This window comes from Liolophura sinensis, chromosome 8 (genome assembly GCF_032854445.1).
Source record: "Liolophura sinensis isolate JHLJ2023 chromosome 8, CUHK_Ljap_v2, whole genome shotgun sequence".
Taxonomy (NCBI): Eukaryota; Metazoa; Mollusca; class Polyplacophora; order Chitonida; family Chitonidae; genus Liolophura; species Liolophura sinensis.
In genome coordinates, this window is record NC_088302.1 from 40,759,549 (window position 1) to 40,831,637 (window position 72,089).

The following is a 72,089-nucleotide window of genomic DNA, read 5'->3' on the forward strand; positions in this document are numbered from 1 at the left end:
AGTTTTATCTTAGTTGCTTTTATAGTAGGCCTACTATATAGACATTCACACCCTTAAAGCATAACGCCACATTTCATATTATTTATTTATTTATTTGATTGGTTTTCGTGCTCAAGAATATTTCACTTATAAGAAGGTGGCCATCATGATGGTGGGAGAAAACCGGGCAGAGCCTGGAGGAAACCCAACTGGCTTTGGCAACTGGCTGGCAAACCTACCCACGTACGACCGGAGAGAAAGCCAGCATGAGCTGGACTTGAACTCACAATTACCACACTCCAATTACGGATGCCCTCTCATTTCTCATGTCTTTTGTGTTACTTTCTTTGCTTTACATACTTTCCAAAAGGCTTTGTTGGTCAAGACTACTGTTTTAGCATTGTGGTGAATCTTAGAAGGAAATTCCAGACTGAAGTAAAACCGCCAAATGACTGTATTGCGCGGTTTGTGTGCTATCATCCATTTAAAATACCACGTAGTTTTCAGTATTAAATATGAAATTGACCAAGGGTATACATGTATCACGGGCTCTATGTCTTAATGCTAACATTTCGTGATAACACAGAGAGACAGAAGCACAGATAGACAAATAACATTGTGTAGAATCTTGCATGTAATTCGTTCACTGTTTCCCGTCACCCGGACAATGCCCCCACCCACACACTCACACGGGGACATAGAGACCGAGAACATATGTCTCGGGATATCTTTATCGAAGACAGCATCACTCCTGACTGGCATCTGGTGCACGCAGCAGTCAGACAAATGAAAACGAACAAACCACTGTAGAAAGCTTTCTCGTTGCCAGAACGGTGACCGACTGACATTATCTTAAACAGGCAGGTGTGCCGAATAAGTTAAGTTACCGAATAAGTTGATATAAAATACCTCTCAGCGACATCCCGCGTTATACGCTAGTAAGACGAAAGCTATAGAATTTCATCATAATGTCTTAATGCCTTTTTGATTAAAACTTCGATATGTGGCCAGTATTAAGTTTCCGCGTCTTCATTGTAAAATCTGCACGCAACCTTTGCTATGTGCTCACACAAGATTTCCAAAATACAACGTTCGCTCGTGGATCGCACGTCAACAATATGATAGCTTGAAAGCGTATTATAAATCTAGTAAATTCAAATGCGATCTTCCTTTCTATCGATAATGTATTTGGAATTTCCAACGATCTGTACGATCTGATTAATGCATATATTGTATCTCCATATTTTGACGGAAACGTCGTAATTCTTCCAGTATTGTGATTCCGTTTGTTCATCATAACATCTACATATTGAGTTTATTCCGTCTCCACCTGTTCTTTATAATATTCATTGTTAGTTCAGTTTATGCTGAGGTCCTGAATGTCCCGTCACAAGGTGGACTTACTTTAGTTCTCTTGAATCTTCTGCTTTCAGCCTTTCTTAATATTTACATACCCGGTCAGTCATTCGCTGATCATCATCACCGGATAACTGGAAAACACTCCAGTTCTACCACAGCGTTGCTACTATACGAACACAGTAATCCTGAAAGACCCGACCAGTTTAAATGAGACACATTCACAACTACGTGCGTATATCCTTCCCTACTTCGTATAACACGATATATACCAGGATCTCTGAAGTTGACAAGAAGTTCTCGTAAGTTCTCCCACGCATAAACCTGACAAATTGCAGTGAACTGACTGACTTCGTCTCTTACTGACCATGAAGGAGACTCGTTCCTTATGCAACATAACCGAAAAGGAGAACCTAGTCGCCATAGACATTACGGATTATTTCAACGTAATTTGTCAGTTAACAGGAAACAAATGTTGTACCCCGCTAATGTCACAGCCTATTCCATTGGTCAGTTGGTCAGTGGTGGATTATTTTCCTCATGGCGGCTGTCAGCCGTCTCTGGCAGTTTCTCCATCAACCAGCTCAGCTCAGACCAGCTCTCCGTGACCCACACGACTTTGTCAGAAAGGCCAATGTCTGGAAGACCTGCTGCTGTCACAACTGCCAGACCAAAGTTTCCCTTCTCAGGGAGGAGATAATCTGTCAGCTAGAGGCGCTAATCTCTGCCACTTCTCCAGTCTCAAACGTCAGCTTGGTCAAACACAGAGTAGTCTACTGTTAGATCAGAAATACGTGACATACATAGATGCTGACCATGTAGTGACAAGGTCATCTAAAGCCAAGCTCTTGGCTTCACTCTTGTATAAATACCACACATGTATTACAAGATAAGACCATCATATAAGTATCTTCGCCATTTGCTGTCAAAAAACTCAACCAGAGCTTGAAACTGGATCCTAAACAATGGAAGTCAATCTTCCCACAAACAGCTCCGGCGTCGCTGGGCCTGTGCTGTTTTCGTTGCAATATTAACGAGGATTTCTGGATGTTTTTCGTATAGGTTCGTTCAACGTGTGAATGGTTATGAGTTTAGTGCGGTTTCCTCCCACCATAATGCTGGCCGCTCTGGTATGAGTGAAATATTCTTGAGTACGGTGTGAAAAACGATCAAATAAATTAATAAATAAGTATAGGTTCCAATAAACCCGTTAAGGTGGATTTCTTTTCATCCTTGGCGAATCTATTATGGAGCCAGGGAATTTTGACCGGCCTTCGGTCACTTGGTCTATGTACATCTCATACTCTACACTGTTAACAAGTATGCATGAAATGAAAGGAAACACCAAGATTCTTTCTGAGGTCTGGTTTTTATGTTCAAAGGAGACAGGAGGTTGGAACTTTTATTTCTGAAATTAAAGTAATTTATTAGAATCCATAGTTAAAACCTGCTAATAAGCTTCATCACCTCCGTAATAGAGAATAATTTTTACAGTGTAACGATTGTATGGCTTGTGAAAAAAACAAGGCAAACCGGACACGGAAGACTTCAATAAGCTAAGAGCGAAGGTAGGTGTGTATCTGAATCAATGCATTAATAGAAAAAATCATCAGTTGTTATATTTATGTTACAGTTTGATACATTTAGGGTTATAAAATATGAAATTCACAATTTGTATGGTGGTTACCGGCAGTGGATTTGTGATTTTGTGAGTATTCCCTATATATTGATCAATATAGATACTTTCTGAAGGATACCGTTTTTACACGCCTGACACGTGTCGTGTAAATTGGTTGTGTACATATAGGATGACATTGCCATACTATAACTGGTAATAATGTATGAGGGATAGAGAACCTGCGTTTTTTACATAAATGCCAGTACCCTTAGTCATTACGCAAACATTGTAAGATGAGAGGGGTTTTCATCTCACTGTTCATGTTTACCTTCAAGTGATTTCGCCAACATTTTTTGCACAGCAAGGCAGAACTATCGAGCTGTTTACTGGTTAAAGACCTGAACTCTGCTACTGGCCAGTCATAATCCTACCATTCACTCGAACTTAAACTGATATGGCATGCTCCCTGGGGGTAATAATTCAGACATGATTAAAGTACGGTGAAAATGTCTTGGGGTTTTGCACAAAACTTGCAATTTCTTCACAATAAGATGTTCCAGCTACACAGTTGGGGTTTCTTATATGTGTTTCATTGGTGTTTTGTGCCGTAAAATGACAATTCACTTAGATGACGGTGGCCAGGTTTTTGGGAAGAGGAAACCGGACAGAGCCCACAGCGAACCATCGCATCAACTACTGCTAATAAACACTACTGTTAAGTGGTGACCGAAGACCGACGATACTGGGTGGCTGAATCCATTCTGCTACTTTCTTATTGCAGATTACTAAGTCAGAATAAGATCTCTTTTTTGATTGGTGTTTTACGCCGTACTCAAGAATATTTCACATGTACGACAGCGGCCAGCATTACGGTGGGAGGAAACCGGCAGAGCCGGGAGGAAGTCCACGACCATCCGCAGGCTGTGACAGACCTTCCAAATTACTGCCGGAGAGGAGGCCAGCATGAGCTGGACTTGAACTCACTGCGACCGCACTGATGAAAGGCGCATGGGGCATTGCGCTGCGCTTTCATACCAACTCCATCAGTCATACGGGCCCCAACTCAGAATAAGAGCCCTCACTTACAGATACATATGTAAAACACTCCAGTGATATGATATCGTATTCAGGCTTCAAGTCTCCGATACAATTATCTCTCCCTGGAGAGTAACTCGCTGCCAGCCTGGTTTTGTTTGATGGCGACCACAAAAATGCGATAGTTAGATGGCTTCATGATAGAAAAGCGGTCTACCACTGTATGCAAATAACCCGATTATAAGCATTCAGATGTGAGATTTTTCCCAGGCCATGCTTTACGTAACATCTAGTGTACATGGAATTGTCATGAAACATTATTGATAAAGAATTGAGAAGATCCAGATATGAACCGCTCTAGGGCCCTTCAGAATACTCCATCGTTATCTTACGACTGATCTGTTCATTTTCTGTGAAATAGTTCTACGATGCGCGCCATCTTTAACGTTCCGGAAAATCAGACACCTTGTGATTTTGTCTTGATCTTTCTGATAATCATTTTGTTACAACTAATGTGAGATATATGTGCCTCATTAAACGTTACTACTTCAAGGCACGTACTGCTCAGAAATGAGCCGAGCCACAAATGGGCTGTACATAAACCTACACGCACAACAGATATATTACATACAGGGCTCATAACTGGTCTCATTGCTGAACTATATCAACGAGAAGGCACAAAGGAGCTGTAACGACAAGGACCAATAACTGATCCGTAACAAGCAGATATAGCAAATAGGACGCATAATTAAGTTGTAATAACGAGGGCGCATATTTGAGCCGTAACACTTACAGCGCAGAGCAACATTGTGCATTTCTGTGCCTTAATAACATAGGTGCATTTCTGTGCCTTAATGACATGGGTGCATTTCTGAGCTATGATGACCGCGGTGCATTTCTGCTGTGTGCATTTCTGGGAGTACATTTTTGAGATGTATAATGAAAGGGTTGCAAAACTGAGCTGTACTGGTCAGAGCGTAAGGGCTAGGAACACATTTCTGAATTGTAATACGCATAAGGGACGTGAAACGTTAAGGAATTGGGCCTGGAGGGAGTTGTGTGATTATATCTTTGTTATAACCGATCCTCTGATTACCTATTGGTTTATTTGTCATTCTTACTGAGCCAATAAATATTTCTGGAGCATGGAATTTGTCTACATAAGTTAATGTGTTTTGGCAGCGAGTAGTAGATCACGTCAAATTCGCCGCGTCTGGGTTATTCTTATGGGTGGGGGAGGAGGATGCGGATGGGGAGTAAATCCTGGGTTATTCTATGGGTTGGGGGCGGCGGGGAGTAAATGAAGAGTTGTGATTGGTGAAGGGGGTGGTTTTAAGTAAATGAAGCATTGTGATTGGTGGAGGGGGCGGTTTGGAGTAAATGAATTGTTGTGATTGGTCGCGGACCTCTCATATGCAGCTGTCGCGTTCAGTACAACTCCCTAGGCTTTGTTCCGTTTAGTTTCAGGGGCCTCCGTGGCTCAGTCGGTTAAAGCGCTAGCGCAGCGTAATGAGCCAGGAGTCTCTCACCAATGCGGTCGCTGTGAGTTCAAGTCCAGCCCATGCTGGCTTCCTCTCCGGCCGTACGTGTGAAGGTCTGGCAGCAACGTGCAGATGGTCGTGGGTTTCCCCCGGGCTCCACCCGGTTTCCTCCCACCATAATGCTGGCCGCCGTCGTATAAGTGAAATATTCTTGAGTACGGCGTAAAACACTAATCAAATAAAATAAATAAGTTTAGTTTCTACCTCCAGGAGAACCCGACTCTTGTCCATACCCCGGTACCTTTGCACGGCGGTGTACTCCCGGCAGGCCTGGTCGAAATCCTTCTCTTAATTCTTCTACTCGATTCCTGATGATGTGTCGATAGAGCGGTTCGCCGTCAAAAGGCCTGTGTATCTACCCACTCACAGTTGAAACGCTTCGCATGCGCGCGATCACAACGCTACATTTACTCCCCCACCGCTTCCTCCTCTCCCAACGCCTCCTTCTCCCCCACCCATAAGAATAACCCAGGATTTACTCCCACTCCACCTCCTCCTCCCCCACCTATAAGAATAACCCAGGCGCGGCGAAATTGACCTGATCTGCGACTGCTACTTTGACAACATCTTTAATATCAACACCAATCCTGCAGCGCCAAGATAACGGCTAATTGAGATGTCTGACAGGCGCCCTCATCATGGAATCTGTCTCTTTATAATGATAATGGTTAACGATTAAGTGGAAATTATTTAATCTTTAGATAAATCTAATTTAATCCGTTTTATTATCAGAGCTAAACAAAGGTGATTTCTCACATTTCTTACATGGCTGAGAGTTGATTTTCCTTTTTCTCAAATTCATTTCCTTCTTGGTACGTAGGTTTGATGGCGCTTTTCTTCATTCAGTGAGACTGAATCTCATACATACACACCACTTGTATCAACGTCCTAATAAAAACTTTATACTGGAATTAAGGATTACATTTTCTGGGTATATAGCACAGATTATTGGACGTGCTGGTTGAGGCTACAACAAGGATAGATTACTTCAAATCAGCCGATTTAGACAGAAAAGATAAGAAATACTTGTGCATAAATACGAATTTACGATAGATAGTGTCGTAACGTATTATTGTGTTTTTGTAAGTGTCATAAAATTAGTGAGGAGATCGTTATCAATCTTTAGAAGTTCTTTAAAATTCAAAGAATGTCTCAAATATGACGCAATCGATCGGTCGAATTTACCTCTTGCTACACGATGCAATAAGAATCTTATACCGGAACGGTTCGGCACAACGTTCGGCTAAGCGTGAACGGGGCTAAAGTTGTTTAGCTGATAGTGATATCGTTATTTGGGATTATACTTTCTGGTTATAACACAGATTCTAGAGCTGAAATCATCGATTGACTGTTTTTGTTCAGTAATATATCTCGTTAATACGTATTCATCGATGTGCATCAATATAACTAATATATCACCATGGCAATGCATTATCTCAAACACCATCTGACGTGTGAGTAGCCTGTATAGCCTTTACGCGGTGGTAGATTGTCTCTAGAACAACACATGATCACCCAGAGGAGGGTGGTATTCACGCGAGCAATGGGTCTCGCTGCCTTTGATATCAAACAAAAATCTACATTCCTTTGCCTTAGAGGAAAAGACTTTTAAGGTAATAACCCACTATAGGTGTTGCCGCACAATGAGGATGATGTGCTTACGCTAAGGCCAACACAGCTAAACTTCCAGATAAACCAACAGCGAATTGTCTATGCACTCATGGTCTTAGTGGGTTTGAAAGTTTCTATTATTTATGCATTTACATGAACAGTTACAGAATAAAACTCTAAATGAGGCAAACTGACAAGAGGTCGTATTTCACCGGTTACATGTGACCAATTGCCTATTTTCAAACTGTTGTCCTTGCTTTTACTCTGTATACTGTAGTATTTTGTAGTAGATTCATGCATAAACAAGGTCTCTGCCGGTTGCGCTATGAATTCGAAGGTCTGGCCGCTTTGCATTGCTTTAATGTGATCGTTTATTAAATGTGATGATAACACATTATTTGGCGTAATTCTACATTATAATTAACATCACTACACTTTATGGGTATTTATGCTTAACACATTGTGCCAGGGGCGTTGAAGTTGTTCTTTTTGTTTAGCTTTAATTAGCTCTAGTGGGCTTATCCATAGATTATTATTTATAGAGGCTAAGGCTAAGCCCTGGCTTCCTTCTACTCCTTGCAGCAGTATTGTATCAATACACAGTGCTGTCCCTTTCGGTTTGATGCTGGCATCAATAAAACATTGATGCCCATATACCTCCATGTTGAAGCTGTTCGTTGTCTCGTGTTGTCCGATCTCACAGCCTCCAGAAAGCCTAAATGCACACGGGTACAAAATTCCTCAACAGTAGATCCATTTCGAAAGCCTTTCGCGCTGGGCGGCCATGTTGACGCTACGTCATCGTTTTGAGAGCCCTTTTGTCCAACAATCGACTCTTTAACGACCGACACAGCCTCAGACCCCCATTAATTTTCCATAAGCGACAATGTTAACGTTTAGCGCTGTAACTCAGTCCCAAACAGCTGTGTCCTGTCTTTCATCATTAAAATTCCTACCTGCACAAAGCATAGACAATTTCCATCAAGACATTTAATACCAAGCATACTCCTGTACACCAAAAATGGTAGGTTGGCAGAGAAAAAAGTCCTTACACACTAAAATACACAGAATTACATTCCCGCAGAAACGGAAGTGCTAATGGGGTCCTGATTTCAGACTGCACCACGTGTGTCTAATTTCACTTAACCCCAGACGGTATATGTGTCAAATTAAGTAAACTTGACACCTTAGATATATAAACAATTGCAATAAAAACGCAATTGGTCCGAACGCCACCGACATACATACGATGTTTCTGACGTCATTTAAAAATGATGGCTGCTTTTCTGTAAATAACTCTGTCATGTTTACGTGTCCTGTCTTTTTCCCTGTTGTGGGTATGTTGAACAGTCTTTGTTTTTCTTCAGAAAATTGGATTTGCGGTTATCGAAATGGAAAATCTATTATAATTGACTATTTGTATACATATGTATGTTACAATGGCGAGATCAACCTTAATGAAACTTCCTCTTAATCAGCTCCCAAGCTGTAAGGAAAACCCATTCAACCTACCATAAATATTAAGTGTGGGGATACAGAAAAACCATCTTTGATCTCTACTGAATTTATCATGAGGAGAAGTACGAGCGAGCTACATCAGCTGTATAATCTCCTCAGTCGGATCTACTCATCACGAGCCCGTAGGATGATGTAGTCTGACAAGACAGTAGGTCAGTTTATTCTCGAGCTTGTGTGGTTGTTTTCGCCGCATATACTTTAGAATTCGTCACATATATGACGTCATAAGATATATGATATGAAGAAACTGCTATTAACCTCCACACTTCGCCAGATAAATAGCAAATAAACGTACCTTGTCAGAGCAGATGCAGCGAGAACTGAATTCTAGTCTGTGATCTCATTGGTCAAAATTCAATAGGCTACGGCATGGCCAATACTTAACCGATATGAGCCCGGATGTATAGAGTATAAAGACAGTGTTGCAGATGTAGTAGATAATGCGTGTCTTCGTTATCAGTGTCTGTGAGGAGAGCGTGATTGACGATGCCAGATATTAAACTCTACAAACAATACAACACGAAGGGTGGGGGACCGGGTTTCTTAGTTGCAGGTAAAGTCCAGGTGGAGGATTTATACGTCATTTGGTATTTGAGGGCCTCCGGATTATGGCTCAGACCTGACTGTTTTATATTGAGCTATGTGTGTCAGGAGTACTATCAGTGACCATCTGCCTACACAAGCACAGCCACTGTATCTGTGTGTGTTAGGAGTACTGTCAGTGACCATCTGCCTACACACGTATCTATGTCAGGAATAGAGTCGGTGACCATCTGCCCACACATGCACAGTCCCTGTATCTGAGTGTGTTAGGAGTAGGAGTAGTCGGTGACCATATGTCCACACACTCACAGCGCCTATATCTGTGTGTGTTAGTAGTGGTGTCGAAGACCATCTTCCCACGCACGCACAGCCCCTGTATTTGTGTGTGTCAGGTGTGATGTCGGCCATTCTCTCCACACACGCACATTCTCTGTCTCTGTGTGTGTCAGGAGTAATGTCGGTGACCATTTGCCCACACAACCACAGCCACTGTAAGTGTGTTTATCGGGAGTACTGTCAGTGACCATCTGACCACACACGCATCTGTGTCAGGAGTAAAGTCAGTGACCATCTGCCCACACAAGCACAGTCCTTGAATGTGTTTGTGTTAGGAGTTCTGTCAGTGACCATCTGCCCACACATGTACAGTCCCTGTATCTGAGTAGTATGTCAGGAGTAGTCAGTGACCATGTGTCCACACACCCATAGCGCCTATATCTGTGTGTGTCAGTAGTGGTGTCGATGGCCATCTTCCCACGCACGCACAGCTGCTATATTTATGTGTGTCGGGCGTAATATCGGTCATTCTCCCCCAAACACCTCCCCCCCCCAACCCCATCCCCACCCTGTATCTGTGTGTGACAGAGTAATGTCGGTACCATCTGCTCACACATGCATGTCCTCTGTATCTGTGTGTGGCAGGAGTCAGAGACCATCTGCCCACACAAGCGCAGTCCCTGTATCTGTTTGTGTCAGCAGTAGTCGATGAATATCTTCCCACGCACACACAGCCCCTGTATTTGTGTGTCAGGCGTAATGTCGGTCATTCTTCCCACACACACGCACAGCCCCTGTTTCTGTGTGTGTGTAAAGAGTAATGTCGGTGACGATCTGCCCACACACGCACATCCTTTGTATCTGTGTGTGTCAGGAGTAATGTCGGTGATTCTTTGCCCACATAAGCACAGCCCCTGTATCTGTGTGTGTCAGGAGTAGTCAGCGGCCATATGTCCACACACGCACAGCCTGCGTGTCTGTGTGTGAGAGGAGTAGTGTTGATGACCACCTGTCCACACACGCACAGCGTATGTTAGGAGAAAATGTGTGTGACAGAAGAAATGTGGATGATCATATTCCCACACTCTCATACCTGCAGGGTTCCAGGTACTTTCAACGGATATTGAAGTCCACCAGCAGACTGCATTTACTTTCCTGGGGAGTGGAATGCAAAAAGGAATGTAAGCATTAGCCAATTATCACAAATATTTAACTTACCAATACGTACTCAATTTTCTGTATTAAGTGTCACTATCGTAAAAACTAACAGTCCGTTATGATATTAGATTTGTCAGTGTTACTCCACAACAGAAAGAGGTCTACACAGTGCAGCAGTGAATTCCATACCGTATACAACGCCAGATAGGTAACTTTATACAGGCTAAAATCTAGTGGCAGTTTGTCTAGTGTGACTTTTGTTGAACACAACTTCTCTTCCACCAAAATGATGTGCATATTTGTACGTCACATGTGCGAATGTTCGTCAATAACTTGCCAAATGTCGGTGGTTTACTTCGGGCACATTGATTTCCTACACAAAAAATGACTGCCACCCTCTAAGTGAAAAGTTCTGCAGAGGCCAGTTGTTCAAAAGTGTATCAGAATCAAGCCAGGCTTAAAGCTAATGCGTAATATAAAATACATCACATTTTAATCTGAATTAAGGTTTATAGCGGGCTAAAGTCCTGTCACTCTGAACATCTGGCGGGAGGGGGGTGGGTGGTATATGGCGTTGAACAACAATGAAATAAATACATTAACTATTGTGAGTGCAAAAGGCCGCAGCAGCAGAAATTCACTTTAGAAACAGTCCAGCTGAGATAGCATCCATCAGTTTCATGAGAAACGCGAGCAATGGTCGGGCAAAATATCGCACCGTATCGCATTACATGTGGTCCAGTGAGCAGTCTTGTAAATGAAACCCACCCACGGTAACAATATATCAGATAATCAGAATTTACTAACGTCGTAGTTTTGACCCTTTAACAGATGCTGATATCTTTTATATTTATAACGGCTCTACGACCAAACTCGGATGGACCCCAGAAAACACACGTGTTTTACACAAATGAAAAGAGGATTATGTTTCATGAGTTAATTCCCAAGTGTTTTATCAGCGCTTTTTCGACGTTATCCGATACGCATTATGTAAATAACCAACTCGTTTGAAAGAGAACAATAATGTTAGACGGGGAGGGGAGTGCAGGCGACGAACACCTGAGACACTGAAAGCCCATCCATAATGTGACTGGCGTTGTTTTATCGCCTATACTGTGATAACTTCGAGCGATTGACGCAGAGATAGTCAAATAACTTTGTGTAGAATCATGAATTTAACCTCTTCACTGGTTCCCATTCTGCCCCCCACCAACACACTCAGTCGGAGACACGGAGGCTGAGAACATTTGTCTCCGGATATCGTTAGTGGGGACAGCATCATCCTGATCGGCAGCTGATGCACGCATTACAGTAAGACAGATGTACTCGGTGAAACTTCAGTACAAACCTATCTCACCGGCAGAAAACACCTCAAACGGGCAGATGTGTGGAATAAGTTATTTATATTAGAAACGTTTAGCAAGCAGCAACTTTTGGCCATAAAATTCCATCATATAGTGTCTCAGGTGCAACTTGACTAACACTTTAGCGCGTTGCTTGTAACGTGTCTCCACGCTTTAATCACATATCTTGTGCATGTCACCTTTGGTTTCTATCCACATGTTGATAATAAGATCAACACATTGCCTTCACTACGTTTCTAAATTTTGATTTTGATATCTACATGTTGCCTTTCTTATGTATCCACTTTTTAGCAATAAAGTCTGCACGTTGCCTTTACTACGTCCAGGTCATTCGCAATCTGCGAATGGTCGTGGGTCTCCCCCGGGCTCTGTCCGGTTTCCTCCCATAATCCTGGCCGCCGTCGTATAAGTGAAATATTCTTGAGTATGGCGTAAAACACCAATCAAATAAATAAATAAATAAATAAATTATTACGTCCTCATATTTTGCTTATAACATCTGCGCCTTGCCTTTTGATGCGTCTCCAGATTTTACCGCTTGTATATGACCCTTTGTCATCCCTGTTCCGCTACAGGATTTGAACACAGATTTCACTCAGTCGGCTAGAACATACCTTGCGCCTTTTCAACATCTCCTAAAACTGTACACTGCTTCTTTTTGCATCATTCCGTCCTAGTTTCGTACTTTTTGACTTCTTTGGAAGTTTGCAGCCTATTAGACGTCGTCTTGGGAATTGTCCTTGGGATTATTGACCTGGATCGTTCATCTTGGCTGACGCATGATTACTCAGTAGTTTCTAGTCTTTTAAATCCTTATTTTCATTAAAAAGTCTACAGGTTGTCTTTATTATGATTCTTCATTTTGAATAACACTCTCTGCACATTGCCTTTGTTATTTATTTACTGATTTGTTTGCTGGTTTACGTCGTACTCAAGAATATTTCATACTACGGCGGCCATAATATTGGTGGGAGGAAACCGGGCAGAGCCCGGGGAAAACCCACGACCATCCGTAGGTTGCTGACAGACCTTCCCACGTACGGCCGGTGAGGAGGCCAGCATGAGCTGGGCTTGAACTCTTCAGTGCGTATCCAACAATACTAATTATAAGCAGCCTTAAAACGGAAAATTGGAACCTTCAGTTCGGATCAGTTCCAAGATAGTATTATTACCAAAACAACTTACAACCTTCTCAGCCAAGCCTTCCGTCAATGCATATGCTTCAAGTATACTTTCACAAAATACATAACTTTCTATTAAGTTCCCTGTTTCAATCTCGACGAAACGTTAGCTCACTAGAACATTGTATGCCTTCACCAGCATTTGGCGTAACATTGTATATACCAGTATCTCATAAGTGGGCAAAAAGACACACGAGAATTATTGACCAGCACTGCACTGACGGACTCGGTTTAAGTTAATTTTTATATTATAAACGTCAAATCATTAGGAAGTTTACATAATCAATGGGTTTCCAAAGATCTGCACCATTGTCATGTTGTCTGGCATCAAAGGATTCTCAAGCCTAAAAACATTTGCTGGGGTGATTGACGGGCTGGTTTGAGCGATAAAAGTCAACTATATACATATTTCCATGAAATAAAATAAACAAAATACATAACTTTCTCTTATGTTCACTGCTTCAAACTAGACGAAACATTAGTTCACGAGCACTTGGCGTAACATTGTATATACCAGTAAGCCTAACACTGTATGGAAGAGGACTCCGCTAAGTTAGGTAATACAGACGTCATACCATCAGGAAGTTAACATAATCAATGAGTTTCCAAAGATCTTAATCTTTGCTTGCACTTCTCCATTGTCAGGGTGTCTGGCACAAGGTGACCGACAGGCCAACTGTTCTGAGAGATGAAATCAACAAATTAACTATATACATACATTGCAATTTACTACAAAACAAAATAAACCTATACACACTGGTCTAATATTGTTGTAGGTGTAGCACACCGGAATTTAGGCTTAATCATATCATAGGTGAGCTGGTCTGAACCACGGCATATTTTGTTTTCAAGTTCAACTAAGTTTATCGGATGAAGCTGATAGGCTGTAAAATGTCATGAAGGCAATCCGTCGCTAATAATGGAAAGTAAGTACGTAGACGCCGAGGGCAATAATGATTATTTTAACATAATCTATAACTAAACAGGAAACAAGTGTTGTACCGCCTTAAGGTCAATGCCTGTTCCACTGGTCGGGGGTGGATTATTTTCGTAGTGGCGGTTGTCAGCCGTCTCGGGCAGTTCCTCCGTCAACCGACTCACCCCTAACCAGCCTTCCATGACCCACACGACTTCATCACAACGGCCAATGTCTGGAACTCCCGCTGCTGTCAAAACGGCCAAACCAAAGTTTCGTTTCACACGGGTGAGATAATCTGTCAGCTAGAGGCGCTAATCTCTACCACTTCTCCTCTCGCAGACGCCCGCTTGGTCAAATACACAGTAGTCCACTAGTTAGAACAGAAATATCTGGCATACATAGAAGCTGACGGTGTAATGACAAGGTCATCTAAATCTGAGCTCTTGACTATACACCTATATAAATAGTATATAACCATACCAACATGGGAGGATATGGTTATAGGTATACAAACATGTACAGAGTCGACAGTCCAAATTTAAAATGATTAACGGTATGACGCGACCTCTCACGAAACTCCTGATATGAAGAAACAAAATGAGCATGGAATTACTGTCGCTCTCACAACCAAGGCAGGTGTGTCCATCCTATTTCATGATGGACTTTATGCTGTCTCGCGGTATCCCCTCACCAGCAGGCTATTTGTCAAACGAAATGTGGAATACTTCGTGCCACAACAATTCAAGAAGGCATCCCTAAAGCGCACACCTCCGTAACTAATACATGTGCAAATACTTATTCTCAGAGGATAGCAAGGATAAAAAATCATAAACGGAATATGAAATGTTTTGGACTTTTACAATATTGATGTATAATTATAGCTGTTATGTCGTATTTCAAATGGAATTCTTTAACAATGGTCGTAATGATGTAATAATCTGAGCCTTCAATCAAGCAATGTGATCATTGTTTTCACAGGATTGTGCTGGAATAACGTCTGAAAGCATAAACTCCAGACGTTAGAATGTGGTCCCACGCATTCTGAGTCAACATGTCAACATGTTCTGGCTGGTAACGCCATATATCGATTACATCACAATCGTAGCACCGTATCAGGATCCACAGTGAAACATTTCAAACAGATTTGCATCAGCTGAAATATAGGAAAACATCCTCGCTGATCACAAAAAATAAAGATACAGACAAAAACATAAATAATAATAGCAAAAATCTGTGATATTCCGTTTCTTAAATATTCACGTTTTTAGTCAAAAGGAGAAAAATGTTTTTGTGGGCTTTTTGATTTTATGTCGTGTAAGAACGGAAAAAAGGAAGTCTTATCATTTGACGGCCGGTAAGCCCTCCAGCTGTAATATAAAATACTTGATAAAAAATGAAATAAAGGGAAATTTGCTTCCATGAGTGGCTTTTTTATGTTCAAAGGAAGATAAAACGGCAAGTTGACCTGGGTATTTCTGAAATAAGAGTAAGATATCTGGATTTATTCTTTCTAATTTTGCAAAAGGGTTCATCATCTCACGGAAAGAATATAATTTTCAGAAAATCGCCACTTGATGAATTTGAAAGAAGCAAGCTAAGCTAAATACTTTTGTACTTTTGCTGCAACATTCGGTAAGGTTATAGGGTACACTAAGTTTTGCAATAAAATCAAAGGGAGATTTTAAATTTTCTTAATTTTTTTCTTGCTGAACAAAATATCTTTAACAAACATTGGATTGTGTTACAACTTACTGTACATTAGATAATAAAATATGCGTTGTATATATTGTACTAGAACAAATACATTCATGTAAAAAAGAAGATTTCAAGTTAATGGTGTATGGGAAATTTTCCACACTGTGTTTTTTGATCGAACGAAATCATGAAGTATCAATATACCAGTGACATTTAATCACGTTACAGTTTACTGCACTTAAGGTGGTAAAATCTCATCAGCATATCGTCTAGTATAGCCAGTGTAAGTCCGTTTGTTGATTTCGTAAGGCTTTGCTGTAAACAGGTCCTTTTTTCAATCAACAAGTCGACTCGTGTGAAAGCGGTTTCCAAGCTGATATGGATGTCCTTTTGTGTACAGCTTTGATTTGTGCCTAGCGTCGATCCATTACATTTAATCTGAATTTAAATCTGAGAATTTTTGAGCCATGCTACAGTTTCCAATTCCACATAGAACACAAATGGATATTTTCTGTTTTACCTCTTAATAGTTGAGCCTACCCATAGGCGAGTATTTTCCCTTGCTGCAAATCTGCATCATTCGGTCGAGGGCGATCACGCGGTGGTATGGGTATTTGTACATTTAGCTGTGACAGAGAAGGTGGGCTACCGGGTCCGAAAATGGGTCCATTCTCGTAATCTAGTTTACAATGTAATCATCTGACATGATTGCGGTAGAGAGACACAAAACACTGGCATATTGGCTATTGCATGTGTTTAGCCCTCAACTTGCATGGCTGATCTACGGTACAATAAAGTGTTTCGTGTGTGCTAAAATGCAAAGGATGCCTGGTTTCCTCCCACCATAATGCTGACTGCCGTCGTATAAATGAAATATTCATAAGTACGGCGTAAAAGACGAATCAAGTAAACTAAACATGTAAATAAATCTTTCAGGGAAAATGGAGTTATGGTCAATGGGACTGAATTCGAGATACTTTGCGTTCGCAGTAGTCCCCCCTTTTCCAAACTATGCTTGTGCATAGGTCTATGTAATCGTTTTTAATTTGAATTTCTTTTCTGTATGTTCTTCTGTCGTACTTTGTCTATTGTTTAGCGGTACCCGATGAGATTACAGGTTTACCCCATCTCTGTTAGTCCGTCATGAAACAGTTTTCCGGACTTTCATAACAATCCGTTTAATTGAATTAAAAATAGTTTCATGGTTTGACCATTACAACACTCATAAAGGTAATCTATTACTTTTAATAGACAGTTGTCTGAGTGATGCTATCTGGAATGTATTCCGCTATTGCAGCAGATTATTCAGTTAAGTACAACACACAACGTAAAGATTCTATTAGACTAACAGGATGTTATGTTGAATATGACCGAACATTGTGCTGTAATAACTTAGTGTTAGAAGTGTTAAAATTAACGTAAAACCGAAGAGTTCTACATATCAGTGTCCACTTGCATCTTTATGTGTAGAAAGTGTGCAATTTGTACCTAATGCAACAATTTTTCAAGGTTATTTTGAAGAGTATATTCTGTGAGAGAAACTTCACTTAATAAAAGACTGGCTTCTCAAATAAGCTGTCTTGAATTGTATCAAAACACATGCTGATGGTAGAAAAAAAAAATGAGAGATACAACTTTTTCAGGTACATTTTTGCACGTATATTTACGAGATTATAGCGATTGTTTTGGGGAATCTGACATAGCTTTGTAGTCGACAATTTAAAATCAGTTTTTCACCATTTAACACAGTCTTTACCCCACAATGATTAACTTTCTGGAAAGTTTTTGTCTTAAGGTTGTAGATCTCTGAGCTATCGTCCGCTAGCTGTGTTAAAGTGTCTCACATGACCAGAACATTTTTGTTTCACATTTATACCTCATATTACCGTTACAGAATAAAAACTAAAGGTTTACCCTGTACACTTAATAGATGGAGGGTACAAAAGCATTAGCTGTTGATAGCTCAAGTAGTTGCAAATTTTATTCGGTACGGTTTTACTTGTTCAGTGTTTTATGCCCCATTGCAAAATAAAATACTCTTATGACTACAATCCAAGTTTTGATCCTGAACTCTGGCACCTCTCTTGGTACTTCTGCCCATGATTATAACCTATTTTAGGGGAACTTTTCTTGTCTCTTTTATACTAACTAAAACCGACTTTATTCCTCAGTGGTAAAATGCGTGGAAAACCGCTTTTGGGACAAAGGCATCGTGAGATGACACAATTGTCGTTTTTCACAAACACAGTCGTACTTAACGAGGTGTGCACATCGCAGATTGGTCAGACTGGAGAGTACTTTTTGACAATGGACAACAAAGCGCCTAAAACAAATCGGCCCAAGCAGTGTATACTCTTTTGTCTTTCGCTATAATATGTAACGGTTTCTGTATACTAAAAGCAAAGAGGTAGTTTACAATTGCTGCGTAACATCAGAGCATGGTGTGTGTTTTACACAGCCTGGAAATAACTGGTTTAGGCGGGAAATAATCCCCGTGGGAATAGTCGAACTAAAGAAGACATTGTGGAAGAACTCTGACGAATGGCACACAAAAAATTTGATGGCCAATGCCCAAAGTATTCTACCATTTATGTTCGATGAGGTTTCGTGATCGACTTCTGCTCTTGATGGGGGTGCGGCTGAGGCTTTACGTCAGGAAGTTTGCGGTGTAGTGTGATAGCTTCATTAAGTTCTAACCTTGTTTTCAACTCATAATGGTGTCACCGTTATATATGTATATATGTATGTATGCTTGGACTTTTACATCGTACTTAACAGTTTTTCCGTCATGACAGGAAACCATTTGGCACATATGCCGTGTATTTTTGTGACAGGCCGCTCCCATCACCGTTACACAAAAACATTCTTCAGTACGGCGTTGCATACCAGCCAAGTAAATAAATGTGCAAAGATTTAAGGATCTAGATAAAGCCTTGCTTTAACTGAAGAACATCTCTGGGTAATTTAATGTATGTTGGAGCCTTCCGCCGTCACCATTTTACATTCTGCATCAATTCTGTACTTCGTATACTTTGGTGGTTTGTGGTATACGTCGTTTTGGGAATTGGGCTTTGCGGTTATTGACCTGGAATGCTTATTGGTTGACAGCTGGTACACGAATGTCTGTTCGACGCATAGATTCAAGACTGACAGTGACAAAAGGCAAAAACAATAACACCTGATAATCAGGGTCAAAACATCACGATATTTATTGAATCTACTGTCAAGAAAAATATAGTGTTCCATCTCTTTCACCTTTGATTATACAAATTCTTGTAATTCACATACTCCTCGATAAACCTTTACAATTTAACTATTAACAAGTCATAAATCTGATATTTACAGACCAATAAATATTCATATTTAATATTATTTTAAGATCTTAAAACTAATGCTTCCAATATCACAAGACAGAATTGAGAAAACAATATTCAGGTATCGCGCACGTGCTGAAGACGGTGTGGAACTTCAGAAAGGTGGGTGATATATGCTTTATATGCATATGCTGTAAACTCTTAATGTGTAGGCCTAGAAGATATATATCAGACTGTCAATAAATACAACTTTTTTCCAACATCATCTGTTGTCACCTGACTTTTATTTTCAAGATATTTGAGGTTATTTGAATTACACTATGCACATATTGAAATTACAGGATGTTATCTCTTTATGTGTTGTCATGGAAACGTGTGTTATGTCGATCGAAGGCCACATCCATAAATGAATGTAGATTATCTGAGCCACAAGCACGTCCGGGATTTTATAGAAAATATCCGGTAATGAGAAAAGCAGGGGGAATTGTTAATATCTGGTAATGTAATTTAATCTTTAGATCTTTCACGTACGCAGTACGTTTATTTTGCTGTGACAGCTGGCTGTTCAACGTAACCTTTCGCTGCACCTCTACCAAGCCTTGTGTTAAAAAGATCGAGGTAGTGATGTAACCAAACGTCTTCTATTGACCTCCCTAAAACACTGTAATACGACGTAGAAAGTATGTTGATGACACTATCACCAAGCCTTGAACGTGTATGGGTATGTGTTGATTGACGTTGTGAATTTGTGCTCATTTGTAAATACCGGCGCCTAAAGGTTTTCACAAAAAAATCCAAGCAAGACGGGTCAGCGGAAGCACTATTGTGACAGGAAGTGACGTCACGCAATACGACACAACACGAGGAGCAAGAAACGCAAAGAAGCATGACAACAGAAATTACAGCTGTACACATACTATCTTTTAACAACTGTGTGATTTATTTATACCTGATACACGTCATTAGACAGTGCGGAATTGTATGGCATTTAAATACGTGTGTCCACCATATAATACCGCTGACATGCAGAGTTTATGTCCGGTACCTAAGCCTACGATTTTAATTTTCTTTTCTTTTGCAGAGATAAATCCGGGGATTAGTTATAGTCTTCATAGACAAACGAAAAATACTGCGTAAAACACATGTAAGGAGAAATCACGCTTTAGAGCGATACTTGCGTGTTCACGCGTCAGTCCTATCATTCTGAATAAAATTCACGCGGGATTTCGCTTTAGGCTACATAAACGGCATCCCAATACTCCTTTATCCCGGATGCAATTACACAAATGACGGGGTACCGTTCCAGAAACCTTTGATTGAGGCTGTAAATGACGGTCTTATACAATCTAACATTTTCTAACCATACAGGTTGACGTTTTTTTTTAAGTTTTCACGTCCTGGGCTGAGTTCCTGCGGCTAATGAATGGCCTTCAGTATTCCAGTGCGTAAGAATGTTTGGCCAGATTGGAATTAAGCGATTGTGGTACCGTTCACTCCAACCGCCATTGTGACAATACAACTGATCAGTACAAATGTGAGATCAATTTTGCCAGAAAATTAAGGTCAGGAACGTTTTTGTATGATGATTCAGAATCAAATATTGATTTGATAGAACTGAAACGGTTTATGTGATTATTGATGCATCTGAGTCTAACATGAGAGTGCTTTCAGCTTTTTCAGCATTCTCTTTAAGTTTTGTCAAACAATGTTCTCAACAATGAATGACTTTAGAGAAATTTGGTAACAGCCATCCCACCCACCAAACCCAAACCCGTAAGCACATGCCCGATTTTGGTAAGTTCCATTACACACGTCGTGGGTAGAGGTCATAACTGTCATCTGTGTACAGGTCGTCTTCCCTCTGGCTCTGATATAGCTCCTTGAGTAACTCCTCCACGTTGGCCTCGCCCAGAGATTCCACGAGCTGATCGATACTTGTCTCTCCGTCATTACCCTCACCTCCGAATGACGTCTGCCGCAGCACCTCACTTGTCCCTGGCACCACGCTGGCTGTCTTGGGCACGGCGCCCAAATTCATCTCGTCGGCACGATCAAAGTCATCCCAGTACCAGGTGTCGGGTCCGGCGGAGAAGCAGTAGTCACGGTTCATGATTTGGTCGCCATTCACGTAGTACATGATATAGAAGTTGCACATCTCGTCATTCTGGGTTGAGCTGAGGACACGAGCAACATAACCGAAATCATGGCCAAGTATCACGACACAGTCTTACATTTAAGTTTGATTTTGTCTTAGCTTCAAAACAATTTATTGCGCTAAAATTTTGACTTACGTTAGAAATTAGTCTTGGACTTTCATGACAAAATAGAAAATAACCATTTAAGTTCAAATATAAGCTTAGGAACAATACCTCGATTTAACATTAAATTTAACTAGGATCTAAGACAGCTTCGTAATCTTGGGGTCAGAATGATGTAGCCAATTTGTGAATTTGTGATGCCTGCTATGCTTGTTACACTGATGAAACAAACTTGTTGACCCACTTATCGGCGATAATTGTTCTCGCCGGATCCAGTCAGCCAAGGGCCAATAAGATCGTGGGCTCGAATCCAGCTCCGGTTGATCTTGCTACAACTTTAAATCAGGATGTGTGCCAGATATTTGGCAAAGGGCGATGGTTTACTGTCACCCACAAACCCGACAGTGTGAGTCAAAAAGTGCAGCTTTAAAAACAATTAACAATTTCAGAAATAAAACCGATTTCTGCTTATTCAGATCTGAACGAGAATGTACCCATGTCCATGATATAGAACGATAGTCAGGAGATAATTGTGTATCATCTCTATGACATGACATGTACTTACCCAATTCTGACTTCATGGTCCAAGTCATTCTTCATGGTACATCGAGCCGCCTGCACAGACAGAAATTAAAATACAATGACAACAAAGGTCTGATATACATATCACTAAAGACGTACAACACAGAGTAAAACCAATGCAGCGATGACAGTGTAATAACTGGCAAGTGGTCACACGTAAGGCGTGAAATACGGTCAATTATCACTTCACGCATTTTTGTATGTATGTATGTTTGCTTGGGGTTTTCCATCGTGCTTAACAACATCTTCTTGTGGCAAGGCGAGTTTATGCCGCCAAAGTGTTGCCGCCATTGAAGTATCATGACAAGACACCGGACATGACACCCCACCTACTCCCATTATACTGACTCCGAGCCAACCACACCTTTTTTCGAACCAATCCTCTAAAGGTGAGCAACAAAATCATTTTAAAAGTCTTTGATATGACCCGAGCCGGGTTTGAACCCGGGTCTCCCGCCTTCGAGATGGACGCTTTCATTATTAGACCGCCGAAGCGATCTGATGCATTTATGTGGATGCAAAAACATTAAGAGCCTTAATGATTAGAACTAACATGGAAACAACTAAGATTTCCTTCATATATTTGATGATGACTGGCAGCGCGTGTGCCCAAAGTGCAGTGGATATTAGTGCATTACAACTTTGGGTTTCGTCATTACAATTTAGCTCCCAAATAAAAACAGAAATACAGGCCATAAAGTGTACAAGATCTTACCAAGATGTCTCCCTTGCTGACGTCCATGTTAGGTGTGGTCGCGTTGTAGAACATCTGAAAGCAAACAGAAACAAAATCAGGTTAATTCTGCTAAAATCGTCCTCAACCTGCAACTAGCGTCAAGACTGAAGAGTTAGTACCTTGGAATGTCTCAGTGAATATTCTTTTCAACACTGGGAATTCTCCATATAGGGTATCTTAACCTCTGAATATCCATAAGAATGGTTGAATTGATATTTAAGCCTAGGAAGTTAGGAAGCATCACTCAGTTGCAGTTCGGTATCCTACAGTCGCTTGTTGGAAATACTTGACTCTTTTTACAGAAAAGAAACCACTAAACGTGAATAACAGATCGTCGATGTGTGGAACGAACCGTTTTCATGTGAGATTATATCTGACTTCTTGCTCACAGCTATCTTTCTGTTTCGCTGTTAGGTGTACTCTATATGATTTAGCGTTCTAGGCCGTACGTGGGAAGGTCAGAAGAAATTCTGCATTCTGGACACATTTGTCAGAAAACTCCCATGCCATCAATGAGATTGAACTAGTAAACCAGCAAGTCATTGGTGTGACCAGAAAGGATATACATGTAGTTAGGAGACATGCAGAGCAGTACCGGCAAACGAAACACATTAGGCCAGACCATGTGCAAACTATCGATTACTTCCTGACGTCCAGGGGCCAATTCAACAAATGAATTTCTAAATTATATCAAAATCAGAATTTCAGTTGTAAAGCTTATTTTTCATCCACAAATATGTCAAAATTTCAACATTCATTACCAACAATGAGGTATTGTGACGAGGTCTTTAATTTTGACGTAAGAAAAGGCTTTGTGGAATCGGTTTCTGGCCACGAGGAAGTTAATTTGGTCCTTAACTTACTTGAGGCAGACGTGGGTTTTGGCGGCCAATCTCTGTCCACTCACCGTCCCGGATCCTGTACCCTGACACCACTTTACCTGAAGGAAATATACACTAGGTCAACACTACAGAAAGGCTGAAACTTAAGGTCAACTTTTTATTTGTTTGTTTTTTGTTTTACCTTTGTCAACTATGACCACTCTAGGCAAAACAATTTTTCCTACAGCCCAAATGTCAGATGCATCACTAAAATGGCGTAAAAATTGTAAGATATTGCTCCAAAACAACATTTGAAGTGTTTAGAGATCAAAGTTCGCGGTGTATAGATGTCAAACGTTGACAGACTACACAAAAGGCAACTTTCTATGCGAGTAGTACAGCGTTTAAGAAAATTACAATGTCCGAACTGTTATATTGAAATTCGTCTTGAGAGCAGACTAAAGAAAAGGTTTTCACGCACAGTGCGATGTTCTAATGAATTGCAGAAAACATGGAATAAATAATGTCCAATATTTAAATACGAACTGTGTAAATACTTACCGAGTTGATGAGTATGGGTCCTGAAGGCAAATGGCACGATGTCGAGGTCATCCATGAATGAGCAGGCACTCTCCATGTACACTGTTCAGATACAAATACCTGATTTTAGCTTTTACCTGACAACCTACAACGTTTGACTTTCAAAAACTATAAATTCCTTCCAGAATCCTCGAATTCAAAATTATACAATGTTAGTTTTTATAAATTTAAATTAAATTATGATTCCTCTGGGTTCGGTTTCTTATTAAAATAATGGCCGCAGTCATATTGTATAAGTGAAATATTCTTGAGAACGGCGTCAATTTCCAATCAAATCAATAAATATATATTGACAATCTAAACTTGGAGTTCAGACTCCGTGTTATTCCTAACCAACTCCATGTACACTGTTCAAACATAACTAATAATGACCTTTCCAAAGAATGCTCTTTGCCATGTAAATACAAATTATCGCATTCGTATATGATCAAGACAAAATCAATAACAGAACTTGTGTAATTAATTTAGGACAGCCTAAACAGAATTTACAAGCTTTTAGATCCAGTTAACCAACCTGTGCTATGCTGTGGAATGCTTCCCATCGTCCCCAGAAGGTAAACTCCAGCACGTTTCGGCATGCTGAAAACAGATGAAATTTCTTCAACATTTCCTTCATTGATAGTACAGATTATTCACATCAGATGAATGATGTGATGAAAAGCCACCTACAGTTAAATCACAAATTTGATCCAAAGCAATAATATCGTCTGTGACGGATCTACTGATCAAGCCATTCTTTCTAACGGTATTATTTATATGAGAGTTTCACTTTAAATATGTCTGAAACAAATAAGATCACTGTCCACTTACGGTGTCTTCGTGGTTACCAAGGTAATGCCAGAGTTATCTGTTTCGCTCTCTGTAACAGACAAAAAGAAAAACAACACATGTGCATGAGAACGATGCATGCGCAGTTTAAAAATGCTTGTTATCCTAAAAAAACAGCAACAACCTCCTATAGATCTGCTCGTTGGAGCTGGAAAAACTATTTTATGGTAACTGACATATGTCTTTTTTGCTATTATCGGAAAATGTTGGCACTTAGATATAATTCTCAGTCACTGTATTCAAATTGCGTTATAAAGTATACTTACTGGGCGGCAGAAACTTATCGACGTTCTTGTAGTGCACCTGTAGAACCAAGTAATTCACGTTTGTGTTCCCACCCACTTTAAACGCCACACCTGAAACAATATTCGAGATATAAGTGACATGAATATACTGTCTATAATGTCAAAGGTTTCCCGCCTAGATCAATTCAGTATACTTAACCTTTTGCTATCTCAATTATAACCTGCATAATCGATGGTCTTCCCAAAACAAGGTAAGAGTCAATCCGCAAGTCTAGTGCAGATTGGATCAATAAGATTGGCATTGGGCCAAATTTAATGGGTTATTTTAAATGGAACTAGTTAACATAATATTTTTAAATTCAGTTTACAGACTAACATAACGTAAATATTGTCTAGGGAACATTTAGTGCCAAAATAAATTCGTTGGGGAATGCCTGTAACAACTACATGTATATCCAGGCGGAGATAAAGCGATCTTTGGCGTGTTATATAGAAATTGTGTGTTACTGAACAACCTGAACTCAGTGATATTGCCAGTATATACATATGTAAGGTACAACATGAAATACATGTATGTGGTTTTCTGAGTGGTATGACTATTGTCAAGCCTTCATTCTGACTACTAGCAAATTAAGTCGCATGACATTTCGAATTCATTCCTCGCTGTTTCTATTACTTTACAGGTACCCATAAATACGACCCTCGATATATAAATGAAATACAGCGTATTTCACCATAACCGATTAAATAAATAAATCAGGTAATTGGTACGTTATTTATTCTCCACGATGTCGGTCACGTACAATGGTGAATAGACTACAAGATGTTAATGCACAGCAGAGAATGATCCTTTCTTCTGTTAAGTCGCCTATGCCATCCGTACTCTTTTGTGGTTTCATGTAATAGTCCAGGTTATCGATGTCGTGATGCTCGTCAGCCTACTAGCCGATATACACGCTCTGACATGTCACACTGATGACAGAAATAGCTGCATCGTAGATGGATATTGACTGGCTGGCCAGAGACCAGCGTACGGTTAGCTTGATTGGCATTAAAATACACAACACGTCAGTATGAAACGTTGGGAAGGCTTTAATTGTTAAACATCGAAGATACCACATGAAACAGGCAAACTAATCTATTTTTCATTTTTTACATTTCCATTCAAGATGTCTATCAATAACGATGAGGTAGCATTAAAAAGCTTAGTTATAACTGATTCCTGTCAAGCCTGATATCATTCGTTATTTGGGGTAGGAAAACGATATCACATCTCCTTGTTCAAAACGTCAGTATGATATACGATATTTCTTCAGATTTTGCATATTTACTGGAAGGCTAGTTACTTTTATCGATATATTTTTCAGTTCGCTTAGAGCTAAATGTTCCATGTTTACTTATATGTAGGCTGTTTAAAGGATTTTAAAAGGTTTTAAATTAAATCCAGCTTTATTTTCATGTTGGTTTATCACATGCGTTAAGTGTGGACTACAGATGGCAAGAAGTGGTGGTCAATTTGGAACAAAGGAATTCCATGCTCCCCTAGAGTGTACCTTTCATTAAGTTCACTGGATCGTGAAAGTCTTTTGCTAGAGATCCAACATGACAGCGAGTGCAGTTCATCTACACAATATTAACATAACTCTTACCCTGGGGCAGATCTAAGCTCGTGGCATCCATGGCCCAGGCGTACAGGATCTTGGAGCCGGATTGGCAGGTCGGTCCCAGCTTAAAGTTCCCTGTGTTATCACTTTGGGCCATCTCTCCACAGTTCCTATTAACATAAAGAATTCATGCTCTGCTTATTAACCTCTACTAACATACAAATAAGCTGATCTTCAACAACGACATGCACAGTCGAGACATAAACAACTTTCAGATAAACACAGGCATGTCAATTTATTCAGGCTAAAGCTGATATACGTTATTTTAAAATCAAGTAGAAAAATGACATTAAAAGTACTCAGTGTTATTTCAGTATTATTTTGCATTAATTTATTTTCTTAGTTCTTCTGAAGTTCATACCTTTACTACTTTGAGAATGGAGAAAAGTGTATATTATGAGAATCACAAAACGCTGTCATTTGTATAACATGATCTTACCATACGGCAGCATCATCGCCGGGTTCTGAACAACCGTATAGCAACATGTGATGTGCAGTTTCCATCTGCGCATGCGGCACAAACCCGGCTGAAAACAAAATGGATAACATCGTACTAGCCAACAATTATTCCACAGTTCAGTTTTCTAACATGGGTGATAATTTGTCAAGATTTAGTAAGATGTCGTCATCTTTGTTTTATACATGTACGTTGGTCCAAATCCCAGAACAAAATGCTGCTTATCTGGTGGCATTTACTGTAGTGAATATTACTGAATAAGATTTACGTGAAAGTGCCTGTCCATAATCAATTGATCATATCAGGACACTATATCAGAGCCGACATTCGAATAATGCTGCCTCACTTAAACGCTATGTAAAAGACACCAAACATAACACTCCACTCTGTCATAAAATAACATGAGACTGACTAGTACTTGGTTTATCCAACAATGCATAAGTACCAAAATTTATAACTTTTAATATCGACACTACCGTGAACTGAACTATCAGTTACAAGGTAGATACATTAACACTCGGCTAGAGCAATATGGCGAAGCTTAACGAGGCCTTGGTTTTCTCACATAAAGTGTGTTAGTAGGGCTTACTTATTAACCCCTACCTTATGTCAAGTATATAATTAAGTGTCTCCATACTCACTAATGTATGTAGCTGTCTTGTTCATCTTTATAGAATGACAAAGATAAGTATCGGGCTGAAATAGAAACGTATATATATATATATTTATATGTTAAAATGGTTTCGAAGACACAAAAAGCATATATTATGGTGTTCCCATTCGAATCGTTATGAAATCGTTATGGCTGGTGATGTCTGGAGCGGAGGAAACAAAGGAAATCCTTCATTCTGATCTGATAGTCGTTTAACGTTGTTCTTACGTTTACATCAACCATTATCCCTAAGAATAAAACAGCGTTCAATGTTAATTTTCCTTTATTTTAAATATGTGTTCAACAGAATCTAATTTCTGCTAGCATGCGGAAATGTCATCCCCTCCCCAAATAGATGGTTTGCATTATCTGGTTTAACAACCATATTGGAGTAATGTTGTCCTACCAGCCCATGTCAATACCCATCCAATGTAGTTGGATGATTAATAACGTCACGTGTAAAGTATTTATGTCTCAAATAATCGGTCGATTTATCACAATACCATCGGTCAGTCGAATCGGCTTTATACATTGCAAGAAGCATTCAGCAAGCCGCTTAAACAAGGGATTTTTGTTACGTGTGTACAGCGAGACAGGCTCTTACCACTTTTGGCTGAACATCTGGCATCAGTAGTTCGATGTTGGTTTTCTTGGTGGGTAACGTCACGGCTTTGCTACTAGTAAGCGTCCAACAAGCCACCTGAAGGATGGCAAGTACATAGAGGAGCATGGTGCCAAGTTGATGACTGTCTGGAACAGAAAGGCAAGGTATTAGCACACAGCACCTGTTAATTTGCACCTGTCAATGAACGCCTGTCAGTCTCAGCTGAGGATATTATATTACCATTTGTGACCCCTGCACCTAGCAGGTTAAATCGAGTTATTGCTGTACGGGTGGTAGGAATTTCCCTCATAAACGCTTACAGGTAGATTTCTTTGTATTTGTAGGCCACAATTTCAACATAAATCACCAAATCAAAGAAATGAAAAAATAAATGGATCAGACAGACCACAGCCCAACCACATACAGAGACATGCGCAATATAATACACAAATTATATATATGTAAATTATTATTCTGCCAGCTGCACTTCAGTACGGTGAAACTCATGCTGGTTCGAAACCATCATAACCCCTATAATTATTACGATTAGTTAACCATGAAAAATACCATGCACTCACATATCGCACAAGCTGTTAACAAAAAAACGGAATAGGGTTTGTTACATGTCTTTAGACCTTTTTATGGACGGTTTACGAATATGGTCAACAGATCTTGATACAATGGAGTATAGTGGTAAGAATTCCACATAGGTACCAAGTGAAACGTTCTCTAGGTACTCAATGGATTCCCCATGAAGAAGAAATTCGAGTTTAAAAAATTGACTGAATCTGTAAATTGATATACATGCACGTATTCTATAATCTAGTATTTTGGTACGAACGTGTACTGTAGTGGTTTTAAATCTCATATAACAACACTGTTACGGTGACAGAAGAAATTAAATAATGAAGTGTTGGTATCTAATGGCGTGAAGGTCTGCTTAAAATGCTAACAAGGTCTACATGATGCCTGCAAACGTGAAATGTTCCTGATCACGATAATGTGATCTCAGAGATCATTACACAGCGATAAATTTTATCTGTAGTACATAAAGTTTTATCATCATAGCAAGAGGCCTTCATCATGAAATGTCAACAACAGTATTAAGGTAATTACCATCCGTAAATTTATTACAAAATCTACGGACATATTCATGCATGGGTACATGAAATACACACAACTTTACGGCGAGGTACATGACAGCCGAATGTAGAATATATTGACGCATGTTGCTAATGGTAGTAAATTTTGAGATCTTCATGAAGTACACGTCATTCCAATTTTTAAGTGCTATGGCCTACATGCGTTTTCCCAAAAAATCGTTTGGATGAAACCTCTTTCCTCTAACTTTAACGTACAATATACTTAGTTCAGTCACATAATTGACCTTATGGTGGGTAAATGAATGTGCTTTGTTTTTACTCCTACAGACACATCCATTTCAGGGTGACTCTATCTTGTTTACATTAAAGTCTACATGGTACATAAGTAATTTGGCTAGCTAGGTGTTTCTGTCACTGGAAGTAGATGTCACGCTAGATATGATATGGCATTCAGTAATACTTTACAGTCTAATGTTTACGTTGTGTAACTGAACAAATCTGCAAATGACATAAGGTTACCTGTGCAATATATCGGCTCTGTAACCCGACATGTACTTGTATTTACATAGAAAAGTATCATGCGCTTGTGTTGTCTGTGGCCATATACTATTCATGCAGTTATCACGTTATGCATTATTTTAGTGTGTTCTGGGTGGTAAACGACCCGCCATTTCTACATACACAATCCATAGAATAAGTTATGATAGACAAGCGTTTAAACCATACATAGATACAACCTGACCTTCTCAAGCCTAGGTACATAGCTTTGTATATAACCCAGGATTGACCCACATCCCTGATCGGACTACGCAACCACGTGGAGATATTTAATATTTAAAGCACCAACACCCACTCCTCCTTGAACAGGTGATAGGTAGCATATGTACCGTTATATATTAATTAGGCTTTGCTTTACACATCCAGTCCTAGACGGATATCTGTTGCCGGTACTATGTGTTCTATATTAGACTCCATGTTAACCATTTGCCACCATACCAACTAAAACAAAGCCTAAACCTGTTCAAAAAAAAGGGTTTCGTTTGGTTATTACATGTATATGTAAGAGTCTAGCTCACACTGACAGAATACAAAAGAATTAAAGGCTATAATTCCATCAACTACCCTTCACATATAGTAACTATAAGCACAGAGAACCGTTAACGTCCACTTACCTCTATGGAAGCCGCCTGACCACACAGCTGTGGTACAATTATCCTTTCTAGACCACAGTTCTTATCCGGATTGCACCCGTTTCTTATCTAAACGTATCCAAATAAGGTTTATCGTGACGCAGTGCTAGGGAATCTACGTGCCTAAATGCGTGTAGGCTTTTTGTCTCCAACACTCTATCGCGCTGTATTCGGTGTATACACACAGGGGTTATATCTCAACAGATATAAGCTGTAATGTATGCTAAGTAATGCTGGAATCGGCTAAAGCAACGTTACAGTTCCTCCTCTACCCATCAACCCATTGGGTCCAAGAGAAACTGACGCAGGCCATGTTACCCCAGCAACCAATACGGTTATTCACTGAGCCCAGAAGCCGTGTTAGTTTGGAATCGCCACATCAGGCTCTGGCAGGATTCCACGGGAGTAAAATCAATACTCTATAACGGCTTACAAGCGGGACGGGACTGAGCGGTTAGGACATGAGAGCCACAGACACGATAACGTGCGTGATCTAGTTAGGTAGTGGACAAAACGATGGCTTGGGGATGTGATATAATGGATTGTGACATAATGTATATAGGTGTGTAATTTTATGATTTCCCATGGATTGATTAGGCTATATGTTGAACCCAATCCATCAGGCATCGTGTTTTGCTGGCCTTTGCTTGTGCACATGCAACACCTTACCCGTTCATATGTACCGATATGCGTTTTTGGTTAAAGGTGGGGTGCCCTAGGCTTTTGGACGATCGCTCAGCACTGTTGAAAAAAGGGAATATCCACTCAAGATCTTAACGGCAAGCTATGATCTTGAAACACGACGCGTTATTTTTTTAAACCTTTACTTACATTTATTTAACTAATCCGTGTTGAAGAAAAAGGTACATACTGTGCTTTTTTATGAACTGCTTGTGTTTTATTGTCGGTTGACAAATACTGACAAGGAAAGTATCTACGGTTTTCATTTGTTTCTGTGTTTTTCAACAGTTTTCCCCAGCAAACTTTTACATGCTTTTAGCACAGAGCTCTTTTCTCAGGATGTGTCACTTCAGTAGAAGCCGTTACTTACAATACAATAAAAAGAAAGCTTAATTGTCAGCAAGACTACACCTGGTAAAGTGAACTAAACCTGGTCAGCAGGACTACGCCTGGTTACCATGAATACAACCCGTTACCATGACTACACCTGATTACCATGACTATACCTAACCAACAATTTCATCAATGTGATGTTTATTTGATTTATTTAAATATTTGATTGGTGTTTTACGCCATACTCAAGAATGTTTCTCTTATACGACGGCGGCCATCATTATGGTGGGAAGAAACAGGGCACAGCCTGGAGGAAACCCACGATCATCCGCAGGTTGCTGACAGACTTTCCCACGTACGGCCGGAAAGGAAGTCAGCATGTGCCGGACTTGAACTCACATCGAGAGGTTCCTGGGTCATTACGCTGCGCTAGCTCTTTAGATAACTGAGCGATACTTATTTGATTACAGCCACCTGTTTGTTTCATTTATTTAAATGTGGGAATTCGTTTATTATCAGTGTACATGTATCAGTATGCACCCCGCGTGATTCCAAAGCTCCGCCCAGCATGTTTTCTTGTGAAGACTTACCCTACAGCAATAAATACTTTGGAACTAAATCCTTTGTTGAACTCAAAACACTACCTATTTCGCCAATCTGTCATCTAAATAATATAAGGCTTTTTGATACTTCAGTTAGCACATTCTTATACACACTTCAAATTTCAAAACTTGAGTCGTCAAAACAGGTTTTGTGGAATTTGTCGCATAGCCCTTTTCCCACACAGAGTACATGAATATTGTATTTAAAATGCGCTAAAGACCTGAGACAGATTTCTGGAACGAGTAACAGTGTCAGTTCATACAAAGTATAGTATGCAGATAAAAATCCGTAAATGACATCTCTGGGTGATGAGAACAGAGATGAAGAATGTAACGGTAAATCTAGGCACGGAAACAACCATCCGATTGTTAAACCCAAACAAGGTCAAAATAGCCTCCAAATAGTAGGCCAAAATATACAAGTGTATGGCCGAGGGTTAAGGTGCTTGCTCTTAAATCACTAGGACACACCAGGTGCGTGTTCAAACCCAGCATTGCGCAGGAAATTAGTGGGTTCCGCAGCTCTCAGGGCAAGCGCGGCCTCAGTGATAATAAGCTGTCGATGTTACTTGCCACACGTCAGTTGTTTACCCTGTGCACGACAGTTTCCTGCACCCATAATTAAAACTGGCACCAGGTCAGTTGTTTACCCTGTGCACGCCAGTTTCCAGCACCCATAAGTATAACTGTCCACACGTCAGTTGTTTGCCCTGTGCACGCCAGTTTCCTGCACCCATAATTAAAACTGGCACAAGGTCAGTTGTTTACACCGTGCACGCCAGTTTCCAGCACCCATAATTATAACTGTCCACACGTCAGTTGTTTACCATGTGCACGCCAGTTTCCTGCACCCATAATTAAAACTGGCACCAGGCCGTTTATTTACCCCGTGCACGCCAGTTTCCTGCACCCATAATTAAAACTGGCACCAGGTCAGTTGTTTACCCCGTGCACGCCCGTTTCCTGCACCCATAATTATAACTTGCCCGAGGTGAGCTGTTTACCCTGTGCACACCTGTTCCCTGCTCCCGTAATTATAACTGGCCACAGGTTAGCTGTTTACCCTGTGCATATCTGTCCCTGCTCCCATAATTAAAACTTGCCACAGGTCAGTTGTTTACCCTGTGCACGCCAGTTTCCAGCACCCATAATATAACTGTCCACACGTCAGTTGTTTACCATGTGCACGCCAGTTTCCTGCACCCATAATTAAAACTGGCACCAGGTCAGTTGTTTACCATGTGCACGCCAGTTTCTTGCACCCATAATTAAAACTGGCACCAGGTCAGTTGTTTACCCTGTGCACGCCAGTTTCCAGCACCCATAATATAACTGTCCACACGTCAGTTGTTTACCATGTGCACGCCAGTTTCCTGCACCCATAATTAAAACTGGCCACAAGCCAGCCGTTTACCATGTGCACGCCAGTTTCCTGCACCCATAATTATAACTGGCACAAGGTCTTTTTTTTTCTGTGCACGCCCGTTTCCTGCACCCATAATTATAACTTGCCCGAGGTGAGCTGTTTACCCTGTGCACACCTGTTCCCTGCTCCCATAATTAAAACTTGCCACAGGTCAGTTGTTTACCCTGTGCACGCCAGTTTCCAGCACCCATAATATAACTGTCCACACGTCAGTTGTTTACCATGTGCACGCCAGTTTCCTGCACCCATAATTAAAACTGGCACCAGGTCAGTTGTTTACCATGTGCACGCCAGTTTCCTGCACCCATAATTATAACTTGCCCGAGGTTAGCTGTTTACCCTGGACACGCCAGTTTCCTGCTCCAATAATTATAACTGGCCACAAGCCATCTGTTTACCCTAGGCACGACAGTTTCCTGCTCCCATAACTGTAACTGGCCACAGGTGAGCTGTTTACCCTGTGCACACCTGTTCCCTGCTCCCATAATTAAAACTTGCCACAGGTCAGTTGTTTACCATGTGCACGCCAGTTTCCAGCACCCATAATATAACTGTCCACACGTCAGTTGTTTACCATGTGCACGCCAGTTTCCTGCACCCATAATTAAAACTGGTCACAAGTCAGCTGTTTACCCTGGGCACGGCAGTTTCCTGCTCCCATAACTATAACTGGCCACAGGTTAGCTGTTTACCTTGTGCATGCCAGTTTCCTGCTCCTATAACTATAACTGGCCACAGGTCAGCTGTTTACCCTGGGCACCCCAGTTGCCTCCATCCAGAATAAAAACTTGCCACCATCATACAGTTGAAAATTCTTGAGTAGGTAAGAAAAGAGTAAAATGAAGAAAGGGTCTATATTAAATGAAAGACCATTAAACACTGTCCTGGAAAATAGTCTGATTTTTTTTTTTCTTCAAGAATTGACAACAGACAGACTTGCCACTCACAATTCACCATTCCCACACAACAATGACATAAACAAACGTGTGGTAAATGTCCATGTCTTCATATAAACATGGTATGGCACACGATCTCGTGGCTTTCTCCCTATTACTGAGCTGTATCAAATCATCAAAGAATTAAAAACAATTGAACACAAAATCAGATCTTTTGTACATTTTGGCGCTTCCGTCATACATTAGATCGTATTTTAATTAGATTGTGACTGATCCTCAAAGTAGCATAAAGACCTAAGTGAAAATCTGAATAGTTTGTTTTTTATGATAGATACATGTTAAACTTAAATGAAGTGAAGTTTGCTTTATTCTGCTTGGTTATATGAACACTTTATGGAAGGAATGCTGATATGATAAAAAATAAAAGGAGATTGCAGGAATGTTTCCTAATAAATTATATGAGTGGTTGTTTGCATCCTTGGCATGGGATGTAACTTCCCAGGTGAAAAGTTCCCAAAATGATTCAGACGTCCAGTCTTAAAACAATCCAGTCAAATTTATATCTAGTGTTTTCAGCATGTTATTTCAGTGAGGCATCACCATGCCTCACTGAAATAACATGCTGAAAACACTAGATATGATGGTCAAAGTAAACTAACACCAGGACAATCAGCAGGGTTGATTCCTTCTTGTTAAGCTGTCCAGACTTAAGCCAGATGTAGTCTTAACTGTAGTGTTATTATTCTCGGGGCCATATCTACACATATCAAGACTTAAGTCAAAAATTCAAAAACCATTACAATTAAAATGTTTTCCACTGTGAAGTTTAAAATTTGTACACTGACTCTTTACTGTAGAATGATGTATCACCCACAATTTGAGTTCTTTTCTGTTCTGAGTTTACGGACTTCCAATTTATGAATTAAGAATTCAGAACTGACTTTAAGAGCTAACTTTCAATTTTTAATTAAGGCACAGGACAATTCATAGTATTAAAATAAAAACCCTTAAAGTGAGTCATAACTTGCAGTATAAAGCTGTATTGAAGTTCAGACGTTAACGTCCGATTTACACCTAAGACAACTTCATGATCCTGGGGTCTGTACCTCACCAAACTCTGGATGGAACCTGGGCCTCAAGCTTACGAGGTGTACACAGGAATAACAGGCCTATGTAAATGTGTACACGAGGCAGTGAACATCGAAAGTACAGGTATACCAAGACTATTTAAATGTTTATTTATTTGACTGATGCTTATTGGCATATTGCAGAGCTTTTCGCTGTATTGCAGTATTAAGGGTTACAAAATCTGGAGGGCCTGGAGTAAACCATCAGCCTTCAGTATGCAACTGAAGAACTTTTCCACACGTCACATACAAACTTTCACCTACAGCATAAGCTCAAATTATACAAGAGATTGGTGAGAAAATCAGGTGAGACACATTGCAGGTTAGACGCTCAGCAAAACTCAGTTCGCCAGTTCAGCAGTGATGAAGTGGAACTTATACAGGGAAGGTGATAGCCTGGGCAAATGGGATCTGACTAAATGACCAAATGATGAGCAAATGTTCACACGGTGTTCATCAGCTGCTCTGTATGATCTGTCTGATGTTCTCAGCATCCTGCTTCAACTGTTCACTGTCAGGACATATCTTCAGGGCTGCTTCATAGTCTTGTAAACCTGAAATACAACAGGCACAAAATTTGTTTAGATATGATGTTTTCAGTAATCACAAGGCTTCACCCACATCACATTGTTATTGCTGCTAATACCAGAGTGCTAATGCAGCTACATTAGCATGTTACTACAGATTTTTGCAGCCGTATCAGCATGCTACAGCAGAATACTGTAGCCTTGTTAACATGCTACTGCGTATTTTAGCAGCTTTACTGGCATTTTACCTCAGATTTTTGCAGCCATATGAGTTAAGACACTTGATAAATATAAGCCCTGAAAACCTGGCCAACATCCACGAAACCAGACCAAATATCATGCATTTGACATACTTCCAATGCACACAATTCTTACCTTCGACATAGAGTTCCAGTTCACAGAAGGCAGTGCCTCTTCTGACATGGGCCTTACACCTGCTGGGGGCATTCTGGGGAACCGGAGGGGTGAGCAGCTCCAGGGCCTGACAACATACATAGGTATTAACTCTCACAAACTCTTGCATACATCAATCTAACAGCCATCAGTTCAGTTACACACACAATATTATACATTATTTATTCATTTTTTTCCTTTGCTCCTTGTATACCTAAATGTTTTATAAGGTAAGTTGATATTGTAGAGGATCATAATACTGGATCATAACATGTGTAATTCTGTAACGCCTAGACTGTGCATTGTAACTCAGTACATGTAGCTCGGCCACTAAAACTATGATATACCAAAATGAGTTAGTACTGGCTGAACAATCTGGATTGCTTCAAATCATACCACTAGCCCTTGACCAGCGATGTTACGATATTTAACACGGCATGGTTTCCTCTTGGGCTCTGCCCAGTTTATCCATCGATGATTGTGCACTCTCATATACAAGTACTTGTGTAAGTGAACTTTATCGTGTTCATTCTGACACAATAAAACATCAATCAAATACAAGATAATACATTTTTAGGATAAAACGATCTAAAGTACCTTAATAATTGCAAGTGAGAGATTCAATAGTTACTTACTTGTAAGGATCATTAACAAGTATTTCCACAAATAATACCATATATAAACTTTTCCAGGAAAATTAGCAAACACAGAATGCTAATTACCGAATACATATACAGTTATAAAACAGCGAACACAAACCTTCGAACAATCCTCAACACACTTGATGAAGTTTCTTAACTTAAGATGACATGCTCCACGGTTAGAAAATAGACTGAGTAAAGTCAAGGAAGAGACAATGTGTACTGATATCATATACAGCTATGCTAATCACACTTGGCGACTGAGTAATGAGTACTTTTTCCACTGAAAAGTTAAAACAGTGCAGTCATTTTGGACCAACACTACCTTTCCTCAGGACTGCATAGAAAACTCACTTTATTCGTCATGGTCATTTTTAACGATGCGTTGCAAAATCATTTTTTTACAAAAACAGACGATAGTTGGATAGATTCCTTGATTATTAGGATAAATGTAATATATACACTCTAACTTTGCACACAAGCTTCATAATAATAATGTGAATAAATGTATGTGCCATCATGGCAAAAATCCTTCCAACGGGTTAAAAGGATACGCAGGCATCTTACTGTCCAATCGGATTGCATGGGAGAAAGCATTAATGGCAGCTTGGTAATCTCCTGATTTGAAAAATGAACTGAAAATAAACACAAAAATATAAATGTTTAATTATTAATATATTAAGAAACATCAAGAAAATCCTTTTCAAAAATCACCTTTCATTATTATACTCTACTTTCCTTTATCAAAAAAACATGAACACCACTTACCATACTTGCCATTTACAGTTAAACAAACACTGAGGGTAGTTAATTGTCAGTATTTATCACCGAAACACGAACGATACTTGCCATAAACAGTCAGTCAAATACAAGCAGCACTCAATCACACATAACAGGTTTAACCATCAACCAAACATAAAAGGTACTTGCCATTAACTGTCAACCAAACACAAAAGGTACTTGCCATTAACCATCAACCAAACACAAAAGGTACTTGCCATTAACCGTCAACCAAACACTGGCGGTACTTTCTAGCCATTACCTGTCAATCAGACACAGCAGGTACTTACTTGCCCTTGTCTCTCAGCCAGAGAGGGTTTTTCTCCTCTTCTGTCAGATCAACATCCTCCAATTCTATCACCTTCCTGGCTTCTGCCTGCTTTTTTAACCACTGTACAAGAAATCAGATGGTATCATTTGTTATCAAATAACAATCTTAATCACGGTCAACTGAGTTTAGGCCAGTGGTTTCCTCAAGGCTGTCTTGCTCCCTCCCCCCATGAACTTGGTCACCATCACAGAAGTGAAATATTCTTCACTATGATGCACCGCTTAAATAAATGAATACAATCAGTCAAGACTATTCATACAATGTATCAACTGGATACAATGTATACACATATGTACATGTAGTGAGCCATCATATCAGAAACATACTGTACATGCTAATAATTATGACTTGTCACGTCAATACAGGTAGATCTCCTCAAAAAGAGTTACCGTATTTGAGTTTTGGTCATTTTAAAAACAATGTGTCAAGGAGCGATTGGAAGGTAGGATGAAATCCCCCAAGAGTTTCAGCACCAAAAGTAACTTTCTGTGAGCTGTATTTCCACTTATAATGCATTTTTTCATCCAAACTGGAAGGGCCAACACTGTGTTCTACAAAATCTTTTTATTATCAAAAGCTATATACTAACTTTATGAAGACGATTCAGTTTGAAAGGGTGAGTTTGCTCACAATTGTGTTATCAGGTTTCGATGCTCTGTATAAGGTGAGATCATTTATTAATACATATCTCAAAATGAGACTCTAGAGCAGATGTGTAAATTATTTGTTAGCATCTAGATTCTAACCTCTTCCTCTTGAGGGGTTTGTGACTCCCTGACTGGGGTAGGGAACACACGCTCTGTAAACTTCACCTCAATCTTCCCCGCACTACGTGTTGGAACACCACGTGCAGTCTCATAAAATATATCTCCTGACTTTGCTACTGAGAAAAGATCAGAGTAACACACATTAAAATAAGTCAGTAACCACAAATGTCATTAATCAGAAAACCTCTCCTTACTTCCTCAAATATACAACAGAATACACATAAGAAACCTACATATAAGAACCACCTATAAGACAGCAAGAGACACAAAATATGGACTCTTACAAAAAATGACTTGCAACACTGAACACATGACACAGTTATCCCCATTTAGTCCCTTTCACTTTTTTCTCTTGTTTTCTCAACAGTACGTTAGAAACTCACTTACTGGCAATGGAATACCTTACAACAATGACCATATCACGCTGTTAACTGCCTTTAGTCTCTCTCACTTTTTTTCTTCTCTTTATTACTAGTATCTCAAGAACCAATGTTTTGACAGTGACAATTTTCAGACAATGATCCTATCCTACAGTAATCCCCCTTTAATCCCCCTCACACACCTTTTTTCTTCTCTTTGTTGACCCTGTTTTTCTGCTTCTCCTCCTCCATCCTCAATCTGTCATTTTCTTCTTTCTCTGCCAGAAGACGAGCTCTCTCCTGAAATCATTCCATTTTTTGTCACGTACCCCATATTTGAATAATTTATACAAAAGAAAATTGGAAAATTGATAGTTTCAAAGTTTTAAAATCAGACTGAGAGATTCAGAACATTCATTTACTATTACCAGATTGAATTCAGTCAAGTGTCTCTAAAAAATGAGTTGAAGCAAAATCAACTACATTTATACAGTCACAAACCATAAAACCAATTATCTGTTCATACTTTAAGATCGCAAATCAATTTCTCAATCAAATTTGAGTTACGTAAAAAAAATAATACTTTTTCAGCTTCATCACGCTGCTCCTGTTTCCATCTTTCCAACTCTTCTGTGGCTTTCCTTCTCTCAGCTTCTTTCAAGTCTTCTATTTTCTGTTTTTCTTCTTGTTCAAGCTGCAAAATGCACCAAATGAATAATGAATGTGTATCAAAGTAATTTCTCTAAATAAGCATTATATAGTCTGGTTTTGAGGTTTCAGCATTTGATAATAAAAACCAACATACAACAATATGAGCCATTCTTGTACTTCTGTCTAATCTGAGTCAAGTTCAATTTTATATCTTTGATTATCCCTTTACACTGGACAAAATCGTTATTCTATTCATAAATAATGTATGTTAATACCATGTCCATGCATACATGAGGAATATGCATTTCAAAAAGAAACTCTTTATTTGAAGAAATGCATATGTTAAATATTACTTGGTAATCACAGCAATTTACATGAAGACTTTATCCAAACCATAACATTATAGTGTAGACATTTTGTGTTTTCATTTTTTCTTTTTTTTTTTTTTTACATATTTTTGAAAACAAATAAATTTGATGTATCATGTTACTGTCTCATACCAGAGTTCCTTCCCCTATTATAAACTAAAATATGTAGGCCTGCACATGGTTCTTGTTGGCCAAAGAAAATCTACAGAACTATAAAGTGAAAGATCATCCAAAAGGTTATACTGTTCACACAGAGGCTGACAGCCTTCAACCATTTAGATCATCAAAAGCACAACAACAAGTCTGCCAACATCCTACCAGACCTTCATCATTTCCTGGACTGCGTATTTGTCAGCCTCTCTCTTCTTCTCAGCCGCCTCCTTCACTGCCTCAGCTGCTCTCTCCTGAGCCAGCCTGATTGCCTCCTCTCTCTTCTCCCTCATCACCACCTTGTCACCTACAAGTATACATCACCAGTACACATGAGAGTTTAACACTATACTTAGCTTTCATGTACATATATATTAACCATTGATATCATATACATCTTCAAGTGAGCAAAATGTAGACCTACTACATATGATACATGTACACTTGGCAACAGCTTTTTTCACCAGATCTATAAGAAGCTACACATATATATTACTTATATGTAAAGTTTACTGATCAGCTCAACATAGTAAATGGAAGCAATTAAATGTAAGGAAGTGAATTCATTAAGAACTCATCAATAACATTCACGTTAGACACATCTACACATGTACATTTCACATGTACTCTTACACACTCTTTTCATCATGGTCCATGCTAATTTAAAATGATTAACTGATGTGTGCTTCCTAGGCAAAGGGCTTTTCATATCACTGACTTCAGAATTTTCAGATCATAACGGCATGACTGTGTCTCCCGATATAAGGCATGTCACAATTAAAATGACGGAACTAAGCCATTAATAGAACTTAAGTGCGTGTAACTCGGGCATAGTTTCCCTGAAGCATATGACATATTGACACATTAACCTACTAGAATCATTGGACTGTAATTGTGTCCAGATAGCAGCCTGTTTTTTAACCAGTTTGAACAGAACCATTCCATTTCCCACGGAGGCTGAACTCTTCCTATCATCCACAGGAGCAAAGAGTAAACACTCAAAGATGTAGGGTGGGTAGCTGACCTACAATAACATCAGGGGAGAAGATAGTTATCTCACATCCAAAATCTTAAAGTATATGCAAACAACAAATAACTCAGAATTCAGTTCCATCTTGCAAACCTGCAGAAAAAAAATCTCAATGATATCTGTTATAATCCCTCTCATTACACTGCTGTCAAATGGCTGGTTTTATGGTAACTCCAAACGCAACAAGCCTGCCATGGCAAGTTGCTACTCCCAGTCCCACTGCTTATCGCTGTTAATTTATCACTTAATAGGTAATCTTGGATGAAGTTCATTACAGATCACTTGCCTTCCATCAATAATGCATATACTACATTGAGATCTAATAGTCTGTGTACTACAAGTGGGAAAGTGTGCAGATATTTGCCAAAGGTCTGTGGCTTACTCCAGGCATTCCTGCTTTCCCTTTCCACACAGTTGACTCAAGTTGTATATAAATTGATTGATTCATTGGAAATGAAAGCTTTTTTTGCATATGCTGCAGCATTCAAAGTTATGGCTGGAGGAAACTGGAGTTCTCTGAGTGGAACACTAGCCTTTGGTACCCCAGGTACACTGTATATATTACTGACTGAAGCATTCTTAAGTACTGTATTGAGTCAGCCTCTCAAATAAACTAATCACTAAATCTCATATAGCAATACTGTACACACTTTGCACTTCACAGATTTCTTAGACGGCTAAAATAACATGGGTATTTCACATAAATCAATTCTCTTCATTTTAAACAGCTTCTAAACAAATCTGATTTCAACTTTACAAGCTCAAACATCTACAGGTCACATAAAAAAATGACCTCCCTGTTGCTAACCATCGTCAATATTGTATGCTTTACATGCATGCGACTGTCTATGAATAACACTGTATCACCCACCTTCAAACTACATGTAGGTTTTAAGGAAAACTACCAAAGCACAATAAATACCATTTAATTTACGATGTATTTTGTTTTTCAGAACTTGTATAGGAAATTTGAAAATTGACAGATTAACAGTCGTCTTTCTCACCCAAGTGCCTAACTTCTTCCTTTCCTCGTCGATGTGGTTTAGTACAAGAGTACTGAGCTATATAAATATATCTTCATGATAATCAGCTTACACGGTACATATATGCTGCGGTACCGGTACATGCATGCATGTTCCAACAACAACAAACCTTCAAATACTCGTCAGATGAAAATATATCCACTTTGTTAGCCTTGACCCCTTTCAAAGGAACGGTGATGAAAACATGAGATTCATTTTCTTCCCAGGAAAAGTCTTTAACGACGATCGGCATCTTGAAATGTTTGATGATGGAATAGAAATGTCAGTTTCGTCAGCTGCGAATGTCAACAACGCACATGTTGCCACACGATCACTAATGAAATCCTGGACCAATCATACACCGGCTTGTAAAATGATAGACGCGTCAACCTATGAAACTTTAGCTTATGCACTGAAGGCAAACGGGTAGTTTATCGGAAATCGCCTACAAGTTATCTCCCTGTACAAGAAAGGCACAACGTGACTTTTGTGCAAGAGGCTGGTTCGAACATGTTGCGATCAATTTCATCTCGAAATTCGGGAGTCTTCCAGGTAAATTATTCGCCATTATACCAGTGTTACATTTGCGAACTGAGAAATGATTCATTTATCACAGAACGAATGTGCAAACCGAGCCAGAAGGGTGACGTATATCAGCTTATGGGATGCTCAGTCTTCGTGCATACTATGAAAGTAACCTGATGCCCCGGGCTCTGCACAGTTTCTCCCAACATAATGCGGACTGTCGTCATTTAAGTGATATATTCTTGAGTACGGCGTAAAACACCAATCAAATAAAAAAAGTAAATAAATACATTGTACAGAGAGTCAGTACTCCCCACCCCAGTGACAAATTCTTAAAAGCACAGCATCCACACAGCTGTTGCCTACCATGAAACACACTCTCTCAATACTATTGCAGTTAAATTTTTCGCCCCTTTCAACCCCCCGCTTCCCTCTCCAAACTCCAAGTGACCACTTGCTTTCTCAGCAATTCTCTTCCCACCCTTGCCAATCAGACACTCGCACTTTCAGAAAGAGCTGGAAACACCCATCATGGACTGGTGATTGGCTTTTTTTTTTTCATGCAAATCTACAGGACAGCCCTTTTCATTAGGGCAATGGTTCAGTTCTGCCAAATTTAAATGACAAGACCCTCCAACCCCATCCCAAACATCCGGTTATTGCTGCCCTTCCTCCCCGCCCCCCCATACTTACCACCACCACTACTAATACATAGCACTTACTTCCAAAGGCCCCACAAACGAGCCGTTGCCCACATTAGTCCCCATTTTTAGTACATTACTAAGAAATACAAGCATGTGCTTCGTACCATTTTCAGAGGCTGATTCAGTCTGCACATCAGCAGACTCGACTACGATCTGGGCTGCCATTCAACACAGTGATTCTGTTTGTACCACAACAGGAGGCCTGGATAGTCGAAAGATTTGGAAAGTATCACAGAGTGCTCAACCCTGTAAGTGTCAACAGCAAACAGTCTAGGAACAAATCTTACAGTGATATTCTAGAAACTTCAAAGAACAGACAGCAAATACGAAAACCTTAGTTTTTTCATTAGAGGAAAGAAACAAACGTAAATGGCAGCATCAGTTTGTTTATTAATGTGTTTGGTAATTCTGAAAATCAATTTTTTTCCTGGAATTTTACCCTGCCCACAGATTTCACTGTATGAATGTACAACTGAGTTGTTCATTTTTACTCCTGTAATAATTATATTATGATGAGCAGTTAAATGGCTTCATGTCTTCAAATGGGGCCTCCATAGTTGGTTAGCGCTCTAGCGCAGCGTGATGACCAAGCAGTCTCTCACCAATGTGGTCGCTGTGAGTTCAAGTCCAGCCCATGCTGGCTTCCTCTCCGGCCGTACGTGGGAAGGCCTTCTAGCAACCTGCGGATGGTCGTGGATTTCCCCGGGCTCTGTCCGGTTTCCACCCACAATAATGCTGGCCGCTGTCTTATAAGTGAAATATTCTTGAGTTCGGCGTAAAACATCAATCAAATAAATAAATGTCTTCAAATGACAAGACTTCAGTTTTAAATGAGGAGACATGGGTTTCAAATGGCAAGACAGGGGTTTGTAATGGCAAGACATGGGTTTCAAATGGCAAGACAGGGGTTTCTAATGGCAAGACATGGGTTTCAAGTGAGAAGACATGGATGAATGGTGATAAATTTTGGATAAATTTTCATAAGTCATAATAATCTGACTTTTTTTTCTTCACAGGGTTTGAATTTCCTGATTCCTGTAGTAGATTCCATTAAATATGTCCAAAGTTTAAAGGAAATTGCCATAGATATACCCCATCAGGCTGCTATTACAGTAGGTAAGTTCTTCTCTTCGTTTCATTCTAGACTTGTAACAGGTACATAATATATGTGTTTTTTTTTTCAATTTTTTTTATCGGAATGTAATATACTGAAACCCACGGTATGTAAGATTTATTGGAATGAATTTCAGACTACACATTTTCCATGGGAAGGCCTGCCAGTAACCTATGGATAGTTGTAGTTCTCCCCCAGGCTCTGTCCAATTCCCTTCCACATTAATGCTGGACACCATTGTATAAGTGAAACATTGTTGAGCACAGCATATAATTCCAGCCAAATATATGAACAATTATTTCCCTGTTTTTATGTCCTTACCAACAGAAATTATTTATTTTTTATTTAACATTACCAACAGAATCATTGCATTTCCATATTTTGTTTTCAGATAATGTGACATTACAAATTGATGGTGTTCTGTACTTGAGAGTGATTGACCCTTACAAGGTAAGCTACACACGTAAACATCGTAGGCAATGTTTGGTAGTCCTTGAATTTACATATATTCTCAGATCTCTATTATTTTTTTTTATACAACTTTGATGGTTAAAGCACTGACTCTGCAACTGTGAGTCCCTTAACCATTGAGGGTGCATGTTCAAATGTAGCTCTCACTGTTTCAGCAGTGACTTTAATAAAGAGGTTTATTAGGTACCTGACGAATGTAGGTCATGTACTCTGGACTATTGGTTTTCCATTAACCTGTCCGCCATCATAAAAGTGAAAATTTTTCAGTATTACGTGAAACAGAAATGAAATAAATATATGTATTTATATCTTAACAACAGTTAGTTACATGTGCAATGGCTGAAGGATTTGCTCTGCGGGTCACACCAGGATTTGAACTCAAATCTCCACAGCTGAAATGCAGTGTTGCACCAACTGTGCAAAATGGAAATTCCACTAGCTGCTGCTGACATAAGCACCAGAAAGCTGTTCCTGATACACATGTAACCATTGATATCAAATCTGCTGAGCAAAATTTGGTGCTAAATAAAGCTCAATGGTGAATATGTATGTATGTTGATGTTACAGGCTAGTTATGGTATAGAAGATGCAGAATATGTATGTATGTTGATGTTACAGGCTAGTTATGGTATAGAAGATGCAGAATGTGTATGTTGATGTTACAGGCTAGTTATGGTATAGAAGATGCAGAATATGTATGTTGATGTTACAGGCTAGTTATGGTATAGAAGATGCAGAATATGTATGTATGTTGATGTTACAGGCTAGTTATGGTATAGAAGATGAAGAATGTGTATGTATGTTGATGTTACAGGCTAGTTATGGTATAGAAGATGCAGAATATGTATGTATGTTGATGTTACAGGCTAGTTATGGTATAGAAGATGCAGAATATGTATGTTGATGTTACAGGCTAGTTATGGTATAGAAGATGCAGAATATGTATGTATGTTGATGTTACAGGCTAGTTATGGTATAGAAGATGCAGAATATGTATGTTGATGTTACAGGCTAGTTATGGTATAGAAGATGCAGAATATGCCATAACCCAGCTGGCTCAGACAACCATGAGGGCAGAGATTGGGAAGATAACCCTGGATACAGTTTTCAGAGAAAGGGAGCTGCTAAATGTCGCTATTGTAGGTGAGTGTTGGTAGATTGACACACATTGTCATTCTGGATAGTTATTATGTGTATCGAGTGGACGGCTGTGGTGACTTGCATGTAACGGGTAGACGATGTTAGGGTGTCCACCTCGAATTTGCAACAGGATCAAAACTCTGTTAGGTCATACCAAAGAATTTCAAAATGGTACCTGAAGAACAAAACAGGACTGGTTGGCTCGGTGCCAGTACAATATGACTGAGTGGGGTGTCATGCCTGGTGTCTTTGTCATGATGCACTGTACTTCAGATAACACACATGATGTCTCCTGGCCAGCATGTGACTGAGTAGAGTGTCATGTCTGGTGTCTTTGTCATGATGTATTGTATTTCAGATAACACACATGATGTTTCCTGGCCAGCATGTGACTGAGTGGAGTGTCATGTCTGGTGTCTTTGTCATGATACATAGTACTTCATATAACACACATGATGTCTCCAGGCCAGCAAGTGACTGAAAAATTGTTAAGTACAACTTTAAAGCTGAAGCACACATTAGAATACATGTGTATGCTTGTATTGAGTTGACAGTTTGCCGCAGCATGGTATCAGTGTGGCCATTTGTATGACCTTATTAAACGTTAATTGAGGACATTGTGAGCATATCTGTACATCCACACATATGAAAATTTGTCAGTAACTTGCCAAAGATCAGTGCTCTAAGTTAACCTGGGTACTATGTTTTCCTCAACCCATAACACTGATAGCTTCTGGACTAATGGCTTTCTTTATCTGATTTCAGATGCAATAAACAAGGCCTCAGAAGCTTGGGGAATAAATTGTATGCGATATGAAATTAGTAAGTCTTGTATTCATGTAGATTTTGTTTCCTGTAAAGTCATTGGGATGTTGATAACTATGGAACATTGTTGTGTGACCCAAGAGCTCAAAAAAATATTAAAATTGTTAAATGTTCCCTTGAACAATGCATGTGGAATCACTGTGGTAGTATACTCTAAATAAAGTATTTTCCACATGTGTATTTTATGTATTTAATGTATTTCACTATTTTGATACAAGCAAGTTTCAGCTATATGTATTTTCTCTTATTAGATGTTTATATTCTGTAAGATAGCTTTGTATTGTTTTTTTTTTTTCATCCTAAAATATTTGATCAATATTTTTAGGTATAAATATTAAAATAGATATTGTTTCAGTTCTTTAGATTCTAAAGAAGAAATGTTATTGTATATCTGCCTCTAAATAATACCATAACTGAACTGTTCAAGTGTGACATTCTGTACACCGTAATGATAAAGCTTTGTAAGCTTCTTCATCATTTGACTGGTCAACCCTCCCTTGTCTGGTTCTTCTCTACAGGGGATATAAAACTGCCTGGCAGAGTTCAGGAAGCCATGCAGATGCAAGTAGAAGCAGAAAGGAGAAAGAGGGCAGCCATATTGGAATCTGAAGGTTTGCCAAAAGTTTAACTTTATATTCCGAATAAACCAATGCCATACTTACTCTTTAGTTTTTAGTAAAATGGTAACCGTTAACTGTGTTATTTAGCTTTCATATCACATTTTTGTCGCACATCTGTGATTTTAACTACATGTATCATATTCTGTTTTGTGTCACTAGAATTCAGTACAGGTATAGACTTTTACCGTTTTGATACACAATGAAGGTGACCGTTCTGAAAATGCTTTCCTTTTCCTTTCTCTCATTTTTTGTATTTATTTTTGGTCTAAGTTTGTTGTAATATTCTTTCTGCAGGTGTCCGAGAAGCAGAGATCAATGTAGCAGAGGGTAAAAAGAGAGCTCGTATTTTACAGTCTGAGGCTTTTAAATCAGAACAAATCAACCAGGCTGCTGGTACGTACATATACATGTAGTACGACCTGGTAATAGAGGACATTGCGCTCTGAAATGATAACTTTTATCATTTCCACCTTTCATTAGAACAATATTAACATAATGGTATTCATCATTGAGTGTTCTTTTTATTAGTTGCTTCGGGACCGGTAGATCCATGATCAATCCTTGATCGAGTCACACCTAAGACTTTAAAAGAGGAAGTTGTAAGTTCCTCTCTTGGCGTTCAGCATGAAGGGGATAATGCAACGATAATGGCTCGGGCGGGGCGGCTTACTTGCCTTCGGTAAGTCGTTTCAGCGAAGCCGCACTAAATAAAAGAGCGGTGGAAATCCGTCCTGCAATAAGGAGGCACATTACACGTACATGCACCCTAAGGATTCCTTCGTCGTCATATGACTGAAAAATTGTTGAGTACGACGTTAAACCCCAAGCACTCACTCACTCACTCACTCACTCTTTTTATTAGTTATATTTCCACAATGTCATGAATTTGTGTATTTGAATGAGTTTATAAGCGCTGTGTTTAGCTATAGGCCTTCACAGACTTGTACATAGCGTGACGTCATTCATGACATCTTGTAAGTCTTGTTCATTCATCAGTTGATGTACATGTACAAAAGTTAACTAAACATGTAGTACAACATCAACCTGTTGTGTTCAGACTGGAACATCATAAGATCAAAATTATCCAAAAATGAACACAGTGAAACAATATTTTTATCAGGTAAAGAAAGCCGGTCAGTTCTAATATCTTGGTAGCAACAGAGTCTATGATCATATTTGTATTTCTCATTACACAGGTGAAGCCCAGGCCTTAGTGACAAAAGCACGGGCCAAAAAGCAGTCTCTAGAGGTTGTGGCCCAGGCTCTATCTAAACAGGTGAGTTGGGTTTAATCCCCAGTGTGACGAGTTTCACAGGTCACTGGGCTCTTATTGAAACACTTCCTTGATCTGTGACATGCTTGTTCATACAATTTCTAATGAAGATGCTTTATAGTTTCCTCCCACCATATTGATTGCTGTTATCGTATAGGTGAAATATTCTTTGATTACAGCGTAATACACCAATCAAGTAAAAATGATACTTGTTTAAATCCAGCTTCGGACCAGGAGATATATAGACATATGTGCTTGTAGCTTAAGGTGATGTCCAGTCAACTTTGGCTGCAATTGAAGCTGAAGCACCTACTGGCGAGCTGCCAGGTTTTTTCCTATCCATTTTTACAAACCTTGCCTGTAGAACACAAGATATCAAAATTGGCAGAATATCAGAACATATCCTTAATAAACTTTTCGCGTGTTTGTAAGGTGTTTATTAAGGCATATTCTGAAGGCATTATGCTGTGTTGAATGGTAAAATTGTACTTTTTCTGAAGCACTGAAACTTAATATCAATCCAACCAATGTAGTTTTGTCTCCAAATCAAATTAAAAATGTGCATAAATTGAACTGAAAGTTTCATTGGGGTCGCTGTGAGTTCAAGTCCAGCTCATGCTGGCTTCCTCTCCCGCCGTAAGTGGGAAGGTCTGCCAGCAACCTGAGGATGGTCATCGGTTTCCCCCATCATAATACCTCATATAAGTGAAATATTCTTGAGTATGGCGTAAAACACTAATCAAATAAATAAATAAATAAAGTTTCATATGCAAAAAGGTTGAGAAATTAGTGTGATAGAGTCAATATCACCTTACTCCACCCATAATTTTCTTGGGTAGGTTTATATATGTAATTTTGTATGAACCTTTGTGTAATTTTGTATGGACCTTTGTGTAATTTTGTATGGACCTTTGTGTATTTTGTTAGGACCTTTGTGTAATTTTGTATGAATCTGTGGGTAATTTTGTATGAACCTTTGTGTAATTTTGTTTGGACCTTTGTGTAATTTTGTTTGAACCTTTGTGTAATTTTGTATGAACCTTTGTGTAATATTGTATGAACAATTATCTTTCAGCACGGACTAAATGCGGTGTCCATGAATGTAGCAGAACAGTATGTGTCAGCATTTGGGAATATAGCCAAGGAGGGAAATACAATCCTGTTACCTTCCAACACAGGCGATATCTCATCAATGGTCTCACAAGTAAGCACATGTATTATCTTGTGAAGGAATTTTAATATAGTATAAAGTATTCAGTTGTATCAAAGGCTGTTAACAATGCAGAAATATACAGTATTTATTTCTTTTTCTGATTAGTAGTTAGTTTCCACCTTTTTTCTTGATCTACAGAGCTGAAAATAATGCCTACTTTTACAAAGTAGTTTTACATACATATACCTTTAATTAACATTATTATTAGTAAAAGAGGCAAGTGTGGCAGTGAAACAATGTGCCACATACTTTCTGTAAGAATTTTCACAAAAGTTGGTGGTAACAAAAAGGCTGGTGACCAGTAACACATTTGTACACAGGTATTACGATAACTGTAATCCTACGCCTTCACAGAAAGTGAGGTTATTAATTTGTGATTGTTCATCTGCTTGTCCATCTGTCACAATTTTGGTTTCCATGCATTAACTCCTCTGAGTATTGTCTGATTTTGATCAAATTTTGTTCTATTTGTGTCACCTCAGATCAAGTTTGAAAAGTAGTCAGACCCGTGCAGAAGTTCTGCATATTTAGTTATTCTCCTGATTTTGATTTGTTGGTGATCATAATGCAATAACTACTTAAAATATTATCTATTATTGCAAAAGTGTGCACAGTGATTTGTGTAAACCCAGATCAAATTTAAAAGTACATTTTGATGTGTGCGGAAGTTGTGCGTATTTAGGGTGGGATAAAAATTGTTCTTTGTCCGTTTGTGTATATTGTTGTTAAAGTGATTGTTTTCTTTTTATAATCAATAGGCCTTGGCGATTTATAAAAACATGGTGACTGAAACTGGTGAAGGAGGTGGCATCAGTCAACCAGGGGCTACAACTCATTTGGAAAACACACAAGATGCAGAAGAAGTGCTAGCAGAGGATGGGTTACCTGCCCCTGATGGTTCAGGCGGTACAGATCGTGTGGACTATTATGACGCAAACTATCCGGAAAAACCAGACGGCAAGACGCCATTATGAGACTGTGTTAACAGTAGGAATCCTCCTTTGGTTTTATAATCCTTAGTATAAATAAGAAGGGTGAAAGCTGTGGCTCCTAGGAGCAGAGAAAAGCTGAGGTCAGACAATATTCCTCTTCTGTCACCAAACACCTCTACACATTTGAATCCCCATTCTGTTTGTGACGAAAGGCACAGACGTTTTGGTTGCTGCGGGGAATCAAAAACAGCAGGAGTATTACTGAACATAAAAGTGGGCTAGTGAGTTAGCCTAACTGTTATAAGCAGCAGCCATGGATCTTGCTGTCTACACAGCATAAACATGACAACTTTCACCCAAGTATAGAGCTTTTGTTACCGGTTTACAAATATATCTTTTGTTGTATAATTCAACAGGTCTCCCAGATCAATAAAGAGTGAGTGATTGGGGTTTAACGTCGTCAGTAAAGAATAAATACATACGTATACATACATAGGTCAGAAGCAGCTATTCTCAGACTGGTAAGAGACAATGTCGATTTTCAAACTTTACAAGTGACTGTGGTAGGCCTACATGAACATCAAATTAACTAGGTTCTACTGGCTTCGGTCGAAAGTCAATGAGCCCTGTGTTCTAGGATCAAATCCAGGTTTGGCTGGTTTGGCAGCAGGTGTGTGTCCGGAGATTTGTCATCTACCAAGCAGTTAGCTCGCCTGTAGGAAGTAAAGAGAGGCATTGTGAGAGGGGGATCAGATGCTGTCGCTGAAGGTGATGATGTCGGGGTCCTTTTTGGTTAAAGACTTTGGCCAATCATAGCGTTGCAGTGGCCACCCATAGTTTACAGGTAACCAATCGCTGGTAGCAGTTTGTATCGCAAGGAAGACTGTATACCTCATACATGTAGCTCATTATTTCCCCCAGCCGTTCACAGGGTTGTGGTGTTACTTTTTTTTTTTCACTCCACATTCCTCAACCAGTGTCATTTATGTGAAGCATTCTAGTATTCGTCTTGAAACACCAACCATCCTAAATACATCGCTATTCTGAATTGACTTGTACATCTACATGTAGGTGTCTTAGCACAATGACTGCAAAGTGAATACTGAACATTTATAGAGTTTTTATTACAGTTTTTATTGTTTTGTGTCTCAGGAGATTGACCTACCAAACCAAACTGGCATGAGTCCACACTTGTCTGTGTACAGGCACATGTAACAAAAGGTTCTTGAGGTGATTCCATGATAGTGTGGTCAGTGACAAATATGGTCAGTTTTTTCGAATCCAATTCCAGTGATTCGACAGCTTCCTTAAGTTAGTATGATTTTCCAACACATGGCATGTGGTGGTGGTTTGAGCCATGTTAAACCAGTCCACGGCCTATAGCGTGAACCATAATCTTATATGGCCTTTAATACTGACATACTGGGGTGCCCGCCGTGTTTCGTAGAATGCTATTCCTTCAAGCAAACCCTGGGTGATCGACCTGAATTCAGCCCATTAAGTTCCACTGACAAATGAGATGGCACGTTTAAAACTGTTAAACTGGTTGCATAAAAACTGGTTGCATAATTAAGATCTGATTTCACATCGTGACTCTTCAATGACGTTATAGTGCAGACTTATAACTCTGGCTTATCAGACGCAAATGTTCCAGACTGATGGGCCATCATCAGATGGGTTTTCTCATGATTCAAATATGTTCCACAAACGAGTGGACGTAAAATATTAAAGAATTTATTTGCAAAACATGAGAAATATAAACAAAATTTACATACACAACTGACCACGCAAAACCTTATATAAGTGAAAGGTAGACATTTTGATTGTCAATAAATTGTGAAAAATGTCAGATTTGCTTCAAGTGTTTATTATTGTATTTTTGTACGGGATAGGTATGATTGACATAGCCTAGCTCGTTTTAAGTAGAAGTTTATACAGTTATGAAAGAGAAAATGTCCCGTGACATACATTTGTATTTTGGTATAGAATATATATGGGAACAAACTTGGTCAAGGCTTTTAAGATGAAACAGCTTTTGTCTGATTCCTGAACGAATGGAGATTCTGATTAAGGTATATGAAACGTCCGTAACAGCATACATACAATTGAAACTAGGAATGCGGGTGAACTATGGTAAGTTGCAATTCCAGTCTTCTACTGCTTTGTTTAATTCCAACAAAATTATTTACCGACCCCGATAGCACAGTTGGTTGAGCGTCTGCTTCGGGAGCGGTAGATCCATGGTCAATTCTGGGTCGAGTCACACCTAAGACCTTAAAAGAGGAAGTTATAACTTCCTCGCTTGGCGTTCAGCATGAAGGGGATAGTGCAACGACTGGTTGACCCATATCCGTAGTTTGGCTAAGGCTGGGCCGCTTACTTGCCTTCGGTAAGTCGTCTTAGTGAAGCAGCTCTAAATAAAAAGAGCGGTGGAAATCCGTCCTGCAACCAGGAGGCACATTACCTGCACTCTAAGGATTCCTTTGTCGTCATATGACTGAAAAATTACGACGTTAAAACCTCAAGCCCTCACTCACTCACTCACTCCAACAAAGTTATGGCCGTCATGCCCTATGGGCTCCGTAACGCCTCCTGATTCAGCAACAGGTCAGTCACATCACCATTGTGTCTTCCGGTGATGATGTCGGCATATAGAGCATGCGCATTCACTGGCTACAATGCAGAAGATAACAGTTCAGATATGACGCTCCACACGGCATGCAAAAGTCTTCTTTCCCCAAGCACTCTTAAATGTAATAATTTGTATCTTTAGACTAGTCCTAACTAAAGATGATATGCTTTCGTTTTCTGATGTAAAATAACTCCTTCCTCAGAGATTTTGTATTTTCAATATTTTAAAGTCCACGATTTGGTCTTCTTTGGAGATATGTACTGCATCCATTATTTAGTGTCTGTTTTCTTTTTTAAAGCATGTAGAGGAAATCGTGCCGTAAAACATACCGTAAAAACGTGCCTCAGGATGCATTTAAAAGAAAAAAAATATTGACTAAAATCTGAACATGTTTACATCCGAACACTAAAATAGGTAAATACGCATTACTCCATTGTGAAACTCCACACGAACTGGTATTTACACTGTAAAATCTTTGACTTGCTGTCAGTGTTTTTGTTCAGCTAGCTATCCTGCATTTTCGGCTGCCCAGGCCACGTGTTTTAGCTCCGACAAGTAGCTGTATACAAAGCCCTGTTCCTATCGAGCCGAATGTTGTGCCGAACCGCTAAGCATAAGATTCACATTGCATCGCGTAGCAAGAGGTAAATTGGTGTGAATTACACGACAGATTTAAGACATTCACGAACACGTTTCGAAACCGTTACGAGTGATGATGTCATGTTTACGACATTCTTTGAATATTTGAAGAACTGAACAAAAGAATGATAACGATCTCCACACTCCATTTATGACAGACTTATGAATAATTAAGAGTGCGTCTATGTTAAATTTTAATTCGTTCTCAAGTTTTTCGTATCTACTCTGCCTTAATCGGTTAATTTTTGAGATCCGTTACGACATAGCGATGCTTTCGAAATGTTTGTACGTTACCGTTGCAATTGTAACAGACAGCTTCGCGAAAGTTTGCGAAGCTTTTATGAATACTTACAAATTATTACGAACTTACGTTCACTTGCGAAATTTTTGAAATACGAAAGACCACGAATGCTGACAGGATTCCATTACGACGTCAATTCGTAACAGTTCGGTAAAAAAAAATCGCCTAAGTGGGAACGGGCCTTTAGTCGATGTTGATCCGATCTCTTTAACATTCCAAGACAACACCTGAATTTTTTTCCCGCATGTCGCAAGTATTGCGAGTTCGCGCTTACATTAAACACGGCACAAGAACGAAGTTGACCACGTTTGTTACGTGTAGGATGACATTGGGTTATGCCAGATTAAGTAAAAGCCCATACATAATGCAGCAGACATTTCAGTTAATAGAGTTTCAACAAAGAGACCGCAAACAAGAAGAAAGAAATGGTCAACAACTTACGAACCGGCATTTTTACATCATCTGTACAGAATCATGGGATCTACAATTGCCACGACACAAGTCACAGATTGACGTGAAATATATGTTGCGACTCCGGCCATTTCAAACTGGTGAATTCTGTTGTTCAAAATATTGAGAGACGTTTAAATAATCCACCGACGGAAATAAGTTCTGATTAATGGCGAGAGAAGATTTCTTCAAGCTTCTGCTCCTGAGCCGGATTTTACTGAGATAAGTAAAACTAAGTGAGACGACATCGACAATACCACAGCAGAGAATCACACAAACATGAGCAACCAGTTGTCAACCAACGGGGGCCTCCGTGGCCGAGGGCGTTAGCACGCCATCACGGCGCAATGACCCTGGGGCCTCTCCATCATTTCGGTTGCTTTGAGTTCAAGTTTAGCTCATGATGGCTTCCTCTCCGACCGTGCTTGGGAAAGTAACCATCAACCCGCGGAGTCTCTTCTCACCACATGTTGGAGGAACCGTCTTATAAGTGATATATTCTTGAGTTCGGTGTAAAACTCCAATCAAATAAATAAATAAATAACTGAAACAACGACCCCAGAGAAATCGACGCAGACCATGCTACTTGAGCGGTTACGATGAGTGACTGTGTAAACCAAATTACTATGACTATGAAAATGTTGCGCTCAAACTTTGTGCATGACTAATTCACGATGTGCAAACTGTTACTTTAGCAACAGGTTGAACTTAAAACAATCGAGGATTTAAACATAGGAACATTTTATTAAGCCATAGGGGCCTAATCAGAAAAAGACAATTTGAGACTTTTAAAGGTGATATTATAGTTTATTTCAGTTAAGTTACATTGATAATCATTTGAAAAAACAGTCTGATACTTTTATGGTCTCAGAAGTACTGGATATAATATATGATTACTACATGTATATCAAGACGATATATGTATGTAGGAGTATTGTATACTGTATGTTACGGCAATGACATCAGAAAAGCTTTATCTTAGTTTAAGTATACTTTTCAGGGGAACATAAACATAACGGCAAAAGCATTATTAATTACGTTAATTACCAAGTTCCACTTCAACCATGGTTCATTTGGTATTCTTTGATTCTAGCATTTTGATGAAGATTTGCATCTCTGAAACAATGGAGATATGTAATATCCAAGCTTACAACGTATCTTCTTAATTGTGAGCCTATATACATGTGCGTTACTATGCCGAGATAGGATAGCCTACTGTGTGAATAAATAGCCAGTCTTTCACGTACATGTATGTGCGCATCATCGCATGTCATGTATTATTACGCCATGTATTCTGTCGCTATGAAGTGAACAGAGCTTGCGCGTGGAGTGCGTGGATGGGGTAGATCCAACTTCTACACATGATGCTGAAGGAAAAGCTTTCATGCTGTTCTAGGTTGTTTTGGAAATACTTGGATCTTGCGATTATCGGCTCGGTTTAGGCACTCCCTTTTTCATACATGTACTAGGAGTGCTAAACAAATTTTAGACTTGACGCTTAGACTATAAGTGTGCAACAAGTGTGCAACGTTTTTTTTTTTTTACCCTTAATTTACCTTTGGCAGTAAGTTGACGAAATGGTGGAATTTTGTTCAGTAGTAAATGTATGTGGACAAAATATTTGTTGTAGTTACTTCCCATTAATCTCTGTCAATAAGACATTTTTATATTAAATTCTTACTCATCTCGCTTTACATTACTGACACTGTTAGACAGCCTTTTGACCTCGTGCGACACTTTAAATCTGCACACTACGTCCCGCTGATCTGTCCTCAAACTCTATTACTCAATGTGCTCCTGGATCGGTTGTATGGAAGTCGGATAAGGTCATCATTGTATTATAGTTTCATCATAGCCGAGCGATGGACCATGGTTGGAATCTATGGGACGATGGCGCGAAGGGATGAGACGAAATAAGATACGAGGCAGTCGCCGCGTGACATGGTAACATCGCTTTGTGGCATCGTACCATCGAATCTTATCATTGTCCAATCGTTTCGCCGCTTCGTGCCATTGTGTCTTCACTTCGTACCGTCGTACCGGCGGTCTTTAGACAATCATGGCGATACTAGAGCAGTATGGTGCTTTATCACTATTTTAGTGCTCCGCTTCTCGCGTATGACTGTTGCCACAAAGCACAAGTACCGGCAAATCACGTGGCAATTTTTCAGAGGTCGATGACATACGATATCGCTTCATACGATGACGCTACTATGCTACGATAAAGACCTTCACAATTTGATCAAACTTCTAAATCAAGGCTTTACTATCAATAAACAATGAAACAATTAATAAAACAAATGAATAAATAAAATTGTCTTGTTCAGCTCATTCATTTAGTTATTAGGCTTATTCATTTATTTAAATGCAAAAATGGCAGTTAAACATTCATAAATACTTGTTTATCGTTGAGACAAACAACTATATTTTTGAGACAAACAACAGCTTCTATCTCATCTGGCGAGTCTAGACAATCCAAATAATATGTTTGTAAAGGCCAATATCTTCAGTTGTCTAACACAGGCTCTGAATAAGGTTTTTGTCAGAAGTATACCCAGTACTGGGGAAAACAGATTCAAACCTTCAAAACTATCTTCACATTCACTTCTTTAGTTCCAAAATCAGTTTGTTAACGTTGTCAACACCCGCCATTTCCAAAACCACAGAATTTCACCAAATGTTATGAGGAGAGGAATAACTCTTTGACAGATGCAAACGTTGATTTCATAATCTGGAAAAATCAATCCTCATCGATGTCTGTGTAAACATTTGTGTGAGGGACACATTCTACTTGAAAGAATCTATTCCCTGATTCCTCGTTGATTTTAATAAAATTGATATGGCGTAGTTATAAATATTATAAACACACATTAATTTACATGAACATTTGACTGGTTTTCCCGGTTGGTTGTTTGTAAATCTCAAAATTTACAGCTACGGTGTATATAAATGTCAAGAATTGTACTAATATGAATAACGATGCGGTCGCTGAGAGTTCAAGGCCAGTTCATGTTGGTTTCCTTCCCTGTCGTACGTGGTAAGATTTGCCAGCAATCTGCGCACGTGGGTTTCCTTGAAATATATATGTCGACATGGCCAACTCCAGATATATAAATTACCGAGACGGGCATACCGCATTTATAAACGTGGTTATCTTTGACATTCTGCAGATCAATGTAGCTGGTTTTTATTCAATTTAAAATTATGGCAGCTGTTTTGGATGATTTATAAATCCTCTTCTTTTCTGGTCGTACCTGGGAAGGTCTGACAACAACCTGCGGATGGCCGTGGGATCCTCCGGGCTCTCCAGTCCCACGTGGAAAGGTCTTGCAGCAACCTGCGGATGGTCGTGGATTTCCCCCGGGCTCTGCCCGGTTTCCTTCCACCATAATACTAGTCCCCGTTGTACATGTGAAATATTCTTGAGTACAGCGTTAAACAATCAAGTTAACAAATAAATGTTTTCTGTAGGACATTTATTTCCTGTTGATATTAATATTTAAATATACTGTTAGAAATAAACAAACTTCGCCTGTAAATATACACGATATATATTTATATATAGGAATGATGAAGTCATTGTCTTATGATTCACCATTACAGGTAATATAAACAATGTATGGTGCGAAAGTACGTGCACTTCGTGTACGTGAGACTGAGAGTCCTTGTGCACGGTTACCTAGATTTGACATGGAAACGCTGTTAGTACTAATTAATTATACTGAAATAATCTGGAGAGTTCCTACGTCCGCTACGCATTGTTTTGTATGTACGCATTGATTTCGAGTTGATATTTTTTGTGTATTAAAAACAGCTGTGGCGTGAACAATGACTAACTAAAAGGTGCCTTATTGTATTTAAGCACTGATAAAATGCACCTTTTTGCTTGTTTAATTAAAGAGAAATAAAATTGTTATTTTTTGTGTGTGTTCTAGTTCATGGCAAGTTTTCCCTCAGACACTTCCATGTGGTCAACTTTATGTGTCTCCTGTGTGAAAACGGTCGCACTCCTTACTGCCTTTAATAATACATGGCTTTCGACTTATAACTCCATAACATACTGTACTCACAGGTTATTCTTGATCATCTTCATCTTTGGCTGACAACCGTAATCCATATCAAATTAGCCCAAACTATACTATCACTCCCGTTCGTTGCCGAACGGAATTCTTTCGATAAACAGTCTTTCCTGCATTAATAAATGACTGGAATTTACTACCCACTGCAGTTAAAAAGACAGAAGACTTGGACGATTTTAGAATCAATATTTATTCAAGAGATCCCCAGTCCATTGTGCCTTGGTACTACATTGGATCTCAATCACGCGGTATTTGAACAACTTCCTAACTAATTATCCTATGAGTAGATGTGCAACTCGAGTTATATATACATATATAATTTTTATTTGCCCTCCTCCGTCTGAATTCATTGTATCTAAATTCCCCATACATAAATCGTTTTTTCGGTATAATTTAATAGTATATATACAATCAGACATCTTTAAACATGTTTGTATATATTTGTTTAATATTTTTAAACACACCTGCTAATCTTTACATTTAGATGGTATCACAAAAAACTAAGCATGCATGTGTTATGTATGACTATTTAACGTCTTCATGTACTGTTAGTCTGCGGACCTTTGTGTTATATGTTATAAGCATAACAGGCCCTGTTATATATGTACAGTGCGGACCTGGCCGAAAGCACCTTGTTCAATGCTCTGTTTATTTAACTGGATGTACATTGGCTGTTAATTCTGTGTCTAAAAATAGTTGAATCCACCTGGAGCGTATATAAGCCGTGTTTTCTGTGCAGAGGGGAGGTATTTTTGCTGCATCCACTGGGAGCCAGGAGAGTGTGAGACGCTCTCGTATCGAGTCCATTATTTTGATATGAGCTGGTGATGCCAGTTTCATTTGGGAGGACAGTTTTTTTTTATGCCGGCACCGTTTGTGTACCACAGTAGTACTGATGTCTGGTTTATGTGAATTTCTGCGGAAGTCACGTTTATTGGTGTTCGGATCTTTATTATGATTATACAGTGTGGACTGTGTAATTTGTTTAACACGCTGACCTCACCTGACCGACAAGGTCGTCAAGGACTCTAAACTGAAGTTTTCAGTTTTGCAAAGGACGTTCGTTCTGCCACAAGGTGACATTACTCTACGTCTCTGAACGGCTCGTTTGTGAGCTTCTGCGGGAGCTGTGACTGATCTGAAGTGGATTATACCTCCATGCCTGTATTTACCCTGTGTTGTGCTCTGCGGGTGTGACGTCATTCAAAGGCTTGACTGTTCCAGTTCTGTGTACTGTGTTCGTGTTCGCTAATCTGGCGAAGTACCTGTCTAGGACAATTTGTGACTTGTGTGAATTGTGTGTTTATCCCATGGTCTTTACGTTGGATTTCCTGGAATACATTCCTTGGGATGCAAAGGTGAACTGGAAACTTGTAAAGACCGGTAATACTGATGTGTATGTTGTTGTTGTTGTTGAACTGTCTGTAAAACTGTACGTCTCATTTTATATATAAAGCATTGTTTACACTGTAATATTGAGTCACTGAGTGTTTTCTGTTGCTGTTTTCAATACCGTAACACATGAGAAACAAAATAAGCTATGCTTAATGTTTCAGCTCCACCAATTTTATAAAAGTTTAAAGACATCATAGTATGAATGATATGATCATTTATAAACATAACATATGCAGGGAAAAAAGTATTTTCCCCAGTATTACAGTTCAGTAGTCGATTTGCTAACGTTGTTATACAAGTTTCAATTGTTTGTTTTTATTGTTAAATAAAAATGACTATTTCCCTTATAGTTCTCTGGTCGTGACATTCTGTGCGCGACAAAAGCTAAGGTAAATGTCGATAAATAAAAATGTTCCGCAATTGTTTAATATCAAGTAAGCGCTTGGAAAATTTCCACTTAGAAACAAAGGATATAGAGTATATCCCGGAAATAGAACAAGTGCATAAAAGACCTCATGAGTGAAGAAATGACACCATAACCACTGTCTTCTCAGACGTCGGCCGAGTTCTAGCAGGTCAGAGGTCAAACATGTCCAACATGTTAGATGCCAGAGATGTCCAACATGTTAGAGGTAAGAGATGTCCAACATTTTAGAGGTCAGAATTGTCCAGCATGTTTGAGGCAAGAGATGCCCAGTGTGATACAGGTCAGAAATGTGTAGCATATTAAAGGTCAGATATGTCAAGCAGGTCAGAGGTCAGAGATGTCCAGCATGTTAGAGGTCAGAGATGTCCGGTATGATATAGGTCAGAGATGTCCAGCATGTTAGAGGTCAGATATGTCAAGCAGGTCAGACGTCAGAAATGTCCAGTAGGTCAAAGGTCAGATGACCAGCAGGTCAAAGGTCAGATACCAGCAAGTTCAGAGGTCAGAGATGTGTAGTATGTTACATGTCCGAGATGTCACGCGGGTCAGAGGTCAAGGATGTCCGGCAGATCAGAACTGTCAGTAGGTCAATTGTCCGACAGGTCATAGATCATAGACGTCCAGCAGATCAAAGGTCAGAGACGATCAGCAGCTCAGAGGTCAGAAATGTCTAGCATGTTAGAGATCAGAGATGTCAAGCATGTTAAAATTCACAGGGTAAGATTTCAGAGTTGTTAAATTTAATGGACAGTGATTTCCACCAAGTTATGTGCCCTAGGTTTCACACAAAGATACATAGCCAGCGATAACCACTTTTATTGCCAACGATTTCAAAGGCGTTTATGGAAAGGGATTTTTAGATAGTTTACGGTCAGGGCTCTATGTCCTGCAGGACAGATGCAGCAAAAGATCGCTCGACAAGATACTGACATGCGAAATCATGTTTCCTCTTACGAATATGTCTATAGTTTAAACTACTACGAGGCATTTTTGCGTGAGACGGTATCGTCTGATGTGATTTGCGTGAGATGGCATCATCTGATGTGATTTGCGTGAGATGGTATCTTGACAGTATACACTTCCTTTTTCCAGCAACAACACACCTATTTCTCTCGATTATATCGTTTGGTTAGATGTTCCCACATCACGAGAGTAGTTGTTAGATGATTGTTGTCAACAAGTGTTTAAAGTGAACAGTTTTCAAAATGCGAAACTTTTAGGGATGTCGAGCAAACATCTAAGATACCCTTCTATTACTCGGTATATATCTTTAGGCTCACAACACTTTGTAAGAGAAAAAATTGTAAACCCTAAGGAAACGTCTACATTCACTGTCAAAAATCCTGCAATATCATATAAATGATGTCAGGGTCATAAATAAAGTATCGTAGCAGAAATAACAACTTCTGCACTTTTAGCTCTTTTTACTCATTAGACGCCATTTAGATCAATAAGAAATCGGTATATGAAGATGAAATAAATAAATTCTGTTTCTCAAATTACGTCATGCATTTTCTTTTAATGTTTTGGCTTTCTTTCTTTGTTTTTTGGTGTCGCTGGTTTTCAACCCCTGCAGCATATCCAAGCATTCCCCTTGTCTGCTTGCTCCAAACTGTCACGCATGCTGATCTGTCTGCGCAGTCACCGTCATGCTACGACCTTCCACGTGTACGCGTTCGCTGCACGTGTCTCACATACACCAGTTCATCTCACTTTCCTGACATTTCGTACCGACATTTTTCTCTTTAAATATAAGATATCTGTGTTGTAATTCCATCTATGGTTGTAACTGACTTAGGGATATCGTGGGGCCCTGGAAACAAAACGTAACATTCACTGATTGACAGTGGACACATCATATAGAGTAAAAACTGAATATGAAGGCCTTTAACTGATGCATACTTTGTCTAGGAATTGCTAGGATCGACGGAATGGATGGCTGTATCAGTTTAAGACGATCTCAGATTTTTACTTCATGAGAATTAAGCGAGAGTTTAGGATCATGTAATCCTGAAAGAAGAACTAGGTAAGAATTAAGCTCTGAAAATAAAAGCTGAAATATGAAAATAAATGAAACCAACTGCCTTGATAACGAAATCATGTCGTATTAACTGGACTTCTTCTGATTATCCAGTAATACCGTCTTTTGTCCACCACTTACAGGCCCTCGAGGGATCAGGGCACATAACAGCTTTGCCAACTAACTTTGACTTCTATGACCTGAATGACGACAACTTCATCGAGATAGAGGAGTTCGCTAGCACTCTGGGCCAAGAAGTAGATGAACCCGACCTGGTCCGTGGGTTTAACGACACCGACATTAACGGTAATTATCGGCTACTCTTCCTAGAGACGACATGTGTTGTCCATGTGTTGTCCATCAGTTTAAACATTTATGTATCCTTTACTTGCATGCGGCATAACACAAAGACGTGTTTTACATTGAGTATTACGATAAAATAAACGCCAGTAATCGGATAAATTAATGACATTAATGACTGTATTAACATACAGGGTTTTTCTCTTCTTTTTTTCACAGATGACGGCAAATTGTCCTATGAAGAGCTCATGTGTGAAAGGTCCGGGTCCTTTTCGGTAATTATAGATTTCGTGTTCTGTATGTATGTCCGCTTTTCATATCTTATTGTTTACTTCTTTTGCATGTTTATATCACTCATTGTGTGAGGAATATATAAGTCAACCGTAACTTTAGGAGCCTGTGTCTTTTTGCAAAGGTTTATTATTTATTCATTACAAAGGTTAATTATACGCAGTTAATTTATTATTACAATTTAAATGCTCTCTTGTGACTAAATTGAAGTCCATATGTATTACTATTATAACTGAAATGAGGAAAGTAATGGTTTCATAACCAGCAAATTAGTAAATTATTATTTACTATTTATTGTCATTCTCGTCGCCATCATCGTCATCATTGTCATCACTGTTGTTGTTGAAATTCGTATTATTATTATTATCTTTTTCAGCGGTCCAGTTTGCCTGTTCGAAGGAGAGAGCCGGTGGCCCCAGTCTGTAACACTCGTGGTCACCAGATGTATCAGGTGTTCTCACACATATCCCAGATGTCTCAATTGTTAAACAAACAAAAATCCTCAGAAAACAAGTAGATAAATGTTTATATATGTATTCAGCCAGTTATCAGAATTGTGATATATTTACAATATACACAGACGTAAGTAAAATGCAATGTAATTATGTTTTTAATTTGTTAAAATAAAAAAAAATAAAAAAACAGACGAGATGAAATCAAGGACTAGATAAATGGCTTGATCCGCAAATCGGTAATAGAACTGCTTTGGTAAAGAGCACGGAATTGACTTACCACCTTCAGAACCAGAAATTGTTCTTTTAAATTAATTGGTCCAAGCAGTAGGTAACTGGTCCATTTTTTGACAGATTGCTTTAATAGGCACCAGCTACCTGGTGACACTCTACATCGATGGCCCTAGCCGGGAGAACGATATATATTACACCAGATAGACACAAATTTTGCATGAACTGCGCACGTGTAAGCCAGGGATAGCAGCTGCGCACTGGTTGTTGGCGAGAATACCCGCCCATATCATAAAGGGAAGTAACTAGAAGTTTTTTCCCTACAGAGTAGTTCATACATATACATGGTTGAACCCTCACATCAGTTATGATGATTGTACATGTTTTATGTTAATGGGAATCAGATGCAACAAATATATCAGAAAGAGATTCTAAAAGCGCTGTCTGTATATGTAAGTACGGAGGTGTTGGTTCATGTAACATGTAACAAGTTTGAAATCGTGGCCTGTAGCCGACAGCGAAAGTTTTGAATCAGTAACTTGTTAGGCCTAAGCAAATTTATTAGATATTTGATTGGTGATTTACGTCGTATAAAGAATATTTCACTTATGTGATTGCGGTCAAGTTTAAAAGTGGAGGAGTGTAATAACGCAAGAACCGCTCACCAATGCCGTCACTAAAAGTTCAAGAACCTCTCACAAATGTCGTCACTAAAAGTTCAAGAACCTCTCACCAATGTCGTCACTAAAAGTTCATGTTGGCTTCCTCAACGACCATACGTCGGAAGGTCTGTCATCAACTTGCGGATGGTCGTGAGTTTCCCTTGGTTTTATCCGGTTTCCTCTCACCACATAATCTGATTGCCGTCGTATAAGTGAAATATTCTTGAGTGCAACATACTGCACCAATCATATAAATAAATAAAAGGGGATGAAACTAGACCCAGCCCCAGGAACGATATCCCTTCGGCAGGAACCTGGCAAATTCCCTGACTTACAGACCTGACATGGAGATAAAACCGGTGTTTTTGCTCTTTGACTCTGGCGTGAATTTGAAACGTAATGAAATGAATTCAGCACTCTTTTCGACAGCTTTGTTATTACAAAGAAAACACCGTTCGTACTTTCGTGCCAATCTACTAGCAGACAAGAGACAAAATGTAATATATCAACAGACAAATACTGACATAACTCGCATTGATTGTTTTATTCTGATATGATTTATTTCATAATTTATTACGCGTTCACATGGTCAGAAAATTCCAGTGTAGACTTTAACGCACGTGCGTAGAGCTGGACATCATCCAGTTCTCCTGCATGGAGATGCGGCGGGCCCTGCAAGGGATACAACCATTGATCAATAACAAACGTTTTTCTATATTATGGACCGTTTTCATAATCTTATGCGTGATATCACTTGTCAGTGTATGCTGGGATTAAGATAGGTATCTACCTTAATCCCAGGTATAATTTAGCAATGCTGACTAGCGACCACCAGTATTACCGACTTTCACGTATTTACAGTTACTACCTTTCTGTACAATCCCAGGCATAAAGCATTGGATTGAAAAGAACAAAATAATTGTATATTCTTTTCATTTTAAGAAATTTCCTGTTATATTTTCAAATTCTTCTTATCTTGTGCTTTTGCCTTAAAACCCAAATGTCAAGATGTCAACATATTCCAAGAGTTAATATGATACATGATATTAAATGCTGTAATATATGAATGCCAACATCGTAGTGCGTGAGTGAGTGAGGTTTGGGGTTTAACATCGTACTTAACAATTTTTCAGTCATATGACGACAAAGGAATCCTTAAAATGCATGCAATGTGCCTCCTTGTTGCAGGACGGATTTTCACCGCTCTTTTATCTAGTGCTGCTTCACCGAGACGACTTACCGAAGGCAAGTAAGCCGCCCCCCGAGCCATTATATACGGGTCAACCAATCATTGCACTATCCCCTTAATGCTGAAAGCCAAGCGAGGAAGTTACAACTTCCTGTTTAAAGGTCTTGGGTGTGACTCGACCCAGGATTGACCCTGGATCTACCAACTGTGCTATCGAGGTCGGTCCTGGAAGATTACCGCGCTTATAATGACTGTGTGCAGGATATAACATAATGCCAGGTTTTTAGCATAATAATGAGGAACAGATGCCTCAGTTGACAGATATACGATAGTGCTGAATTTCATCATTTCCTAATCATTTTGTGAAGTGTTGAGTTTGTAGCACTTTACAATTAAGTGTTAACCTATTACATTATGAATGTCTCCCTCCACCATCGCCATAATGTTGAATGTAACACCATTATAGTTATGCATGTACCTTTGTCAATTTCAAAAAGTGTACAAAGAACACTTTTATAAGTTTATTGGTATGAAAGTGTATATATCATATATACCTCTCTATTTATCAATTTGTGTGTGGGTAAACATGCCTCCCGTTTACCGCAGTTATCAAAATCTTCCTCTGCACAGCAGCCAATGATTCAGTACTCACTATATATCACCAAAGAAGTCAAGAGCCTCAAGCTCGTTCTCATCCTCTTCAGTCAGAGTCTGAAAAGCAAACCAACAGTGCTATATAATCGGCGCTGCGGACTATTACCATCTCTACTACTATAAACTTATCTTGGACTATGAAAGAGTAAATGGAAAGTCAATCTTATTGTCCTCAAACCCATAACTCGTTTATTTATTTTATTAACTGTTCTCATTTCAGTTTTCATTTATTTGACGGGTCTTCGCATGGAGGAAACCGGAATACCCTAAGTAAAGTGCTGCTCTGCAACAGATATACATGACAAACCCCCTAACTTAAAGCCGCAGTCGAACTAGCGAAGGCTGAATTCATGGCAAGCACACATTATTTTACCAGTGTAAGCACATGTGATTATTCTTTGGTTTACATGATGAAAACATGGTCGTTTTTACTTAATTCCTACTGTATCGGTAATTGACGTTCGAGACATTGTCTACCTCTCTTTTGTTTCTGCAACGACAAAGGCTTCTGCACCTCGGGCGACAAACATTGACAGGTCTGGCTTTTCTACAATTCTTCAGGCAAACCCGTACACACTCTCCTTGAGCCTCGCTGATTTTAATAAGAAGCACGCTGATCAATAGGACCAAGAAGAAGGCTACAGCTTTCATCTGAAATTGGACAAGTAAGATACGGTTAGATCCACCAGTATATGGAATTGAGAGACGTTTGAATGGCTTGTAGACAGCTGGTAAGCTCCATTGAGATCATTAATTTTCCACTTCAGTATACATCAGTCTTGTTCTCCAGTGATATGCAGTTTTACTTCAGTTACTAATTTTCTGCTTCAAATACGGATTTTGTCATTTCCAGTGCCATATACAAAAGAAACTCTTCTTTTGGCCTTGAATTTTAATTGTTAAGTTCGAAATACATAAATTGCGCCGTTCTCTAGTGTTATTACAGACTATAGATCGTCACAGGCTACAGTATCCTTGTACCTGGTATTGAAAAGTAAGAATGTGATCCCTCTCTGGAAAGCAGATTCAATTCCAAATCAAATCAGCCTTAACATTTTCCAACAGGATAGTGTCCGAAATCTTTAGTGGCTGAAGTCTTACTTGCACCATATGACCTATTAGAAATTAGAAATGTTTGGCAACCATCTTTGATTACATATACCTTTCCGGAAGTTCCTGAAGGTGATGGGTAACATTTGTTCCTAAATTAATTCAACAAAAGTTACCTAACATTTTAGACATAGGCGAGTAAATGAAACAGCGGGACTTTTTTGTCTAAGCAGCAAAAAGTCTCTAAACTCCCCCTATTGGCTATACTGGCGTTCCTCTGGCATAGCCATCAGCATTACAGTAGAATGGTCAATTGCCACGAAATGGATGAATAATCATTCATTTAAGTTCATTTAAGGCCGAATTGGTGGTAAAACAAGAAGACAAGCAGGTCAAACAGAAGAATTAGTCTGCCTGGTTGAATTAGTAGATGTCATGTAGAAAGTGAAGTTTAAGTAAAGGGGCCTGTTGGTCGAGTGTTCTAGACTCCCAGGTCGTTGGTTCGAAACCTGGAAGGTCTCAGCTAATTTTAAGCACAGTAATCCGTGCTATATCAACATTAAGCGTACTCACTCATAACGATGATACTGTTACTAGCCTGCTTTGGTCTAACATGTGCCGTGAGACATGCATTTATGAGGAGTCATATCCCGTATCTTATAGGCTTCGACGTTGGTATGATAAGTATATCATGCCCATTTTTATATATACACACAGGCCTAAAACATTGTCCGTCCGTCTGTCCGCCCGTCCGTCCGTCTACATTAACGCATGTATATGCAGTCGGCACCAAATTCAGTGGGACAAACGATGCCGCGTTTCGTGCAGTGGTCAGCATCTCTATCTTTCACTCGAACAATGTTTATAGCATTCAACTTTTACTGTACAATATCCTTTATATATTTATGTTAATATAACACCAGTTAGGTGTTCCTAATTTAGACTCCTGCGTGTTTACATCAAATTTTACATTTTGACTAATTCAAAACTGCTTTTGTGAATCTTACCTTGATTGTGTTCTGTTTTCTGTGAAGGGTGGAACTCGGCTTACGTCTGTGAAAACAGGTGGCGATGGTGCCAAGTCTCCGGTCAGGAGTGCTTTTATACCATTGTTTTTATTTCCGGGATAGACTGCATCCATTGTTTCTGTAGATTTCCTGTGTATTTCTTTTTGTAATTAAATAAAGTTTAAACAATAGTTGAACACTTAACTTTGTCACGACAAGGAAACGACATGTAATAAAGGTGCAAGCGGCAGTTTCCCCTAACAAAGGGAGTTTTTCCCAAGACATAATCGTCATGGTCGAATGAGTAATAAACTATGTCATCAAACTTGATGCTATTTCAAATACTCAGGATCGTTCTATTTCAAACTCTTAAAGCAATTCTTCCAATACATAGTGAACATGGAAAACCGATATGCCACAAATATAGGAGTATAACCGTAAAAATCAGCATTTCAGAACTATTGCTTACTCCCGTTTGCTTTTCAAACGCCCGTATAATTAGTCGTATTATAATCTGGCGTTGTCCGTCTATCCGTCCGTCTGCCTGTTGGTCAGTTAACATTTTGGCATGCCCCACACATTTCCAGACCCGCATTACACCCCTCAACCAGAGCAGAAGCCTGTTTAATATTGCTAAGTTAAGCGGTTTTGTAGATATAATGGTCAAGACAAAAGTTCTACCGACAGACAAACGAACGCACAAAGCCATAGCACAATGTGACCAGTAACACGTGCGTTTTATGAATAAATGCATATTCGCAATAAATGCTACAAAAAGCCCCTGTCATTTTGCCATTTTAGTCCCTTGCTAAGTGAAAAGCCCACGTTAAAGGATAAGGAGTCAAAAGACTGAACGACCGATTAACTGATCGACCGACCGATAGAAGACAGAGAGATATGTACAGCTGTTTGTCAAAGTTAAAATAGGAACTTGAAGGTTATGTGAACAGAGAAAAAAATGGACCACTGAAAAGTAACGTTGAGAATAAAAAAAATAAAAAATTCTCAGCATGTTTCCATATTATTTTGCATAAACTAATTTTTTGTGAACATTAGTCGTATTTTTTATGTATTTTACAAATGTGTATTGATATTTGTAATAAAATTTACTGTGTACATCAGGTCACCGTAAATTTACTACATGCGATCACATCACTGATCATAAGAGTGCATTATTTCACCACCTTCATCTTTATTCACACCACAAAAAGGTAAACAAGTTAACATGTTATGTTTTTACAGCATTATAGTCAAATATTCCGGCTTGATATCACCATATAGGAGTGCTTCCATTTTCATACATAAGCATCCATGATGGCACTATAAATATGAATCTCATGGTAAAATAACCAAGAAGGCAAACTTTACCGAGATGAATCAGTACAAATATTCTCACATTTTACTATATAGGAGACCATCACAAGAACGACGGAAGAGGAAGTCAGCATGAGCTGTACATGAACTCATAGCGATCGCATTGGTGTACTGTGTTGTTTTAGCGCGCCAAACATCCGGCTCTGCAGGACCCTGTTCCATACAAAGTCTGCTTTTCTGAGAATCCTTCACCTCTATTTCAATCGGTCGAAATTCACCAAAAAACAAAAAAAATACCAGTCCTATTTCTTAACCCTTTTGCTAAACGTACCCCCAGTTATTGTCGACTTCTTGAAATGTCCATGGAGTAAGGAACAATAGACTCATGTATTTATGTATTTATTTGCCACATTGCTGCATGGAAAATGGCAAGTGCGTGAACAAAATGTTTACTCTTACAAGACATGTTCATTTTAACAGTAAAAACTTGAATCAGCTTTATCAGAAAATTGACTACTGGATTTCCTCATGTATGCATACACACCCCACATCTAATAATCGGACCTCCTCATGAATGCATACACACCCCACATCTAATAACGGGACCTTCTCATGTATGCATACATGTCCAACATCTAATAACCGGACCTCCTCACGTATGGAGTGAGGAAAATAGGAACTTGAAGGTTATATGAGTAAAATGGACCACTGAAAAATAACGCTGAGAATAAATTCCTCATTTCCATATGATTTTGCATAAACTAATTTTTGTGAACATTAGTCGTGTTTTTTATGTATTTTACAAATGTGTATTGATATTTGTAATAAGATTTACTGTGTACATCAGGTCACCGTAAATTTACTACATGCGATCACATCACTGACCATACCCCACACCTAATAACCGGACCACGCCCCACATCTAATAACCGGACCTCCTCAAGTATGCATACACGCACCACATCTAATAACCGGACCTCCTCAAGTATGCATACACGCACCACATCTAATAACCGGACCTCCTCAAGTATGCATACACGCACCACATCTAATAACCGGACCTCCTCAAGTATGCATACACGCACCACATCTAATAACCGGACCTCCTCAAGTATGCATACACGCACCACATCTAATAACCGGACCTCCTCAAGTATGCATACACGCACCACATCTAATAACCGGACCTCCTCAAGTATGCATACACACCCCACATCTAATAACCGGATCTCCTCATGTATGCATAC

General features: G+C 39.3%; 3 protein-coding genes across 3 annotated transcripts; 1 reads left to right on the forward strand and 2 right to left on the reverse strand.

Annotated features, from left to right (window-relative positions):
• Nucleotides 1-18,984: 18,984 nt before the first annotated feature.
• On the reverse strand, nucleotides 18,985-31,059 carry LOC135472639 (peptidylglycine alpha-hydroxylating monooxygenase-like). Its single transcript, XM_064752242.1, has 13 exons — nucleotides 30,831-31,059; nucleotides 28,556-28,701; nucleotides 27,941-27,995; nucleotides 27,282-27,369; nucleotides 26,828-26,952; nucleotides 25,200-25,289; nucleotides 24,916-24,964; nucleotides 24,620-24,684; nucleotides 24,067-24,147; nucleotides 23,548-23,624; nucleotides 22,664-22,717; nucleotides 21,932-21,981; nucleotides 18,985-21,282 (listed from the first exon to the last, which is right to left on the reverse strand). The coding sequence occupies exons 2-13, from the start codon at nucleotides 28,679-28,681 to the stop codon at nucleotides 20,913-20,915; spliced, it is 1,230 nt and encodes a 409-aa protein (XP_064608312.1). The 5' UTR covers nucleotides 28,682-28,701; nucleotides 30,831-31,059; the 3' UTR covers nucleotides 18,985-20,912.
• Nucleotides 31,060-35,433: 4,374 nt separating this feature from the next.
• Nucleotides 35,434-43,247, reverse strand: LOC135473089 (dynein axonemal assembly factor 4-like). The gene is made up of 11 exons (XM_064752899.1): nucleotides 43,063-43,247; nucleotides 41,754-41,904; nucleotides 41,054-41,187; nucleotides 40,295-40,405; nucleotides 39,915-40,011; nucleotides 39,332-39,468; nucleotides 38,545-38,645; nucleotides 38,029-38,109; nucleotides 37,593-37,665; nucleotides 36,816-36,921; nucleotides 35,434-36,467 (listed from the first exon to the last, which is right to left on the reverse strand). Exons 1-11 carry the CDS (start codon nucleotides 43,183-43,185, stop codon nucleotides 36,370-36,372), a joined length of 1,212 nt encoding a protein of 403 aa, XP_064608969.1. The 5' UTR covers nucleotides 43,186-43,247; the 3' UTR covers nucleotides 35,434-36,369.
• A 159-nt stretch (nucleotides 43,248-43,406) lies between these two features.
• On the forward strand, nucleotides 43,407-53,744 carry LOC135472627 (stomatin-like protein stl-1). The gene is made up of 11 exons (XM_064752225.1): nucleotides 43,407-43,484; nucleotides 44,275-44,409; nucleotides 45,178-45,277; nucleotides 45,667-45,725; nucleotides 46,757-46,889; nucleotides 47,652-47,708; nucleotides 48,230-48,322; nucleotides 48,626-48,724; nucleotides 49,528-49,607; nucleotides 50,680-50,808; nucleotides 51,576-53,744. The coding sequence occupies exons 1-11, from the start codon at nucleotides 43,443-43,445 to the stop codon at nucleotides 51,789-51,791; spliced, it is 1,143 nt and encodes a 380-aa protein (XP_064608295.1). The 5' UTR covers nucleotides 43,407-43,442; the 3' UTR covers nucleotides 51,792-53,744.
• The last annotated feature ends 18,345 nt before the right edge of the window (nucleotides 53,745-72,089 follow it).

Excerpts from the sequence above, each read along its gene's own strand:
- LOC135472627 (XM_064752225.1), top strand. The coding sequence starts at position 43,443 with ATGTTGCGATCAATTTCATCTCGAAATTCGGGAGTCTTCCAG. Across the intron at positions 45,278-45,666 it reads TCAGGCTGCTATTACAGTAG|ATAATGTGACATTACAAATT; the intron begins GTAAGTTCTTCT and ends TTTTGTTTTCAG. Across the intron at positions 48,725-49,527 it reads ACAAATCAACCAGGCTGCTG|GTGAAGCCCAGGCCTTAGTG; the intron begins GTACGTACATAT and ends CTCATTACACAG.
- LOC135473089 (XM_064752899.1), bottom strand. The coding sequence starts at position 43,185 with ATGCCGATCGTCGTTAAAGACTTTTCCTGGGAAGAAAATGAATCTCAT. Across the intron at positions 39,469-39,914 it reads CAACAAAGAGAAGAAAAAAG|TAGCAAAGTCAGGAGATATA; the intron begins GTGTGTGAGGGG and ends ATCTTTTCTCAG. Across the intron at positions 38,110-38,544 it reads TGGCTGAGAGACAAGGGCAA|TTCATTTTTCAAATCAGGAG; the intron begins GTAAGTACCTGC and ends GTTTATTTTCAG.
- LOC135472639 (XM_064752242.1), bottom strand. The coding sequence starts at position 28,681 with ATGCTCCTCTATGTACTTGCCATCCTTCAGGTGGCTTGTTGGACGCTT. Across the intron at positions 25,290-26,827 it reads GAGCTTAGATCTGCCCCAGG|GTGTGGCGTTTAAAGTGGGT; the intron begins GTAAGAGTTATG and ends ATATTGTTTCAG. Across the intron at positions 21,283-21,931 it reads GACCATGAAGTCAGAATTGG|CTCAACCCAGAATGACGAGA; the intron begins GTAAGTACATGT and ends TCGTGTCCTCAG.